The sequence below is a fragment of the Vigna radiata genome, chromosome 3, assembly GCF_000741045.1.
Source record: "Vigna radiata var. radiata cultivar VC1973A chromosome 3, Vradiata_ver6, whole genome shotgun sequence".
Classification (NCBI taxonomy): Eukaryota; Viridiplantae; Streptophyta; class Magnoliopsida; order Fabales; family Fabaceae; genus Vigna; species Vigna radiata.
In genome coordinates, this window is record NC_028353.1 from 3,955,253 (window position 1) to 4,027,341 (window position 72,089).

Consider the following 72,089-nt stretch of genomic DNA (forward strand, 5'->3'; position numbering starts at 1 on the left):
TTACCACTTCCTTGTTATTTATTTCCATGTTGTCATGTTTTTTGGTTATTCTGTTGTAGTTTCTCTTACTATGATCAAATATGTAACTATGTGATCACTGTATCAATGTTACAGAAAATAAAATAAATGAGTTGAGAAATAACTCTTGTTCAATGCTACATGATTGATCACTTCAAGTCTTATTTCTCACGTCATGGTCCTTGTTATAGAAGATGCATGTGGCTACACACTTCTGCTCATGCATTTAAACTCACCCAAAACAAAAACTACTCATAAAATGATTTTATAAGATGGAAACTAACGTCTTTTTCAACTTGATCCAGATCAACAATTATTTCAATTGTATTCAAGATGATTTAATAAGAAAAAAACTATTAACACCAGTACTGTTTTTTTTACTATCACTAATAATAATATAATTTGGCCAGATATATATAAGTTTTTATCTAAACAGTGGGTGGGTGTATAATCGAAAAAAATTAAAAAAATAAGTTATTAAAAAATAGTACATCGATCTTATATATATATATATATATATATATATATATATATATATATATATATATATATATATATATATATATATATATATATATATATANATATATATATATATATATATATATATATATATATATATATATATATATATATATATATATATATATATATATATATGTGGGACTTATATTTGATTAATTAATATTATGATTTTGATAAGAGAGTTGAAAAAATATAGTTTTAAAGAGCATCTTCAAAGTAAACAGATTGCAGAGTGAAATTCTAGATGATTGGAAACCACATCAAATATTCACTTTCTCTTATTTGGAACCGTTCCTTTTTTTCATTAAAAGTGCCCAACATCTATTTTAAACTAACACTTTCAACACTGTTAATATTAATTTCTTTACAGTGATATTTTTAAACATGGATTACGTGTCAATATGTTATTGATCAAAAATTACTCCACAATCAATAATAATAATCATAAACATTATTGTGGAGTAATTTTTGACCAATCAGAGATTGACACGTACATTTATATACTATCTAATATACATGCCATTAAGACTGATGATATAAAATATAAAGGAACTAGGGGTATTGTGGGTCATGAAAAACTTTAGTGAGTTTAAATTGATTGTACTTTAATGTCTTAATATTGTTTAACATAGTGAAAAAAAATGTACTCGCTTGTAAGTCTTGCAAAACAAAAAGTATATTTGTTTAATTGTAATAAATTATAATTAATTATATAAAATAGTATATTTGGTAACGCATTTTCTTTTCACATAACATTATTATATATATATAAAAAAAAACATTATATTATGGTGTGTTTTTTATTTTTGTGACATAAAAGGTGTTGGTTGAAGGTTTATAAAGGTGGGGAGGAACAGCAGGGAGATAGGTAGAAAAAAGATTATACATGCAGAGAATAAAAGAGAAAGAAAGGAGGTTGCCGGGTAGAAACTAGCAAGAAAGCACCTTCCTCTTACATCTATAAATTCTGTCTAGTTGAAATTCAATCCAGCAAGACTTGCCATCAAAAGAATGCTATTATTTTTGGAACCTTTTAAACTTTAAAACTATCTAATTTTCACACTATTTTTCTTCAAATCTCAAGGAATATACTCTTATATATCCTTCTTCTTTTCATGGATAATCGAGTTTACCATTTCTACTATAATTAATTACCAAATACCAATATTATTTTTCTTCTTTTTTTTTTTCTCCACTTTTGTGACTATTTCAGCCCAAGATTCCAATTCTCAAACCTTATTCTTGTCCTCCCATATTATGAACACTCTATAGGAAAGGAATCTTTCAAAGGGAAGCTTTTGAACCAAACATATCTTCCAAAAGAGATGATTTTGTTTCCACTTTTTTCTTTTTTTCGAGCTAAAAGACTTAAACATCTTATTTTATTTTCCTATATTCAGATTTTGCTCCAAAATCCCAGGCTGAATATCCATGTATTGGAGATTTGTTTTCCCATCCTTGAATTTGGAACCTCTATAAATAGCCTCCATCTTCATTTTTATAAAGGCTACTAAATCATTTGAGATTTTTTTTTTTTTTTTTATTTTCTGATTTGCATTTTCCACTTAACCTAAAAGGACTTTTTCTTCTATTTTCACTTCCTTTTCGCTTAAGAATATTGTTCGGTTTGAACTTTCAACTATGTATGATGGGAGAAATCAATTTTACACAATTAATCTATTTTAGATTGTTTTTCTTCTTTAAATTAGAAAAGTTATTATTTTATGTATTGAGTAGCTGCAAATGCTTGTTTATTCATTTGACATATAACTCTTGTTCAATTTTTATTACATCTTAATTAGTAAAACTTGATTAATTAATTTATCTTGCTCACTTTTTATTTAGTTTTTACATAATAAAAGTATTTCTATATTAAAAATATACGTGTCTCCTCTTGTTAATGTGGTTCTATTTTTAAGTTGTTGTATGAATTCTTCCAAGATTGCTTGGATGGATATTAGTGGGTTTAAAGTGTTTGATGAAATTGAAATAAAGGAAGGCCAGCAATTTTTTAGATTAGAAAAGGTGAAACTGATTAATAAATTATTAAATTGTTTTTGGGAAAGTTTAGATTGATTAGGAACTCCTGAAAATCGAATTTGTGGTCCAGAGAACCTCGAAGTTAAAGAAGAAAGATTTTTGTCTCAACTTTTTCCTAACTTTACACCTTTTTAAGCTTTCCAATATTTGTTGCCCTACCAATTAACCAACCCTCCAAAGTTAAAGAACAAATTCATTCTTATCAACCTCAATCTATTTTCAGTTACATTTACATTTACCAGAACTCAACATTGTCTAAAACTACACAAAATCTAATCCAAGATTTCTGTTATCCTAAATTGTCCCATCATCCAATCCAGATACTTTTCCCATCATTACACTTTATAAGATTAATAAATATACTCATTTACTTTTTTTTTTTAATTAAACAAACTCTAAGTTTTCAATCAAAAAGGTTAATATAAATTATGCATATGTCAAATATAACGCTTTAAACACATATAGGAAGTAATGTTACTTTTAAATAAAAAGAAGAGTGCATATCCGACTCTTAAAATTGTATAAACAGTGACGAGTGATAATAAAATTGTATAAATGTGGAGTTTTCATTATATATATATTTTTATTTTCTTTTTGCAGCATAATATATATTTTTTTCTACAATCAGATGCATTTTTTTTTTTTCACTGTCTTTTTCATAAAACTATGACATCCCATGAATAAAAAAGAAATTCATACCATAAATTGCACTATCATAGTAAACACAAAATAAAAAGAAATTTTGTTATTCTCTTTTAACTAGTGTATATTTACAAACTCTAAATAGGTAAGTAAAACTTATGAAATACACAAATATTATAATAAGGAGAATTAAATTATTTTGTATCATTTTTATATTGTAAAGTCTGCGGGTACTGTTATTTCAAATATTTTGATTATTTTTAAATTATTTTTTAAACAACTTCCAAAACTTTGAATATTTTTTAAAAATAGAAAATCAAATCAAATTTATATAGATAAAACATTTATTTGTTAAATTAAAATAACAGATAAAATATTTGAGACGATAATTTTTTAAACAACTTTTATATATAATTAATAATTAGATTTTCATATTTAGATTTATGATTATTTTTTAAATAGTATTAAGTGAGAGTAAACATTTTTTCAATATGAAAATATGCTGTCCTTTTTTTTTTTCAACGACATAACCCACCTCTTCAAAAGTTAAATTAGGACCATTCTAGGAAGACAAAACCAGCCAAAAACCTGTGACCGAAAAGTTCAGGTTTCCGAGGAGGTTCGTAATCTCGTGCTTCCAGCATATACTCTTATTGCTAATACAGAAATAAATTAAATTAAATTGTAGAAGTAAAAAAAGAATAAAGAAAAACATATTTAATGGATTTCATACTATACTAAGATACTTGTGTACGATATTTGTATATTTCTATAACTTTTTTACGCAAATACAGAATGGAATAATTGACTTAATATAAATAAAATACATCAGAAAAATTGTTATTATAAACACAATTATAATATACCATGCACTTTATAATAGATATTGATATTATAATATATATATATATATATATATATATATATATATATATATATATATATGACATCAGAAATGAGGAAATAAGGTGACATACATATTGGGCAAAATATACAAAAAATATTTTTTATTTTTTGCCTATTTTGTTCTGCTGAAAAAGAAATTCAGTTCTCCAAATATTCAAAACTGTATAAGAATAAATTCACACTTTGCAGTTTGATCAAGATAGTAAAAACTTATATGTAGAACCTAAATAGTCAAAGTTCGTACCTAAAATAGAAAAACATTTTTTTTAAAAGTAACCTTTTTTAAATGAAGAGCAGGCCTATAAAAAAATAGTTTTCTAAAAACCATTTTGGATTCCGTATTTATAAAGTTTTAAATGCAAAATTATGTAAATAAAAGGAAAATTTTAAATATAAAATAATCCTATATATTGCATAACTTTCACTTGCGATTAATGTAGTCATAACTTGAAAGAAATAGAACAAATAATTCAACTTGTAAAAGATATACATACCAAGTTTTTTATTAGGTTTGTAGTTTTCATATATCGGCAGGTTTTGTTATGGATTGGATAAGTTTTGTGTTGTCAACTCTTCAGTTTGTAACGATAATGTTAAAATTAATAAAAAACCATTTGGTCAGTAATTAATACATTGTTATATCTTATACTTTTATATATGGTAATTGTTTCGAAATTTTACTATTTTGTTAGTCTATTCATAATCTAATAATATCTTAACCTGTATTAAGATGTTGAATTGTTATTATATTATTAATTTAATCATAGTATGATCAGTCGATCGTGTTCATGTATTGTAACTGTTTGACTATGTTGTTTAATTTAATTATATTGTAATTAGTCAATCCAGAATGGATTATCAAAGAAGTTCTATTCAAGAGTAATCGATCTTGAAATTCAATCTAAAAAAGCTTAGTCTTAAAACTCAGTCTAGAAAAACATAGTATTAGAACTCAATATATATAGAAAAATTTGATTTAGAAAAACTTAATATTAAAGTTTAGTTAAAAAAACTTAATTTAAAGAGTTGGATATGATTGAACTCAACTCAATAAATATAGATATACAATGCAAAAATGAGAGAAGTTTAACTAATAAAAAAAAGTGATGTCCACTAAATAAAAGTAAGAATCTAAGACTGGTTTAATAGAACACAGATTTAACATAAAATATAATATTTTAGAGTAAAAATGAACTAAATATTACTGATTTGATTTGTTTTTGAATTATTGTACTATATGGATAGAGTTGATTCGATGGCCTAGGAAGAAAAATAAAGTTTAGAAAAAATGTTATGCTTAGTTGTTACTCGTACTAATGACAAGAAAAGGAATTGAAAGGAGTGACTACCCACCTTCTCATTCTCAATGAAAAAAAAATAAAATTGAAATTATTTTGTCTTGCTGTCTTGTTCAAAATGGGAAAGATGCTTCAAAAGTTTAATAAAGATAAGAATCGAGCCATTTTAGGAAAAAGATTAGAGTACAAGAGATTTTGTTGATGCTTAAAACCACATGTTTTTTCTTTCTTTTTTTTCAAACCACATGGAATGAGTACATATAAATACCTCTTTTCACTCCTTCTGGCTTTTTTGTTGTGAAATAATTTTTGATCAATCACAGATTGACACATAATCAGTTTAAATGTTGTCAAAAAAAATGTTGTCTATATATCATTATCCTTTAGATAAATAACACTTTTCCATTATAATGATCATATAAACACTTCATCATTAATGTATTAAGGGAGAAAGAACTAAACATATGCCTATCACATCATATTTATGTTTATTGCTCTTTTCAATATCACCACTATAGCCACTATGTGTGGATATGTATCATTTTTTTCATAAATTTATGCTATCGATCAAATCAACCTTTACGTGAAGTTATCTTTGCACAATATATATTGCATTTCTTGCGTTATAGAAAATGTTAAAGGAAAAGATTGGTGAACAACCATTTCATGATATGAAATTAAGAACACTTATGGTTGAGGATAAAACTGAAGTAACAAAAAATCATTGGACTCATTTCAATATAAAATGAGGCCCAATTCCAAGAGTGAACCTTTCACATGCAACCCAAAAAAAAAAAAAAACAACGACAAGTTCACTTCTAATGTTAGCTTCTAATATATTCCAAAGTTTAAATTTTACGATTATCTGCATGTTTAGCAGTTTGTTAAAATCTAGCATATTAAAAAAAAAACACCTTACCATTAATTATTATAGAATACCTAATTAAATATTTTTTGGTGGGGGATATAAAACATGGTTTTATATTTTCAAATTGCGTTTAAATTAGATACATATAATCAAGGAAATGGATGCTAGCCTAGTAAAGCAGGTTGCTGGTGTTTGTGTAAATGCTTGAAAATTTGATTTTGACTCAAAGGACTAAGTCAACGTAAACTTGCAACTATAACATCTTTTCGTTCAAACTTTCTGTATATATTGTAAGGTACTAGAGTATTATTTTTTAATGGCGTATCTTCTTCTGTATATATTTTAATGTAGTGAACTGAAAGATTCTGTAAATGCCTCCAAGGCTGCTGCTGTACGTAGAAGGAATTGCAGCATTCTTTTGTACTAGTATTAGTTGGAGTATAGTTCAATACACAAGTTTGAGGTTTTGGACTAACATCAATCAATATCTGTTAAAATTCTGGCCTTCTTTCACTGCAAGTTGCACTAATTTATGTTCTGGAAAAGTCGTATACATATCTCAAACTTCAACCAAAAGATTGGCATGTACATGCACTATGCAGATAATTCAGAATGTTCTCAGTTTCGACGCCTTAAAAACCGAAAATATTCGTGGAATTTCTCATTATAGTCTTTTCCAAATCTGCGGTGTAAATTTCAAGTGATCACAATCAGTAAGTCTTGTTAATTACCAATATCAATGATGATATAATGTTAAGGAAGAACAGTTATTTAGAAAGTATTGATGAAAATGAGGTTTAATTAAGTTTGTTGACTATGTTTCCTATAATATGTCTGTTAGGTCCAAACTGTCCTTCAGAGATCATCCAAAAGAAACGAAAATTCTTTTGACAACTTTTAATTTGAATTAAAATATTGTTGACGACTTTCGATTTATAATAAACTAAAATCATTATGATTTATAATGACTTGAGTAATTAAATATATCGTAAGTCATGATGATTTTAGTTCATGTAAGTTTAAAGTGAAAACCAATACTTTAATTCGAATAAAAAATTGTCATGAATTCTGTTGACGTTAAACGAATTTATAAAGAGAAATATCATCATGAGTTATAATGATTTATTTTTTTCAAAATTTTGTAAAGAAATCTTCATAACTCACAACGACTTTCCAATTAAAAATATAATATCTCATAATAACTTATTTTAAATCTGAAAAAAAAAAATTAAGTATCCTATTTGTGTAAATTATGGGGTAAGCTACGCACGCATGCATTCAGCTTGTATGTAAGTTTTTTCATGATAAGGATCCTTTTAAATGGTTTAAATCATCTTTGGCTTTTTTTTTTTTTTTCTCAAAGCTTCTTTACGAGATTCGTGATAACATTGGTTGGGTTTTTGGGATGGTTCTTTCGTTAACTTTTGGAGGGATTCTTAGTGTTTGGATTCATCTCCTAGTTTCTACCTGTTGTGATAAACTGTTTGCCTATTTTGCAAAATGATAAGTTGAATATTTTTAGTCTTGTCTTCAAAAATTGCTTGTTTTACAGAAGAAATTTGCGTTGTTGCAACTTGTGTGGTACTCTTCAAATTTAAGTGTTACTTTTTTTATTATTCTAAATTCATTGATCTTTTATTCTAGTATTTATTATCGGACTACTGAACTTAACATGTGAAATATGATATGTAATAAATGATGCATGGTATGAATAATTGAAAGCGGGGGAGAATGGAAGTTGAAAAGAAAGCAAAGATAGAAAGAAGAATAAAGTAGAGCCATCACATGCGCAGTTGCACAAAGAAGCCGCGCATCTGCTTCGTGATAGGCTAGTTTTCTTTCTTTCTTTTCTTTCTTACATTTTCTTTATGAGCAACCGACTTAAAGTATAATTATTTGCTTATTTTATTCTATACAACTCTGCAGTTTTTTTATGCACGACAAAAGTAGAAATTCTTCAGTCCTTTTTTATAGAATCTTGTTTATGCAGTGAATTCTCATTGATGACGACAACTAAAAGCGTGGTAGAAATAAGGGTTTGGAAGGACAGATCACAGGAAAACAATGGTATATATGCATGGAAGAATTGGATGAAGAAAAATGTTGGTATTTTATTTTGGACAATGATATTTTCACAATTCTTTTTCACAATTTTTTGACAACAGGATACATCTCATCATTTTATTGGTTTGTTTGAATTTATATTCGAAATCTTAGAAAGACCGGATTTATTATCTCATGTTTGCTTTTCGTGAAAAAATATCAAAGGAAGTAGAATGTTTCTTCAAACAACAAGGGACTCAGTCAATTATTCAATCAAATGATATTGAGTATGTTTCGCATCTCTTCTTGATAAACAAGCGGACTATTTCTTTGCAAAATTGTGCTTAATTTCATGTGACAATTCCGTCAAGATCTCTTCGTTAGTTGGGGAAGAGTCTGCACAAATCGGATTTTTTGAGAAACATGTCACAAGAAAATTGGATTTAGTTAGACTATCACGTATGCGTTGTCAAAAAATTATAAAAAAAACTTGTTAAAGAGACATTTTCCTTTTATTTTTAAACAGGCAGGGTTATAATTCTCTTCTCTTACTCTTTTATTTATTTATTTATCCTGTTTTCCTTATAGACAGACCACGTACAAAGGTAAATGAAGATGATACAAGGTCAACAAAAACATGTTGGGAAATCAATGGCAAAGATTCTTTTTCCATTATTTTTATGATTGTTAGTAATTATAAGCCATCCTTTTTTTTTGTCCCACAACGATAACCTTAATTGATATGGTCTTTCTGTCGGTGAGCCCATCCCCTCATGCCCCCACACTCCTTTCAGCCTCATGTTGTTTCAAAAAAAAGTTTAGACCCAAAATAATCATAGACAAAAATAAAATAATTATTTTCTATTATATCGTGAAAACATCTGTTATGCATATGTGTTTCTTTTTCATAATAATATAATTTTTATAATTTTATTATAAACAGTTTTAATTAAATGATCGCTTATAAATAAAATTAATTAACAAATAATTATTTTAATTTTAAATACTTTTATTTAAAAGATAACTACTAATTATTTTATATAAACCATGTATAAGTTATACTCAATCATATAAGTATTGGAATGAAATGACTCATTAACACTACTACTATTGTTCTCATACATTATTCGAATAAAGTAAATTAATACAATTTTTTCTTAAAAATTTGAGCAAATAAAGAGCAAAAGTAATTATTTTATATAAACATGTACAAGTTATGCTCAATCATATATAAGTATAAGAATGAAATGACTCATTAACATGATAAAGTCTTCATAAGATTGACTATTGACGTACGGTTATATTACTTCTACAGTGATAATATAAATATTAAATACATAATTCTTTCTCTATAGGGATAATTGTTGTTAATTTAATTTTGTACTTTCAAATTTTTTATTTAAATTTATGAAATTAACGCTATTAAAAAAATTATATTTTGCAATTCTATTTATTTATACAAATATTTTACTATCAAATTTTCATTTGGGTTTATATTTTAAAAGTTATTTTTACATAAACTTTTTTAAAACAAAAAATTCATTCACATTATTTATGAATGTGTTTCCAAAGGTAATGGGATAATTTTTTTAGACAAGGTAAAAAGTGTATTTGTAGTCAAGATAAATAAGTTTTCTTTTTCTTTTGTAATAATGACTTTTTGAATTTTATATTTACATTCATTCTTGATTATGAGTGTTTTAATATATATTAGATAAATGTATCCATACATTAAATAAATAAATACAATAAAAATTAAACATATCATTTTATACATTAATTAAACGATTCCAAAAATATATATTAAATGACTTTGTTAGTAATAAAAGAGTCTAACAACATTTTTTATTTAACATTATAGCGTGTAACATTTCTATTTTTAGATCTTTTATTTTTTATATTTTTTTATCGTTTAAATTTTATATTTTTAGATAACTTATTTCTTACATTTCTTCATATGGTCTAACATTTCTATTATTAAAAATATTTATTGTTTATTTTTTTAACCTTTAAATCTCTTCTAATATAATATTTATTTATTACCTAAAATACACAAACAAATATTGAATCGTGCATACGCATGAGTTTTAAACTAGACATAAATAATATTTCTACGTTTAGGCTTTTATTCTATTAGATTGTCTAAGTTTTGTATTTTTAGCTCTTCTATTCCTTACATTGCCAAACATTTTTATTATTAAAAATATTTATAATTTTCCCCTCAACCTCTAAACCCCTTTTAATATAATATGTTTACTACCTAGAAAAACATACAATAAAACATGGGCTCTCAAACTATAAAAAACAATGTTAAGAAGACATTACAAAAGTTAAACTATTCTTGAAGTTGTTTTGTGATTTGTAAATAAGTATTTTTTGTTTTGTAACAATACTTTTAATGTATTTATTGTATCAAAAAAAATTTAGGTCTTATAATGATTACTTGTGTTGTAACTTTTGTTTTATTCATTTTTTACATAAAGTTATTTACGAGAGTTATATTACATAACAAAGTATAACTTGATGTTTTAAATAAATATGTCAAGATAGTTATATTAACTAAAATTAAGTCTAAATTGAGTTTCAGAAATATACATTTAATTTAATTTACATCATAATAATAAAAATTACTATTATTAATAACAATGATAAATTTAGAGAATAATAATACGTAACATCTTAACTATACACCAATTTTATTATTATTTTATACATTTTAATATTAAAATATCTGCATATAAAAGTATTATAATATATGTTATGAAATAATTATATAACTATTTAATTAATTCTTCAAATCATTAAATTTTTTATTTTGGTATTACATCCATTTATTAGATATAACTACAACAATAATTAAATATACATACTTAAAAAACATTTACTTAAATATAATATTTATTTTATTATTTCCGTAACAGTTTCAACTTATTATCATTACTATTTGTACATTATCTCAACCCTTGTGATCCTTAATTAGGACTTGCAAATAATTTCAAATGAACACTGAAAAATTTCCGTGACGTTAGCAAACAAAGAACACTAAAAAAACAAATGTAAAATTATTAAAAATAAAGAACAGTAATTATATTTTTTATTATATCCATTTGAATAAAAGGAATATTTAGGAATAACGTGGTTCAAAAGAGCATAATCTATGACAATATATTCCATGTTGGGATTAAGAAGTGGGAAGAAACAAGTGAAATGGAAAATGGGGAACCCCAAAATGTTGGTCAATTGGCCAACATCCCATGCTTACACCTCTTACTATAATATATACAGTAATGCTATTATGATTGAGATTCATTTCACACGTTATAAGAATAAAATAATTATAAAAAATATTAAATTTTTATATTTATAAAATAAAAAAAGAAAAATTAATAAAAAATAATGTATAAAAATTTGTGTATGTAAAATTATTGTTATTCATGTATTAATCATAACACTCTCATATGCACCACTCCTGGTGATCCGATGCCAATTTTTTTCTAAAATCTAAAATTTTTATGAATTTGTATCACAATTGCTCATTTTGTTTCCTTAATTGGAAGTAGTGAGAAAGCTGAAAGAAAAATATAAAAAATATTAGCTGTTTTAGTTAAATGAAGAAAAAAAATGATACAAAGTTATATAATTGTAAATACAGCAAAAAAAGAAAAACAAGTTAAATATATTTTAAGTTTAATCAAAGTTAATAATAAATTTTAATAATTTTAATTATTTTTTGGGTTAAATATGTTTTTAATCCCTATACTTTGAGACGATTTTGGTTTTAGTCTATCTTTCAAACTAATGTACAATTTAATCCTTCATCTTTAGAAAACTCTGGTTTTAGTCCTTTTTACCAAATTTTTTTAACTTTATTTGCTTATGTGTCAAAGAGTGTAAACAATCCATATGCTATAATGAAACGTGTTTGAAACAGCAAATAAAGTTAAAAAAATTTGGTAAAAAGGACTAAAACCAGAGTTTTCTAAAGTTGAAGGACTAAATTGTACCTTAATTTTAAAGAATAAGGACTAAAACCAAAATCGCTCCAAAGTATAGGGACTAAAAACATATTTAACCCTTAATTTTTTTATTGAATACTTAACACTTTTATATTTTCCAATTAAATTTTCATGTGGCTATTATTTTATATTATCATTTTGTTTACTTGTTTTCATATTTTAAGATTTCATATTAATACAATGATATTATAATTAATATAAAATAAAAAGTAATTTTTATTGTTTTCATGTCATATAACAAAAGTAGTCTGACATTAGTTGGTGTAAGTGATAAATAAGAAAGAACCAATCAATAATGATGATCTCTTAATGGTTATTGGAGAATATGATAATCTCATTATCTAACACATTTTTATAACAACAATAAAAATAGCTTATTATTTTACATTAATAACGATCTTATATTAACCATAAAACTTCACATCTTTTTAACACATGTATATATTTTTTAACATGTGAATACAAGTAAAATGACGAATAAGATAAGAATCACCTAGCTTGTTAATAAAAAATTTTAATAACTGTTCCGGTGTGAGGTTGAGTTACATAAATCCTTCACAATTTCCCTCGATGACTGTCCACTCCTCTGTTGTTTTCTGATTGTCCGTCCGACTGGTCTGATGTACTCTTAGGAGAGTATCTGCTAAAGACACTCCACTCTGATGCTTAAGTCAGTTCAAGGATTCGATTGGTTTTTCAGATCTCATAATTAAATGCGCAATAAATGAACCTACTTATCTTGTGCCTTTGACCTCTATTGATAGTGTTGGCTATGGGCTTAGTATTAGAATGATTCTAATCAGGGTCCAATCGTAGCCCAATAACCTTAAACAGTGATTAGCTTAATTAAACTTATTTAACCTTGATTTTCTGGATCGCCCGCTACTGGTCGCTCGGTTGTCCTTGTTTCTGTGACTGACTGTTTAATCTATTTGACGGTCTTTAAATATGTCAATCATTTTCTTTGGTGACCGATGGTCTTCAGTACATCACTGTCCGGTGATCCCCAATACAATAACAAAAACTAATTAAAAACATAAAAATTTGGAATACTCAATACATAAAATTTTTTAGCAATACTTCTATTAAAAATACCAAAATTTATTAATAACAAATTAATTGATATTCTAAATTCTATATATTTTTCAACTTGGTAATGAATATATTAATAAATAAATATATCTGAAATTAATTAATTTGATAACACTTCCAACTCAAGTTCTACGTAATAATACTGCTTTTATCGAAGTAAAATGATGTTACATTCTATTACTTGAGTGAGTTCTTTAAATAAGTAATACTGTTTTCACTCACAAAATCTAATATAACTGAAGTTAAATATTCACTAACAATTTAATTTTGGAGAATTTTTCTTTGGAACTTAATAATATGAAAAAAAAAAATACAGATTCCACATTGCATGTTATGAGAAATGGAAAAGGATAAAATAGTTGAAAAAAGTGATTTCGTATATTTTTGTGGTAATTAGAAAATAATTTTTATTTAGGACCCTTTGCTCCATTTCTTTTCTTATCCATAGAACAAAATCATTCAGTTTTAAATCCTCCAGAACCACAACCATAAATCATAGATATTTTTATTCCATGACGTGTTAATATAGTACTGAGAAGAAGATACCCTTTTTTTTTTTGGTATCCAAAAATAATGGCTGAATTGGCTTGGCATATTCTTCATCCAATAGGTGAAATCACAGCCTGTGTTTGAAGTAAAAGGTTATGGATAATTAATAAGACTCATCATCACAAGAAAGAAAATGACACAAAAAGTATATCAAATCAATTAACCATCAAACCTTTTTACTCTCTGCTATCATTGAAGTTCACACAAAAATATCACACCCACAAAATAAAAATGGAAAGGATGAGTTTTTGTAACTGTTTACAATAAAAATAGTAATATATTTTTAATATTAATTCTTTAATAGATATTATACCGTGGGGTGGCCATGAAAAACCATTGGCCTCGTATTATTAAACTCTAAATTCACAAATAAATGTGATTACTTCTTTATTTTTATAGTTTTTGATATAAGTTTAAAATTAATGAAATTTTAATCACAATTCAATCTAAATCTATTATATTAATTAATACTTATTCTTAATTTTGATTTTTAATGTTTCTTAAGTATTTTGTTGTTAAGACCACCTGTTCTACTTTTATTAGTGTTCGAATGACTTTACTCTTTGTTTTGTTTTGAACTTAGAGACTTAATTGTGTAAGACTCCTTCATGATACGACCGTCGGACCCATATAGTATAAATACATTAATTTAGTTTTAATTTAATTATATTAATTTTTAATGATTTATACTAATTTGTAATATTATCAAAATTATCGTTTAAATAACTAACAAGAGACTAAGGTAACGTGTGTATTAAATGTTTAAAGATACAAATGATAAAATAATTTTGGATATAACAATTTCATATACATATATAACTTTAAGGAACTTGTTTATAGCATATTTTATTTATTATTAAAATTTAGTAAATTAGCATTAAAACGTCCTTAACATTAAATATAAATACAAGTGCGTCTAATTATGCACTGTATCAACAAACTAATTTCAAGATTAAAAAAATCAAATTAAAAAAATAAAATTCGTATATCATAATTGTTATATTTATGAAAAAAAACAAAAAAAAAAAAAACAACATCAATAGGTTGTTTTCTCCAATTTAGATTTGAAAGAACAGTCATCCTAATATTTTTAGATTGATTCGTACACCCTTTACATTATATGTGCTGCATTCTTAAAATGTTAAAGAGAATATATAATTTTGGTTGTATATTATGGATGTACAGAAATTTAATTATTAGTAAACTAAAATTTGTTTTTAATGTAACTTTTAATATAATATAAAATAAATAAACATATTAAATATAAAATTCTATAGTTAACAATAATATAAAATAATAAATTCTCATCATACCATATCACATTACACTAACAAATCGAATGTAATTATTATTATAAGTCTGAAATTAAGTAGTGAAGATCCTTCAAATTTTTTCTAATAAAGACTAATTAATTCTCAAATTGAAATATTTTGAAACTTTGTTATAGTCTCTCATACTAAGAGAGAGTGTATTTCCAACTTCACATCTTTAAGTCATAATGTTATACATCCGTGTTTCTTCAATATTGAGAGAGGTGTATTTGTATAAAACATTATGATGCTAAGTTAACAAAGTGTGATAACAATAAATGTTATAAGTATATAATTAATTACTTTGTGAATAATGTTATTATAATTTATCTAGTTGAACTTGGACCTATAAATAATTACCTCAATTAACCTCTATTAGCGACCTATGTAATCATCCTTAACCCTAGTCATTTTTTTTAGTTAACCAAAATTATTCGAGCCATCTTAGGTTGAGAACATCTAGACCATCATAGGCTAAAATGTTTTAGGTTATCATAGGTCGAGATGTATCTTACCATCATAGGCTAGGATGTTCCAAGCCATCATAGGCTGAAATGTTTCGGACCATCATAGGTTGAGATGTATCTGAGCATCATAACATGAAATGTATCATGCCAATATAGACTAAAATATACTAGACCAACATAGATTCATGAGATATGACCAACATAGGTTGAGATATATCAGACCAACATAAGATGAGATGTATCAGGCCATCATAGGCTGAGATGTACCAGACTTATAGGTTGAGATGTATTAAACCAACATAAGCTAAGATGTATCAAGTCAACATAAATAGAGATGTATCAGGACATCATATGCTAAGATGTATAAGGCCAACATAGGCTGAGATGTATTTGACAAACATGAGTCGAGATGTATTAGGTGAACCTAGGTTGAGATGTATTAGGCCAACATAGATCGAGATATACCAGACCACTAGGATGTATCAAGTCAACATAAGCTAGGATGTATCGAACCACCATAGGTTGAGATAACTCAAGTCAATATAAGCTAAAACGTATTAGACCAATATAAGATTATATGTACCAAACATCATAGATTGAGATGTATCATGAGATATATCACACCAACATATATTGAAATGTATCATGCTAACATAGAGTAAAATATATAAAGTATCTCTAAATCATGATGTATCAAATTAACATAGAATGAATATATCAAGTCAATATAAACAAAAATGTATAGGCTGATATAGTTTCAAATAAATAAATATAGTACAATAATAATATAAAGTAGATAATATTATTAAATTAAAAGATACATTAAATATATAAACAAAACATAAAAGCTTAGAAACTCGTAAAAGTAAGTAAAAATTGAGTTAACTTAAATTTCAACAAATCTAAATTTCAACCTAATAAAAAAATATAGATTAACATTTAACTTTTTCAAGTTATGGTTTCGATCTAAACTATAATTATAAACATATAAAATGTTATTTATTTGGAAATGAAAATCAATTCTTGTACATCTTATTTACATTTTATATATAGGTTTTAATCGTGTTTTTTTATTATCAGTATTTAGTTCATATACTACGTTTTGATGGTAGACTAAATAATGCAAGAGCGTATAGAAACTAATGTGGATATATTTTGGAAAGTTAGATTAGACATAAATAATATAACCACTCATTACTTGATCTGATAAAAAAGACTAATTTATTATTTTTCGAATATTTATTTAAAAAATAACAATAATTTCAAGTAATATAAATAATTAATTTATTTATAAATAGATATTAAATTATTTATTATTTGTAGATATTTGTTATTTGTTAATATTAATTACTCGTTTCAAATTTTATCTGTAAGTCATATAGATATTTTTATCATCTCTAAATTTATTACAATATATTGAATCAAAGTATGGTTTGTTTATATGTGTTTATTAGTTATTTGTAAAATCTCGTCAATTTGACACGATTTTTCAAATTAGAATTTTTTTTTAAAACTTGCATAATTCTTGTAATTAATTTCATAATAAAATGAGAACGGAATAAAAGAAAGGCAGCAATTGCAAGTTGGATTTGGGTTGCTTTCTTTCCAGCATAGTCATCAATGGAAAGAGATTATTATCATTATTATGAATAATGTTTAATGAGGACAAATTATCATGAATAAGCAGAGAAAGCAGTACACTAAACTGGCCAAGAGTCGTTCTCTCAGTGTCCCTTCCAATTAATATAAAATTTATGACTTACTTAAAAATACAGACATTTACTGCACTCACCTTCATCAATAATTAGCACACATTACAAAAAAATTAAAAATCAAGAAGCGAAAAGAAATTGGTGAGAATATATAAAAATAGTTGTTTGTCTGTGATGATAAAAAGAAAAGGCAGAAGTGAATAACAGTGAAAAATCCCTTTCGTCCTTTAGCTTCGCATCTTATCTCTGGTGTGGGAATGTATTTGTGAAGTGTTGCTAAAGCCACAGAGAGAAGAGCACCACACCATGTTCTTCTGCAACCAACCCTAAATAACTAAAATATCAGAACCATTCACCATGTTCACCTCCAACTAAGCTACAACTGTAAGTTCTTTCTCCTCTTTCACCTTCACCGACTTCCCTTCATTCTTTATATTTTCATTTCTCTTCTCATCCTCACCACTTTTCACTTTCAATATGACCAATCACAATCACTCTGTTCCAGATTTCGATATTCAAATGGACGACAACAACCAATACCCCATTCTCACACCTTCAGGATTACCTCGCCAAAACAAACCCTTTATGTAACTAACTTATCTCTTCGCTCTTCACAATTTTTTTTTTCCATTTTTTCTTTAATTAATTGATTCACCCAGAGTCATGAAAATTCAAACAGTGCAGAGGACGACGTCATGGAGCTGCTATGGCATAACGGCCAGGTTGTGATGCAGAGTCAGAACCATCGTTCTCTCAGAAAACCGATGCCGCCGCCCAGAAACTCCCACGATGCCTCCGCCGCCGGTCCTTCCGAGGCCAGAGAGATTCGACCGCAGCTCGACAATTTCAATCAACATCTCTTCATGCAAGAAGGCGAAATGGCTTCCTGGCTACACTATCCAATCGACGACGACGACGACGTACCTCCGTTGGATCAGGCTTTTTGCGCCGATTTCCTCTACTCCCCTCCCACCGTTAACAACAGCACCGCCATGCAAACTCTCGCCACGTCTCAGCTTACAGACCACCGCCCCATGTCCGCACCGCCTCGACCTCCAATTCCGCTGCCGGGACGGCTGGAACCGAAGACGCCGAACTTCGCGTACTTCTCGAGGCACAACACGAGAGCCGCCGAGGAGAGCGTGAAGGCAGCAGCGAAGGAATCCACAGTGGTGGATTCTTGCGAGACGCCGGCGGCAACGGCAGCGGCAGTTTCGAGAGTTTCGGAAACTGTGAGGAACGCGTCGGAACCGAGGGAAGGAGGCGCCGGCGGTCCGGTGCCTTCGACGAGTGCCGGTAACGGAAGGAGCACGATGATGTGCGACGTGACTATGGCGTCGTCGCCGGGCACTTCGAGTAGTAGCGGGGAGCCAGTTCAGGTGGCGCCGGCGGAAGAGCGGAAGCGGAAGGGTCGGGAGGCGGAGGAATGGGATTCTCAGAGCGAGGTGAGTGAATTGAATTGACTCAGTTGTTTCTTTGGCTCTCACATCAGTTTACAAATTTCGTATACGTTGGCATTTGCTATCGTGCGCCGGGTGGGTGACGTGGGTTTACGTGAGCACTCCCCTTACTGCTGCATTCATTTCGGTGCTGTGATCGTGCGCTCTTCCGATACCGTCACTTTCACCGTCGCGGCTGCGCATGTCCACGACACGTGTCTGGATGGATGAATGTCTAACTTTCGGGTTCATGGAAATGATTGAAGATATTTTAAAATTGGATTTAACTTAAATAGATTCGCAATACTAATCTTTTTAACATTAATATCTAATCATAAAATTATTTTATTTTAATAGTTATTTTAAAATATATATTTAAAGAAATATATTTATTAATGTAATTGTCTATACTAATAATGCATACAAATAAATCTCTTTATAATAATTATTACTACATCATATTCTTTTCAAATGATTAATTACATTTGAAAATATATGTCACACTATTATAATCCAATAACTCGTATTAAAAATTGAATACATAACAAATTTTTTACATTTATTTTATACTATTATTTTTCATTTTGTATGTTTAAAGATATTAAAATTTACTATTTATAATTATTTATAATAAGTTAAATAAATATGAATATGTGTCACCCTACTTATTAAATTCAAGTTATAAGCTTCAATTCAACATAAACAGCGATTAGCTTGTGAAACAGCAGTCTTTTATTTTCCTTTTATGCTTTCGTTTTGGGGGGGGTCTTACGCATGCAAATGGAGGAGTAAAGGTAACATTAAATCACATTTCGAGATTATTATGACGATTGAAGTGACTCGTCAAATGCATTTGGTTGAATTTAAGTATGGTTGATGAGTACTTAAGTTAGGGAGTACCCTTTTTGGTGTAAAGTTAGGGAGTGATTTTCAAGTGTGTGCTAAAAGTAGGAACTAAGTTCCAGTGTTTAAGTTGTCATTGTCAAAGGTAAATAATCAATTAATAACGAGGCTTGATTTCATACAGTTTATTCATGGCTTGTGCTGGAGAGACATTTTCTAACACTTTCTCTTTGATTTCGTATATGTCAGTAAATCAACCAAGCAGAAATTACCAGACCTATGAATGGATGATCTTGTGATCGTAAAATCTAAGTTTGATTTGAGTAATCCAAGTATAACAGATGCAGCTATAACTATTAGCTAAGCTTATATGCATATGCTATTATCAATTTTAAGTTTCCTGACCTGGTGGTGTGAGATGATTTCGTTTATTACCCATGACATGTGTAAAGACTCTGTGGAAAACTATGAAATTGTTAACCTTTCCCTCTTCAATTTTATTGTTTTCTTAAACAAAAACTAAGTTCTGATATCCCTAAAAAGATAGTCTATTTCAACCAATTGGGTATGACACAGGTCAATAGCTCACTAACGGTTTTTTCTCTCCAACTGCTACTCTACGATATATTTAAATTTCACTATTTGCTTCTTCTATATTCTTATTTCATTTTGTCCTGTTTGGAAAAAAAAGGATGTTGATTTTGAATCGGAAGCAAAGAAACAAGTTCGAGGATCAACATCTACAAAGAGATCACGTGCAGCGGAGGTCCATAATCTCTCTGAGAGGGTATGTACTTTCATTTCTTTTTTGAGTTCACATCTTTTATACGCTTTTCTTTCTCAGAAGATAAAAGCTTTCACTTGGCATTTGCACACAGAGGCGTCGTGATCGGATTAATGAAAAGATGAGAGCTCTGCAAGAACTTATACCTCGATGTAATAAGGTAAACGGACTTCTAAAATTTCTAACTTCTCAAGAATGGGCAGAATTTAGATTATATTTCCTTCATAATTTCTTTCTAATTCTGGTCCCTATTTTGAATTCATAGTCGGACAAAGCTTCAATGTTGGATGAAGCAATTTCGTACTTGAAATCATTGCAGTTACAAGTGCAGGTAGACTCTTCGTTTTTTGTAGACGGAGTTTGTTTTAATTCATTTTCATGGATACTGTATTCTGTGTGACAATAATTTTCTTAGACTGTTTAGTCTATGCTCAGTTCATGTATTGCTTTTATGCAACATGTTTTGCTTCCAATGCATCATCTTCCAGTGCTAGGTCACATATGATTTAGATGAAGGGCTTTAATATTTTTCATTGAAGTGAACACTATAGTATTAGAATGTTCATATTCTATACATAGTGTATCAAGTTATTCCTTCCATGTTATGTACTTTCATCTCTTACACAGATGATGTCCATGGGATGTGGCATGGTACCTATGATGTTTCCTGGAATCCAGCAGTACATGCCAGCAATGGGAATGGGGGTTGGAATGGGTATGGGAATGGAAATGGGAATGAACAGACCTGTGATGCCGTTTCCCAATATGTTACCTGGTTCTGCTTTGCCTGCAGCAACAGCAGCGGCTCATTTGGGACCAAGGTTTCCAATGCCTCCTTTCCACATGCCGCGTGTTCCTTCTCCCGATTCATCCAGAATGCAAGCAGAAAATCAGTCAGATAAAAATATGGTTGCAGCTGGTCCACCTGATCCAAACCAGTCACGTCTCCCAAACTTCACGGATCCTTATCAACAATATCCTGGTCCCCACCAGATGCAGTTTCAAGTAATTCAGGTATTTTGTCCTCTAATACTATTTCTGCTTGGATTTTTTTCTTAAACTATGTGTGAAGTAATTTGTTGCACGTGAGGTCTATTAGATTTCCTGCCACCATGACAAACTATTTTACTTTGGTGCATCTTGTAGTACCCATCTTAGATATCACTGCGAATGAATGTTCTGGTTGTGTGTTAAAAAGCATGTCTTATGTTCCTGATAACTCATACATCAGATATTGAATTCTGAGTTTACTTATAGCTCCCTCTTAATTGGGAAGAAAAAGTCTGCCACAGAACTAAAGAAAACTCAAGTTTAGCAAAGTTGCTTATATTTTTTATTCTTTAATCGAGCAGAGTATGAACGTTTATGAATTGAGCTGTATTTGCGTGTGCAGAATCAGGCAATGAACCAATCAAATGTTGGCAAGCCCAGTACCAGTAGGGATAATCCAGAAAACCGTTAGTCAGGTGAGAATTCCTTTACATTTGTATTCTACAAGTCTTATTAACACACTTTGAAGAAGTATAGTTTGCCATGCAATTTGGTTCTTAAATTTTAATATTTGCTTACTGGGTTCTTGCGTCACAAGCTTCCCGAGCATGATAATTTCTGGCAGCTTCTAAATATTTCAATGTTTGTATGGCATTCATCAGGGGAAAAATTATTGTTATAGTTACAATGAAGTGTCTAACTATTCAAATGGTGCGGCATATAGTTGTATAGCTTTTTCCACTAGCAGTCACAATGATAGTGTGAATTGAAAGTCCTGAATATGCACAAAACAGGGACAACCATAATTAACAATGGACGGTGTGCAATGCAGGTTAGATTTTCCGACACCTAAATTACAGGTGCAAAAGTTTTGTAGTTTCAAGAGAACGAACTTTTTAGCTGTTCTCATTAGCAAGCTAATCTATTTTATACACAGCTAACATGTAAATTATTGCAACGAAGTTTTCCCTGTCTTCAATTTTCATTTTTGGAGAGTGTTTGATATGAGACGAGGAACTCCATAGATGGCAGAACAGATGAAAGTGCATTTTAGCCCACATGATACCTTCGTACTTTTAGTCTTATTTCTGTTTCAGATTCATTATGCAGTACCATTTTCTCTTGTTAGGCGTTTCAGGAGCATGTGAGCTTCGTCACTATTATTTATGAAAGTGAAATTGAATCACTTACTTATCTACATAACCCAGATAAGGATTCTGTCACCATACACAGTTATACGATTTGAAAGCATCCTAGAATTTGAGTTGAACTCTCAAATTAACACTTAAAAGTTATGACATTAACACTTACGTCAACGGATATTCACAATTGTTATTTCTCATAATTATAATTATTTTTAATCAATACTTGAAAGAATTGTTAAAAATTGGTTTGATTTTTTTTTTATAATGTCATTTACGAAATTTTTTAATCAATATTGATTTATATTGTTTTTTAGTCAAAGTTAGTCAAATAGTTTATTTTGAGAAGGATGATAAACTAAACGAATCAATAATATCTAAAGAAATTAACTATAAGTCATATCGATATAAATAAACATTAAAAAAATATTTTTTTTGGAACATCGTGGGTCTCCTTCTAGCTATTTAGAGTTACCTTTTTTTTTCATTTTTGTAACAAACAAATTTTAACAAACATTAAAAACAATACACCAAATAAATAAACTTAAAAAGAAAAAAAAAAAAGAACACACCAAATAACTAAAATTAAAAAATAAAAATAAAAAAAAGGACACATTGAATGTTTTACTTAACCTTTTTACTGTAGTCAAAGTCAAAGGTTAGTAATGACTTAACACAACTCATCCTTGAATTATTTGTCTCAACTCAACACAAATTTCAAATGATCAAAATGAATTTCCCAATCACTCATTTCATTTTCTAGTCCCTAATTCGATAAAAGAAATATGTTACTACCAATAATATCTTTCATTCTAGTTTTTTAGTCTTAATTTTGTTCATACATCATTTTTCCATTTCAAGAAGTAAAAGAAAAAGACCGGACTATGCATTATGTTACTAAATAATATGAAAAAAATCTATTCAAGCGAAGCTACATTAATAAATAAGAGTAGAAATTTGTTAATTCTTTTCATTTAATTTTATATTGACAAAATTACAAACCCCTCTACTATAATTTTTTATTGAATAAAATTTCAAACTCTTTTCATATAATTTTTTGTGAATAAAATTACAAATCTTTCCTACAACTTTTTTCTGTAAAAATTACAAAAATGCTAATAACACATAACTCTCCAAGTTACACCTACATTACATTGATACATTGATATTGAATTATGATAATCTCTCTCAAACCAATTCTTGATTTTTATAATAATATTTTTTTCTTAAAAATAGTAATTTAACACACTTATTTAATATATTTTTTGTAATAGAAAACTAAAAAAATAATGTACGAAATGAGTATAAAAATGTCTCAAGTAAATTTTGTCCCTTATTCATTTTACAATTTGTAAGAAAATTCAAACACATAGCACCACAAAATAAAATAATTACCATGCCGGCTGGAATTAAAATAATCACCGTGGCCGTTGGAAATATACATTATTAATTAAAATAGTTGTTGAATCATTCAATCACTCTAGCATTGTATAGGCTCTTCATACAATGCTCAAAGCGTAATTTTCTTGTCTTTTTTCTTTCATTGGAAAAATTTTACGTGGATGATCTTAAATTTTCCTACATCTATGGAACACCTAGTAAGAAAAAATACTTTTAATTTTGTAGTTGATTAAATTATTTTCTATTTTAAAATAAAAATATTATATTATTGGAGTTGGATGGATGAAGAAGACTAAAAGATGAGGTGTTTTTCCATCATCGTCCCATTCATCAATATTTGTTGGATATACAAACCTTTGAGATACCAAGAACATTGACTTCCAACAACAGTCTTCAATGGATATTTTGGAAGACAAAAGAGTAGAGGATGATGATGCAATGAGAAAACTCTATGATGCATCAATGAAAGGATGTGTGAGTACCTTAAACCAACTGGTCCAGAAAGACCCTCTTATTCTGAGCAGAGTTTCACTATGCCCCTTCACTGAAACCCCATTACACATAACCTCTTTGCTTGGATATTTGGAGTTCTGTCAGGTTCTGCTTCGGAATAGTCCCAGTTTAGCCACTGAATTGGACTCAGAAGGACGTTGCCCTCTTCATTTGGCTTCAGCCAAAGGGCACACTGAGGTTGTGAAAGAGCTGTTGAATACAAACCCAGAAATGTGTTTGGTTCGTGACAAAGATGACATGCTTCCTCTCCACTTTGCTGCAATGAGAGGGCGCCTGGAAGTAATCAAAGAGTTGATCAAAGCCAAGCCAGATTCCATTGAGATGGTGGAGAGTGGTGATCAAGATGGCTCTGTTCTGCAATTGTGCGTTCGCTATAACCATTTTGAGGCCTTGAAATTGCTAGTGGAATCACTGAGAGGTGACCGTCGGTTCCTATCAGTCAAAGACAAAGAAGATAACAGTCTTCTGTGCTTAGCAGTCAAACACAGACAAATCAAGGTACCTTTTATTCACACACAAAAAAAGACAATGGTTATTGTTTGGATCAGTCCCCATTAGTTTCGGTTTCGGACCCTCTTTATGTAGCCAACTGAGATTACAATCTGAGTGTGCCTTTATTACTCAAATATAAACCTGAACATTGTTTTAAGAAAGGGTGATTTTCGCAGTTTTCTAGTGTTTCTGGAAGGAACATCGAGCAAATAGAATTAGTGTGATTACAATTTTAGTTGCACTGGGGTGACGAACATTCGGTAAATGTTAACATTGCAGTCAAAAACAAGACTTTTAGACCGTTTTATTTGGTTTTATTGTATGTCTGGGTTCAACTACAGCAATAAGATTTCAATGTGATATTCTTAGAAATATCAATGTCATATTACTGAAGTACTTAAAATAGAAAAGTTGCACAACATTGTATTTGAGCAATAAGAACAAATACGCAGGTAAAAAGGAACACCAAAACACTCTGAAACTAAGGAATTCAATATAAACAAAATTCTAAGAGAATGTAAATGTAACTCGAGAGATAGATTGAGAAAAGATATTTAATATTTGTGAATGTGTGACTTATGCAGATAATTAAATACCTGCTTTCGGTATCCGAAATGAGTCCAGAAATAAGAAATTTGGACAGGGAGAGTTTAATAGCTATGGAGACATCGGAGCAGTATCCAAGAGATTTAATGACGCAACAAGACGTCTTAAGTGAAGGAATTGAAGAGCCTGCACATGAAGTTTCCTCAGAAGACCAAAGGACTCTGTCAATATCTAGACAGGAAGAAGCATCCTCACAAAGCATAGGTGTTGTGATTGTGCAAGAAGATCCTCTCCAAGCATCATCATCCTCACTAACCAACAATGATACTCCACAAACACCAGCAGCACCTTCACTAGCCAGCAACGATCCTCCAGAAGCATCACCAAACATGAACATGAGTAGCGAACAAGGAGAGGACAGGTGGAGCAGATTGGAGAGGTTCTGCAGAACATACCTGCTAGAGGAAGGGAATTGGATGGAGAAAAAGACGAGGGAGCAATTGATGGTGGCAGCAACTGTGATTGCAACGATGACGTTTCAGTCAGTGATAAGCCCACCCGGTGGTGTATGGCAAGGGGATACAACAGAAGATGGGTTTACATGTCCTGACTACGGTTTCTGTCAAGCAGGCACGGCGGTTGTGGGTTATGCTTGGTCACCAGATTTTATGAAGTTCATTTTCTTCAACTCTTCTTCTTTCTTTTCGTCACTCTGTGTGATGCTGCTTCTCATGAGCGGCTTTCCGCTTGAAAACAGGGTGGTCATGTGGATCTTGGCCATTTTGATGATCGCTGCAGCTTCCTGCATGCTCCTCACCTATATGTGGGCATTGGGCTTGGTTAGTCCCAATCATATTTACTATAGAATTCGCAAACTGGGCTATCTCTTAGTTGGTACCTGGTCTCTATTACTCGCTCTCGTCGCTTTCGTACAATTGGGCCGAATAGCGTTCTGGGTTAAGTCGCGCCGCAAGAAATCAACAAATGCTCCATTCTAACAAGGCAAATTTGTTGCATTGTGTGTTTGGGTAGTTTCTACACACAGAACTTCACTTGTGGTAAGATATTTTCTATTTTGGGTCAAATTTGTTTTTAGGTTTAATACTTATTTTGGTCCTTCTTTTGGAATGGTTTGTTCAAAGTGGTCTTCTCTTTTTTAAAAAGTTCACTTAAGTCCTAGTTTTTGTAAAAACTGTGCAAATAAGTCCTTTTTGGTAACGGCAGAAATGCCACGTAGCTAATATCTGATGATTAGGCATTGTTATGGATTTTAAAAAAATAAAAAATTGTGACTGTGTAAATTAAAATAATTAGGATTAAATTAAAAAATAAATTTGGGATTGTTGGGCGGGTTCATCACGCACATTGAATCTGTTGATGATCTTCCACCCTCTTCATCCAGCTTCGTTCATCGTCAAGGAGGTTATCAAGGAGGTTGTTTCGTTCATCATCATTGTTTCGTTCATCAATACACAGTTTTTTATCCAAGGGCAAACAAATTAAAACGGCAATTTTAAAATCCAAAGACAATAATTAAATCCCAATCAGAAAGCANAAGCCAGTGATGATGGTAAAAGCAAAAAGTCAAGAAGAAAGGGACACTTCAAGAACAGAAGTGGAAGAAGAAGAAGAAAGGGACACTTCATGGTCGTGGATCGGTGGTGCTGGCGGAGTACAGCGGCACCACCACCGACGCCAGCGCAATCGCGCGACAGATTCTAGAGAAGATTCCGAAGTACTGCCGGAAGTGCATTTTCCGATCTGTTCACTACTCCTTCTGTAAAACCTAAATCCATCACTTACTCACTTTTAATGTTTTGAGAAGATGGGAAAAGAGAAGGAAAGGGTGAGGAAAGGGAGTTACTTAATCCATCCCAAATTATCCCAATTTTTTTTTTAATTTAATCCTAATTATTTTAATTTACACCGTCACAATTTTATATTTTTTTAAAACCCATAACAATGCCACAATCAGATATAAGCTAACAAAGTTAACGCAGTTACCAAAAAGGACTTATTTGTACAGTTTTTACAAAAGCTAGGACTTAAGTGAACTTTTTAAAAAAGAGGGACCACTTTGAACAAACCCTCCCCAAAGAGGGACCAAAATAGGTATTAAACCTTGTTTTTAACACTACTTCAAAAGACCTTTTATTATTAGAGGTATCATATCTATATATATATAAACCTTTGATTGACTCTTATTTTACTCAATGTGAAAACTTATGTATATGTATGAATGTGAATCCCTTACTTTTATTTATCTCTAAATCCACTCAAATAAACAAAAAAAAATTATTTAAATCGACTCAATTATTCTTGTGTAGATTCTTTCAAGTAAACAACACTTGGTAAAAATATATTTTCGATGTTTGTCGAAAAGAAGGGAGAAACTACGTGCTAGTCTTCTCAGATGTAGACTTACTTCCTTGACTTTCACTTCCCGACTATACTGCCCGTGCATTTTCTAATATGTCTGTTCACATTTATTTAGTTATGTTAACAAAATTTGGCTATATAGAAATAGACTAATTTTACTTTGGTGTTTCTGCATCTCTCTTTTTTTCTTCTTTTACTTTCAAAATTACAAATATAATCTTCAATTCTTTGTTAAATAATTTTTTTTACTTTTATTTTTCATTTTGCATTTTTTTATTCCTTAACCAATTTTCAAAAACCTATTCAAAGTTTAACAATTTTTTAAAATCAGTTAACATAAAAAAAAAACTAACTTTCCAAAATCAGCAATTTCTTAATTAACTTTTAAAAGTCAGTTAAGCAAGAAACATAATAAACCTATCACGGTTTAAAAAAATGTATTTAAAAATAAACTTATTCGTATTTCTAAACTGAAAAAATATAATAAATTTAAAATAACAAAAAAATTAAAATAATAAATAATAAATTTTAAAAAATAAAAATAAAACAAACAAAAAAAATAACAATTAACAAAATTTCAAATAAAAAATAACAACCAAATACAATTGAAATATGTAAAAATTCAAGTAAAATTAAATTAAACAAATAAAAAAAATCAATATAATTTCAAACAATAAAAAAATTATTTTAATGACAATTATTACATATTGAAGATTTATTAAAACGAACAAAACATAAAATTAATAATTAAAATTAAATAACAAAAAGGATATAATTTAAAATAACAATAACAAAAATATTTTAATTTGTTTAAAAAGAACAATATAAAATATTAAAAATAACAATTTTGTTATTTTTATTTTAAATTATATCTTTTTTGTTATTTAATTTTATATTGTTTATTTTAATAAATTTGCAATATTTAATAATTGTTTTTAATTTGTTTTCTGGTTTGAAATTGTATTGATTTTTGTTATTTGTTTGTAATTGTTTAATTTAATTTTAGTTGATATTTTTAGATATTAAAATTGTATTTTGTTATTATTTTTTATTTGAAATTTTGTTAATTGTTTTTTTTTTCTGTTTTGTTTGTTTTATTTTGATTTGTATTTTGAAGCACGTTTCAAAAGCTCGTCGACTCTCCGTTAAGAAAAAAAAATAACTAATCAATTTCTGAAAAATTGAACTTTTAACCAACAATAAAGGAGTTCACATTTAATGGAAAGTCTAGTATGATCTTGAATAGACAGTGCAAGTATTGATGATCATATTTATCCACTCTGATTAGTAGTTACAAAACGAAAACTGAAATTAAATAAAATGAAATTAAATTGGAATGAAGAAAAATAAAGAAATCATGATTAGATTTATAAGAATGAATAAGAATAGATAAGGTCGTAGATTCAACATTCGGAAGTTGGTTTAAAGAGTATGAAAAGAAAAATAAGAAAGGTTGAGTTCATGACCCCGCTAAAAAAATACTAAAATTTGCCAATAAAAAAGATACAGTAAATTCTTTAATTTAAAAAAAAAAAAAGTATTTCGTTTTTTCTTTATCTCCTAGCGAGAGGATGGCTGCTTTAGTAGATTCAAAAACCTCATCATGCATTAAGTATCATCGACATTGACACGTGTCCAGTGTCAAAATGGTATCAAAAAAAGGTGTTAAAATATCATTTTCCATTAAGTAATCCGTGATGGGGATTGGAAGGCAATGTTAAAGTTAAGTGAGTAATATGATGATTGGATTTGTTCATCATCTTGTTACTCGCCTGGATTATGCAACTCTTACTTAAGCTAGCAGCATATAATTGACAGAAAAACATACATTAACGAGGAAGAAATGGCAGGAAATTTTCCCATTTGTTTTAAATAAAAGAAAACTATACGTGAGACTATAGTTCGGTGAGATTAAATCCCATGATAACTCAAACAAAAAAAACAATCGTTCACAGCAGAAAAGGACCATAATAGAGAAGGCCGGGGTATATGATAAAGATGATTCACATATAGAGTCCTTCTGGCACCCCTTCTTTCTTCTTAAACATAACTTTATCCTTAGCCTTCTTGAAGTCGGCATGCGTCACCTGAAGATAAAAAATTGGTCATGTGGGTAAACAAAAACAAAACAGGAAATTTAATATAAATAAGCAGAAGACCTCAACCTGTAAAATAGGAAACATTTGCAAAATACAATACAATTAGGTCCAGACCCTCCACAGAGGCTTGAGATGAGAATAAGCAATCGCTCTAAATTACAAGAAATATATTTAAGGAAGATTGTTTTCCAGTTCCATTTTCTCAATATCCCCACCTCAACTCCCTCCAACTTTTCTTGCAAATTTCTTCAATGGTATGTCTAAACTTACAATATGCAACCAACCAATGCAATATATTTTCTTATGTTAATATATGAATTTGAGCCATCAAATGAGCTTATCCATACTAATAACTTTGTAATTCCTAACAGCAACAGAGTTTCATAATATAAAGATAATTCTAACCTTCATTCGTCGTTCCCGTAATGCAAGTAAGCCAGCTTCAGTACATATAGCTTTTATATCAGCTCCAGAGAACTCATCCTTAGTCATAACAAATTCTTCTAAGTTGACATCATCAGCTAATGTCATCCTTGATGTGTGAATCTAAATTTCACAGGTATAAGAACTGTTAGTCATTAAAGTAAAATATGCATATTATGATAAAACAGTGAAACCTGAAAGTACGGTTTCATAATACTAGTCACACCTACCTGGAAAATGCGTCTTCTTGTTTTGATATCAGGGAGAGGAAACTCAATCTTCCTGTCTATTCGACCAGGCCGCAGCAGGGCTGGATCAAGGCTTTCAATTCTGTTGGTTGCAAGAATCACTTTCACATCTCCTCTTGAATCAAAACCATCTAACTGGTTCAGCAACTCCAACATAGTCCTCTGAATCTCACGTTCTCCACCTGAGTGGGCATCATACCTACAAAGCATACAAGAGACATACTAAGAATTGTCCAAGATATCACTCTTCTACCTGTCCCACACCCTATGCCCCCTCCCCAAAGAAAAAATAAAAGAAAAACTCAAGAGAATAGAGGATAGATAATGTATCAGTAGTGATTCCTGAAGCTAATGTTCAATAACTTACCTCTTCGTACCAACAGCATCAATTTCATCAATGAAAACAATAGATGGGGAAAGATCATCAGCAACCCGGAAAAGTTCCCTTACAAGTTTTGGACCATCTCCCAAGTATTTTTGTATTAATTCACTACCAACAACACGTAAGAAGGTTGCTGATGTTGAGTTTGCCACGGCCTGAAAGTAAAAAGGCTTTGTTAGACCAAACTGAATAACAACATCAAAGTTGACACTGATACAAGGATCAACAAATGTATCATAATTGCATACTGATAAAACTATAATTACAGTAAACATTATGCAAAACATCAAATATTTAACAGATCAAATTTACTCCAAGTTTTGTTAGTTGCTTTTTCCATATGCGAACAGCAAGCTGCTACTTATTAACCAACTTTTGATTTAATTAAATGATGTTTGACGCAACAAAGAATAAACAATTTGACATAGGACTGTTAAATTCTAACACAATATCAATTTAACTTTAGCCTAATAAAAAAAACGTTTAAAAAGTGACTATTTTTTTTAATGAAGAAAACTTTGAAAAAAGGTACTATATATCTTTTAGGATTAGTTTCCATATTTCCTTGTTTACCTAGGATTATGATCTAGACAAAAACATGGCAGTGGTTCATATCTTATATAACATAATACAACAAAATGCTTGGAAAATATTATTCAGTTTCTATTCTCTCAATTTCCTCCCTTAATTCCTACAACTTAAATTGTATCAAGTTCATCAATCACGGATTAATAATTAAACATTAAAAAAAGACAATTCTTGTGCAAAATGATTATGAAAAAGCTGAAGGGTCTAAAACAAGACATATTTACACGATATCCTCCATTATCTGTAAAACCGCTGACTAATAAAGAACAAATAACAGAACTTAAGAAAACAAAAAAATAATGGATAAATAAATTTTGCGGACAGACATTAAAAAACACTCTATAATCCACAAACCATATAAACCAGATAATCAATACAACCTCATTTTCAGAAAGTAGATATGAACAGAATTCAAACCCGGTAATTAAACAGATAAAATGAGAAGTTGAAAAGATGTTTAGATATCACCCTATAAGACAAAAAAAAAATGAACACCTTTGCAAGTAATGTCTTCCCGGTTCCAGGTTCTCCATATAAAATGACTCCCTTAGGAGGCTTGATACCAATGTCTTCATACAGTTCAGGATGCGTCAGTGGAAGCTCAACTGCTTCTTTAATTTCCTGTATCTGGGCATCTAAACCACCAATGTCAGCATATGATTCCAAAGGTGCCTTCTCAACCTTCATGACAGATACCATAGGATCAACTTCATCTTGAAGAAGCCCAACGACAGAGAGAACCTGGTAAAGAACCATACATGATAAGATCAGAAGAAGCATTACAATTCTTGAATCCAATCAAATATCAAATGTGTACGAAAAGATAACTGATTGAAACATAAAAAAAAGTCATGACAACCTCCCATGTCCATTTCTTCCTAAAAGACAGACAATCCAACCAAAATACCTTTTCACAACTTTTCTCACCTCTTTCTAGTTTCCGGTGTCATGGATTGCAACTTGCCATGACTAGATTATACCAGGCATCAGCAACACATAATAACTCTTCAAAATGTTGTCCACAAGAACAGAAAAACCTTCAACAGCTCTTAATAGGATAGCATGCCCATTAACTACTTCAACAAGCACTATCTATGAAACTTTCACTCCTTCCGAATACTATTCGTGTTCCAAGTAGTCAAAACATGATTAATTTATATGTATTAACTGACCTAGTGTATTCCTTGATTAACTAAATATATTTTTAAAACAGCTTATAAACCAGAATAGAAACCCCATTGAAAGGGGGTTTTCGCCAAAAACATAATCAAATTCAAACATACACCTAAACAAGTTTTCAGCCAGTGATAAAATGTCACAATTCTCTCCCAATTAAAGACGCAATTATATGTTCAGAATTCCGAACATCCCCAAGCTTGTGTACGGAATAAGGACAGAGATTCTTTGAAAGAAGACTGCTCTGCCATGAAGAGCAGTTCAAAGATCTTAACCTTTATTTAACACCAGATTCTTCTATTCACCTACAACACACCATTTCCACGCAACAAACCCCCACTTCGCCTACCAGAAACACACAATCTAACCACTAAACCCTATCCCCCAAATCCATCACATACGAAAGAACATTCAATCAAAAGGCCATAAAAATTTAACCAATCAGGAGCAAACAAACAAAACCCTATCACACCCTAACCCTACCTTGTTATGCATCAGAATTGCACATCCAGGCTCGAGCTGATCCTTATCGACGAAAGACAAGATACCAACGTAGTACTCAGGACCCACCGAGGACGAAACAATGGCGTGATTCTCGTCGATGAGTTCCTCGAGGTTGCCAACACTCATAGGGGAACCCCTGAGATCATCGACCTTGGATCTGTCTTCCTCGGCCTTCTCCTCCTGCGGCTTCAGCCTCTCCTGGTTAGCCACGAACTCCTCCTCCATCAAAAGGTAGTCCTTTATGCGCTCCAGCTTTAGCAGCCGCAGCTTGCACTTGGAAAGCGGCGTCACCGTCGGCAACCGCGCCGCCGCCTCCGGCCCCTTCTGTTTTCGCTGCTTCCGCCCTACTCGAGCCGGCGGCGCCGCTGGCTCAAACTTCTTCTCCTTCTTGTCACCGCCGTCCGGCTTCCGGTCCCCCGGAAGACCTTGCCTGTTCAAACCTCCTGGTGTTCCCTGACCCATGTCTTTACAATTTCTCAATACGAGAAAGCAAGAGAAAAAGTTAGAATGAAATATATACATATACTCGCTCCTTGCCTTTGTGAACAAGTTAAACCAGTAATTCGACCAAAAGGCCCATTACTTCGTGAAACAGATTATCCCGAATATTTTCCTGCACCCCCATTGTTTCTTCCCCTACCCCCTAAAAAACTGTATATTCCAATTGTACTCATAAATTTATATAAAATATGATAAGGTAATTTTGTCTCCTTCTTGTCGTCCCCAAAACTATCTTTCTTTACCCTTTTGTGGTGGGATGTATGGTTTGAGAGCTTTAAGTAGGTTATGAATGGTATAATTCGAAATACATTATTGGATTTGAAAATATATTACGAATTAAGTATTATGGAACATCTTTAAGCCATTCATTTTGGATTGAGTAATATGGAAAAGAGATGAGAAAAATTTCCAACCAGTTCGAATCCATAAAACAAAAAAAAAAAAAACAAATTCGAATAGTTTTTTTTTTTTAATTTTAGATTAGATGGATCAACTTATATGGATAAACACAATTATAAACGATTACGTATGGATAAGGATGACAAAGGTCGAGATAGTGTGATACTTAAACCCGACTAGCATGTAAAAAATTGTACTTGTATCCGTCCCGTTACCAGTCGGATATCCGTATAAAAAAAAAACTGTGCATTTTTTCCAACCTGCGAATACATGTTGGATACCCATTTCAACTTGTAAGTATTTTTTAAAAAATAATATTTTATGATTTTTTAAAAATGTTTAAATTAAATTGAAAAAAAAAACATAATTTTCTAAAAAAAAATTGGATAAAAACAGGCCAAAAGTCTAAATCACTTTATTTTATTATTAATTTTTTTCTTGAAAATGGATCGAGCCCAAACCCTTTTTTAGGGTTTTTTCCTCAAGTTCAAAATAGTGGTCTTTTTCCTTCTAAACTGGTGCAGTACGAAAGTAGGGGAAGTCCCTAAGACGAGAAATTCCTGACTTTTTTCCACTCCATCCTTCATGTGGTGTTTTTCCACTCACACTTCTTGTTAGAGAGCAGTTGGTAAGATAAATCGTACATGCAACGACTTCAACCGAAAACTCCTTTGGAAGTCTCTTACTTTTAAGCATGCTCCTTGCCATCTCTAGGGTCGTTCTATTCTTCCTTTTCGCCACTCCTTTTTGTTATGAGATCTTGGTATTGCCAACTGTCATCTAATTCCATTGTCCTCACAATACTTCTGAAACTCTTTTAATGTGAACTCTCATCCACAGTCTAATCTTTTAAATCTTTGATCACAGTGCCACTTTCTTTATCAACACGGGCTTTGAACTTCTTGAAGTTCTCGAATACCTCAACTTTTTCTTTTAAGAAATATACTCATGTTTTTCTTAAAAAATCATCAATGAAGAGAAGGAAATAACTACCTTTATGAAGTGATCTTAGCTTGACAGTGCTACATACATGTATGTATATGATTTCTAATGGCTTTTGAGCTCTTAAATTTGACTCATTTGGAAAACTCAATCGGAATTGTTTTCCAAGTAGACATCCTTCACAAACTTAATTAAGATGGATAATACAAGGCAATCCTTTTATCATTGCCTTTTTGGAGAGTAACTATAATCCTTATAAATGAAGATTCCCAAACCAAAGATGAAAAAGCCATGATTAATCTTTATAATACATCTTGAGGGATTGTGGGTCATCACTTTGAATGTTGAGCACAAATATTCTATTTCTTGTCATTGGCACCTCTGAAATGGATTTATTTGCATTATCTCTTATAAAAATATTATTATTCTTAAGTTGAATATGATAAACTTTCTTTAAGAATTGTTTAAGCTCAAGATGTTGTTCTTCATGCTTGGCACATAATGTACATTAGAAGTAAATTGATTTTCTTCATTCTTTAGTCGGATGAGGACATTACCTTTACCTTTCACTGCCACCTTTGATTCATCTCCAAAAGTCATGTTTCCCTTCATTGATTCACCAAGCTCCACGAACATGATTTTTTTTCCACACATATGATTACTTGTTCCACTGTCAAGGTACCATTGATTATCCTCGCCTCTATCTTGGCCATTATAAGCTAGTAGTAAGGTACCATCTTCTTGACACCTTTCTTCAGCATAGTTGGCTTTCTCTTAGACTTTATTTATTATAGGGTTTCTACCTTCAGAAGCATAATATCCAAATTTATCACAATTGTACCACTTGATGGGTGACTTGTCATATCTTAGATTCATATCTCCTCTCCCACGACCTCTTATAGAGCTTTCTCCTTTTTGGTTATTTTTGTTAGGCCCTCGTCCTTGTCCACTTCCATATCCACGCCCCCGTCCTTGTTCTTGACTATAAGTTCGTCTTGATTGATTGCTTGCATTTTCTTCTTTTCTTGAACTTGTGCCTTGAGGACTTGATCCATAATCTCTTCCTTCTTCTTATCCTTTTCCTCATAAGTTTGCAACGAACCAAGAAGTTGCTTTATTCACATGACTTCCAAGTCTTTGGTTTCTTTGGTAATGATGACAATATGTTCAAACTTTAGATTTGATGATCTAATAATTTTCTCCATAATTATTACATCATTTAACTTCTCACCATTTCTTTTAGTTGATTAGTAACCGTTAAAACTCTTGAAAAGTAATCAGAGATAAGTTCACCATCCTTCATATGCAAAGCTTCAAACTCTCCTCTTAAAGTTTGAAGACGTACTTTTTTTACTTGATCAACTCCCTTGTAAGAGATCTTAAGCTTCTCCCATTGTCCTTAGCTGACTTGACTTCATAAATCTTCTCAAAAGTATCTTCGTCTAATCCTTGATAGATTAGACAAAGAGATTTCTTTTCTCTCTTCCTCAAGTCTCTCAAACTCTGCTTTTGAGCTTAAGAAAGACTATCTACATTCTCTGGCTTGGTGTGGCCCATCTCGATCACCTCCCACACATCATGTGCACTAAGATATCATCCTTAAAGCTTCAATCATTATAGTTGCTCTTGGTAAGCACCAAGACTTGTAAGGGAACTTTGATATTTGTCATTTCTAAGATGATTTTATGGTTCTTGATACCACTTTGTTGGGAGGAAACTTTAAAGGCTTGAAGGAAGTGTTTAAAAATTGGGAGAGGTTAGAAGATTTTGAGAAAGGGAAAGACTTATTGTAATATTGAGTGCTTCTAATTTTTTTATTGATTACAAATGATCCAATCAGTGCTATTTGTATGGCTGACACCTCCTGAACCAATAACGAGGATCTTGCTACCACAACATTAATCTAAGGACTATAATTCATTCTTTAGAGGTTTCTAAAATATTCTAATGATTCTAGATATTATATAAACTTATTTAGAGGCTTTTTATATATAAACACTCTTTAAATATTTTTATACTTCATTATAGAATCCTTCTAAACAAGGTTTGTCCAAAATTCTATTTGGACATTTTCTAATCTTAAACTCCCGTCTTATAATTCAAAATATATAAATCAAATTATCATTCGAACATCCTATTAAATAAAATTTGAAAGAATAATTTATCCTTGTCCATTAATAGAAACAACGTGAGTTCTCAATAGAGTAATTTGGAATATACTTCCAATTCAAAGTTACATCTCGAATGTATATTTCAAAACATATATTTACGTTATCGAATATCTAATCCATACTTATCACGTAAGTGTATTCCAATTTTTTTAATTTTTGCGTACAAAAGGAGTTTCAAAATGCTTAATTTAGAATATGTTTCTTAATCTAATAATACATCTTGCATTAGTAATATGTCACCTACTTAAAACCCCTAACTTTTCGTATTTTATTATAAATTTACAAGTGTAAAACTAGGATATATGATTATAAGGCATGAAGAAGAAAAGGAGGCACAGGAAGAAAGGCCCCAAATAATCCCATATTAGCCCAATAGGTGAAGAAAAAGGCATGGGCCTAAATGGAATCAAGCATTTTCTTTTCTTTTCAGAACTTAAGGTGAGTGCCAAAAAGGCGTGGCATTATACGCAACTCTTCATTTTTTTATTGTTTGAAGGATGAAATCTTAATATACAAACCGAGCAACTTCTAAAATCAATCTATAAGTAATTTCACAGTTTAACTTTTAATCGATTTTTTATCAAAAAAATTTCAATTTACTTTTTTAATTTAATAAACTAATTAACGCCAGTTAACTTTCTTAAATGTATTACATTTTCGTTTTTTATAATTCTATTTTTATATTATTAATTAATTGTATGAAATATCTGTAAAATATATGAAGACGCAGGCAGAACAAAGTGCATTAACATGCATATATTCAATACAAATTGTCCCATATAATTTATAAATATCATTGTGCAAAATATAAATTAAGCAATTGAAGGTATGTTTACTTATATTTAATTTATAAGGAACAAATGTGATCCATTTTCTCATCAACATTAACAACTTAATAATAAAGTACACAAAAAAAAGCAAAAGTTAAAATAGACATGTTATCTATTTACACATATCTTATTTTGTAGATAAATGTAGGACTTAATTACTCCTTTGTCACCATTTTAGTTGAAAAGTTACAAGTAGATTCTATTTTTATTTTTATTTCAAAGATTATATATGTTTCTTTGTCTTTTAATTTAGTAAAAATTGAAATTAGTTTCTCTTTGAAACTTTGGACTAATTTAGTTTCTTATTTTTAAAACTACATCTTTAACCAAATTTTGTTAAGTTTATTTGAAGTTTTAAATACATTTCTCAATTCATATTGAAAAAAATATGTGTTAAACAGTGTAAACCATTCAAATACTATCATGAAATATGTTTGGAATATTAAATAAACTTAACAAAATTTGGTCAAAAGGACTAATTAAATCCACATATTTCTAAAGTTGAGAGATTAAATTAGACCAAAATTTTAAAGAGGGACTAATTCCAATTTTCACTAAAAATTAAGAGACCAAAAACATATTTAATTCTTATTTCAATCAAGTCTTTTTTTTTTTTTTAAATTGACTCAAATAGATTCTTTTTGTTAGTTCTTATCAACAACGTTGAAGACATGTTAAGTATTAGTTAGAAGTTTTAGGTCTTATGTGACACTGTGAAAGAGTATTATGCTTAATTGTCTTTTATTTAATTCAGTCTTTCTATATGTCTATATTTATTTTATTTAATTTAATTTTGTTTTTTAATTTAGAAAGGTTGTTATTATCCAAATTGAAACTAAATTTTTTATTTGTATAAAATATTATAAATATTTTTATTAATATAAAATAAATATTTGTATTAACATTATTTTAATTATTTTAATTTATTATATTAAAATTCAATTTTAATATAAATATCAGATTTATATAAATAATAAATTTAATCAAAGTTATATCATTTCTAAAAGAAAAATTAAAAGTGAATTGTGTGACGGTGGGAATATCACAAATACAATGTTAACAAAGGGGCTACTATTCAAGTGGAGGGTAGTGGCTACAGTACAAAAAAAGGAATAACACAAATAAAACGATGACAAAAGAGAGCAAACTTAATGCTCAATAATCAACTATGCTTAGAAAGCAACAAAAGAAATATATGAGAAAATAAAAACAACTACTGAAAGTTCGAAATAAATGTGTTTTGAACTAATTACACGAAATAAAATGTCTTTTGAACTAATTTTAGTAAACTACTATCATTAATGTTTTTAACCACACTTTTCTTTTTAGGTACATAACTACTGTTTAATAATAATACTATTCACAGACTTTTATATTTATTTGATATAGAATATATAAATACAATAATCATAAAAATATAATATATTTTATATTTTTTTAGAAAAGAAGAAAATAAAAAATAAAAAAATATAATATCAAAATGAATGTAAAGAATGTATATATGTCAAACAATATTTTTCTATCATTCAACTTAGAAATTTTTCTTCCATTAAAATCTCACCATGAACACATTTGTCTCTTTCTATTTTCTTCATCTCACTTGTTATTACAATATTATACACATGTCTCCCATGTTTTCATCCTATATTGAGTATGTACATGCATGAGAGAACAACCACAGTGTAATGCAGACATGGTTTTGTTAGAGATAGCAAATTGTAATAGAGAAGGTAGGTGATGGATATTTACTAGGGTTGACGAGGCAACAGGTTTTGAATTCGATCATTCAATTGACATGCAACTATTACCAGCTGCAAGCTACCATTTCTGGAACTGGTTTGAACATGTAACATGCAGCTGCTGCCATCTGCACACCTTTTAACTGGGCCTGCCCAACTTCTTCTATTTCATTCAAAACTTCACCAACCTCTGACATTACTATTTAATATTTAAAGCAGTGGTACGTATGTAGTAATAACAGTATAACCTCTTAACATCTTTCTCTCCTAAAAACATGAATGATTTTGAATAAATAAGAAATGTTTATTGAGAAAAGTGTCTCTTGAAGGAATCTCAGTTCAAATTTTCTCTTTAATATTTGACCCATCCTTGTAGTATTCACTGTTAATTATAGGAGGGATAAGCGTGAGGAGGATCATCAAAATCTGGAATAATGGAGATTGCAGTGAACCAGCAGTCTTAACTTTCTTCAGTTCTTTGCTACATAATTGATTAGATATTAACTGTAATTGATTATGACAAGTGAATGAAGTAAATTTACTTAACAAAAGGAATTCAGATAATGATGGACTTTTTTTATTACAAAATTATATCAATATCTGATGTGTATATATGGTCAAGGAAATGTATCAACTAATGCAAGATATTCAATAAGAAAGAACATATGTTTAATAATACAGAAAAGCGTATACATTATTGTTCTTTAATTTTACAAATATAGATTAATATTTCCTATTTTTTTAAATTTATCTTTGAAGTTGTTTCATCGAACACATTTCTCATATCTAAGTTTGTTAATTATATTCTGTCTTCTACTATTATGTTATTATTATAATGAGTTGTCTTTTATTTAGTTATCATATATTATTATATACTTTCACTTATTATATGAAACTTTCTCTTTCTATAGTAAATATATAACCAAGCTTTTTTCATGATGTAATTAGCTTCAATAAGAACTTTGTCAATATAAATTATTTATTAGAAACAACTTCAAAGTAAGAGAAATCGTGTAACCCTTATCAGAAATTGTTTAGAATTGTCTCGAGCATGTGGAATCAGCATAACAATAATGAATTTAATAATAATTTACAACCATTATTAATTTGAAATTAAAATCACAGACAGAAAATAGAAAACGTGATTGCAATCCCATTATTTAGTGGGTTCTTAAAGTCCATTAGACAAAAATCTAATAATAAATATTATGTTATCAAACTTTTCTTTTACTTTATGTAGGTACTATTATGCTACAATTTTTCTAAAAAAATTGTAATTTTTGTAAATCCACAATTTAATAAACTTATATTTATATTTTAAAATAAATTTATATCAGGGTGTTATTAAAATTTAAAGTAATAAATTTAATATCTTAGATAAAGCATTTTATAAACTCTTGTTGTCCAAAAATCGTCTGAATACGATTTCTTTTAGATAACTTCTTAATAAGAAAAAGGTAAAAAATAATTAAAATTTTCATAAAATTAATAAAATGATTTGAATTTATATACTATGGGTAGGTACTGGAAAATCTCCGAATTAATGTTCTTACACACTGATCTATATGTCTTTGTTTACTCTCTTTGTGGCTTAAATTAAGAACTCGGACAACACCAACCTATTCAAAAGAGATATCATCAGTTGTTGGCAATGGATTGAATCACGTTGGACCACCCTATTATATATATTGCTAGAATCTCCATGGAGGAAGAAAGACGAGTGCAGAACATTCCCTCATTCAAATCCACAAATAGTGATAATTAATCAGTATTTTTAACCACGCTTGCTACAATAGTAAGCAAGTAATGTGTAACTCGTTTTGTCTATATATTTTAGGAACCTTCAAATGTTTTACCTATAAGTACTTTGGTCCAAACTATTGCTGCTATGGCCTTTACCATAGATTCATAAATAATGGTAAATCCCAAATGACCCCCTATTAATTCTTGCAGAAAAAACTGCAGTACTGTATTCAATAGTCAACACCATTATCTGTTATCTTTTAAGAACTCAAGGACACCCACAAAAACCAGATTTTTTACTCTGATATGTCTCTATGTAATACGTGTATATGTACAAGAAAAACATGCATGGCCCCCAATTAACTGAGACCTTTCCGTACGAAAGGAAAGGGAAGTGTCATAAGTGTGTATATATATATATATATATATATATATATATATATATATATATATATATATATATATATATATATATATATATATTTATATCTGTCTTATCTAATTTTATCTAATTTTCACAAACATAATGACATAAGAAGGAATTAGTAATTGGTCTGAAGGTTTTTTAAGAGATAATGATTCAATATTTGCAGATGATGAAATTAGAGAGGTTAGTGAAGATGATGAAATTGAAGAGATCTTGAATGAACCTTTGTCTGAAGGCGAATATGCTGACTCAATTCTTTACAAAGGTGATTTGTTTAAGGACAAGTATTTCTAATTTTTGTTCTGTTGGATCTACTATAGGATGATAGAGAAAATGTTGGAGTGAGAGAGATGAAAGAGAAATGGATGGTTGAGAGGAATGAGAGAGGTGACTAAGGGTTTCGGGTTTTTTTTTTTTTTTTTTAGTTTTGATAATAAAAATTATTTAAATATCTTTAACTTTAAAACTTAGAATTCATAATATATAAGAGTATTTTTTGTTTATATAATCTGGTACACATTGCTAAAATGTACCAACTGAAAAATAAACGTACATGCGTTAACAAACTATATATATATATATGTGTGTGTGGTGTGTGTAGACTTTCTCTTAAATCAAGTGGCTAAGAATTTAAATTTTGATGTATCACTTGGACAATGAATACATGTCAAAGTCGCTAACAATATTATCCACTACTTCCTATAATAGTTAATGCACCCAGAAAAAAATAGCAAGTACATTATAAAAAATATATATTTTTTAAAAGATGTACATATTAAAATGAAGTTCATTGCTGAGATAATATGTTAGCTTTAAAAGAAAATTAAATTAAACACACTGGACATAAAAATTCGGTTAAATTGTGTTTGTTGTGTGTAATGAATTTTATGAACTTCACCCACTTGATGCTAATTTCAGTCATGTGATAAGTAATTAGAAATAATCATTGTAATGTTAGTACATATTAATTTCTATTTTTTCAGTTGTTCTATATATGTGTACACACCGTTTCGATATCAATAATTTGAAAGTAAAAATAATTCGTAATATTGAATTATTAGAAGAAAAAACATCTCATTTTTAAATGAGAACAATATATGAACTTTACAAGACATTCAACTTACTTTCCAATGGTAATAAAGCTAGCATGCTTGGACGATTAATTAAGAACACGAACATAACAAAGCCTGAGGAAAACCAAAGACTAGGGTAATCGAAAGAAACAGGAAGAAGCCATATGCATGTATGCATGCATGAATATGGATGAGTGTTCAACTCAAGGATGAGCACCACCGCTGCCACCACCGACGCTGCAACCGACGCCACCGTCCCTATTCCCGAGTGACCGCCAATGCCACCATACGTGGTGAAGTTCTTCTGATCCTTGAGAGCAGCATCGCTGGGTACATTTCTGGCACTTGTGGACATAACCAGAGCAAGAACCAACACCAAGACACAACACTTAGCCACGTCTCTCTCTTTTGTCTCATTCCCACACACTAGGAATGTAGTCTAGGTAATTGAATTCTCCTTCGGTTACTCTCGTGACTGTGTCGGGTGTGGAAATTTGGAGAATGTGTTTTTTATGGGGGACAATGAACTAACCAGCGAGGGGCAGTTGAGAATGGTAAATGAAAATTTAATGTCATATAGACTCTTCCTGTGCTGTGGATTGGATCAAGATCTTCTACAGCTCATTTTTTGGAATCTCAACCATTATATATAAAGAGAGAGATAAAGAAATAAGAATCTATGGTGGAAGATTCAACTCCACACTACTCGGAACTTTATGTTCGTTTGACTGATTAATATTTTAAGAAAAAAAATTGTAATAAAATCATAATTTATAATGTTTTTGCTTCAAGTGAAAAATTATGGTTAAAATAGAATTATGATATAATTAGCGTTGGACGAGTGTTTTCTAATATATATATATACACACACACACACTCGTAATTTAGAAATATAACAACTATATAGTCCACTAACTTGCATTTTTCGTAATGATTTTGTGGGTTGGGATAATAATTTTAGTGGAGTAGATGTGAAACAAAAAGTTTTTTTATTTAATTACTTTTTTACATCTTAATTTTACATTGTTCTTACTGATATCGTGGGTATACACATTCAAACAGTAATGATATTTGACACTCTTTTATTTTATATATAACTACATATATTTTCATTACTTTATTTTAAAATTTTATTTATATTTATTATTGTTTAAATAAGATATTTTATTATTAAAAGGATTTTTCAAGTGTCTGCGGTAAAAAAGAGTAGTCGCAATCATTTTTCGGAAAAATTAAAATGTGATCGGTAAGGAATGATATATAGTTCAAACTAACAGGAAAAAGAAATACATAACTTTAAGTATTAGATATTTCTATGTTCGTAAGGCATTTGCACATATTTGGAATATAATAGTCACGTCACTCCAATAATATTTCTTTATATAATCTAATAATTAACATTGATAATTATTAAGAAAATAAAGAGTGGAGATAAGGAGTTTAGTCGTATTTTAAAATATTATTTAGCACATACGATCTTAAACATAGAGAGAGCGTAGAAAAAGCAAATAGAAAGAAGTTGAACTCATATTACTTTGGAAGCTAAAATGAAATGTTGCAACTATGAAAGAACCACGTATATATATGAGTGCTATGGTTGACAGAAAACCTAAACAAATGAAAGATGGAATGACACGTTACAAGATACACTACTCTTTTTCACTTTCCCGACACCTGAAACACTAAACTGCTGGCTGATGAACACGCACATAAACAACATTATTTCCTGAACGAAAACAACGACTAGAGTAATCCAGAAGAACCCTTGCATGCATGCATGCATGCATGCATTTTCAACGATCTCAAGGGAAAGGAACAACACCCCCACCAACGCCGCTTCCAATGCCGCTTCCAACGCCACCACCAACACCGCCACCAATTCCACCACCGGTACCGCCGAGTCCTCCGATTCCACCGATGCCAGTAGTGCCGCCGAGGCCACCACCGAGGCCACCTCCGGCGCCAAAACCACCTCCTATTCCAGCACCAGCTCCTCCAAAAGGTAGTCCATTGCTCCCAATTCCGGAATAGCCACCGACTCCACCATAGGTGATGAAGTTCTTCTGGTCCTTGAGACCAGCATCAGTGGGTGCGTTTCTGGCACTTGTGGCCACAGCCAAAGCAAGAACCAAGACCAAGATACACAACTTAGCCATGTCTCTCTCTCTCTCTCACTCTGTTTCACTCCCACACACTAGGAACACACAATGAGTAGTTGCAGTCTCCTTTGGTTACTCTGAGTCTGTGTGGCAAAGAATCTGGAAAGATTGTTTTTTTATAGGGGAGAAAGTTAACTAACGGGTGAGGGGCAGTTGAGCATTGTAAATGAAACTTTAATGTCTTCACAGAGCCTTGCTGTCATCAGACACGTTGTCCCAAATAACATTTAAGACCATTTTCCTACCTTGCCACATTCCTGCATCGATCAATTTTTCCTATGGGACACGCTATCCTCACTCTGTGAAATCATTTTTATACCATTTTTAAATTTAAATTTCGATTTAATTCAGTTCTATAAAATTTATGTGGAAGAAAAAATTTGATTTTTTCATCCTGAGAAAGTAAAAGGGGCTGACGATGAATGAGAAGCACCAGCAATGGTGCCCGCAATGCTGCGGTGAACTGAGAGCAAAGATAGCAGGGACATATTGCAACATCGATGTTTTGAACAACTAATTGATATCCATATATATGATAAATGGAACTAATTTAACAGAGTTTTAATTTTAATATGAATCATGGATTTGTGTTAGACTTAATTCAACTTGGAGCAATGCATCTGTATTTGCCTTTTCTTCTGTCGGAAGTGGCAAATATATTTATGGAATTTTACTTGTAAGCTTTTCAAATTTTATAAACCTTTGTAGTATCTAATAAAAAGTGAATTTTTTATTTTTTATTTCAAATTATTTTATATTTTAAAATAAAAACGTTATTTTGTCTGTATTGAGTAAGTATAAAGAAGAAAATGGAATGTTTATTAGCCAGAAACTTGAAAAATTGAGCTGGCTGAAGTCTTTTATGGATTCATGCTGCATTAAGTGACGTGTATATGCGTCAAAAAAATTTCATTTTACTTTCTTTTATTCTGTCACCTCATTTCTCATTTCTCATTTCTTATTTATTATTTCCTCTTTCCTCTTTTGTTTTTTCTTTTCATCCTTAACTTCTTTTAACTCGCTTGCTGAACCAAAACTAAGATGTATGTTTATCTTCCCCACATCGAATAAGAAAAAATGTAAGAAAAATATTAAATTTACACCCAAAATAGCAAAAACTATATATAAACATTATAAATATAAATGATATATTAGGAATGAAAAAAAAAGTCGAGTTCCCTTTTCGTAGAAATAAGTTATAACATTCATGTTAATATTTTTTGTTACTCGTAAAGAGTATTTTAAAAGAGATATTAATAATAATTATATAAATTGATAGGTAAGATTGTTGTAGAATTTTAATTTATTGTTGTAGAAATTAAGCTTACAAAATCAATTCCATTCCCCAGAAATACGACAAAATAAATGGAAATTTCATTGGTTTATATTATCTTACTTTATTGGGAATATCACATTTGCAAGAGTACTGAAGTGTTTCATTTTTTTAAACCAGCTTATGGACTTTTATGCAATGTATTTTTAACAAGAGAATTATATTTATACTTTAATCTTTAATCTTTATTTTACATTTTAGTATAATCATATATCTTAAATATAACATATATTGCATAGTAGAGCTGTCAAAACGGGTAACTCGGCTCGATCCGATCCGGCCCACCACGGGTTGGTCACTTAGTGAGTCAACCCAACCCAGTTCATTTATTAGCGAGCCAGAAAAATTTGAACCCGGCCCGACCCACCACAGGTTGGTGGGTAAACAGATTGGTTTATTAGTCCATTTAATTATATTTTTTTAAAATAAAAAAATACAAACTTTCTGTAATTTTAATTTAAACAAATTTCACTCCCAAAAAATGATGTTGAAGACAATTCAAAATAATAATAAAAGTTATAATATAATTCAAATGTCATCCAAAAACAAACACAAAAATCATACAAATAAGTTTTTTATATTCATCATTTTTTGTTCCTTATCCATTTACGATATTAGAATCTTGAATATATAAGTCCACAATATTTTGCTCTCTTGAATCATCTTCTTCATCAATCGTTGTAACCCTTGTTCTTGTTGTCTCCAAATTCACTAATAAAGATTTTTCTAATATCAGAACAATTCCGACAATCAATAATAAAGAGAACCAGTACTCAATAACATCAACAAAAAATTAATAGTTTAACCTGTAACATAATTTTGCAAATTCAAAGATATCAAAAAGAGCTTGTTCAAATAATGTATACTGAAATTGTTTAAATAAAATGAACAAAATATGATACAAGCATGTCATAACATGAAAAAAATCATTCTATGTCTTTAAATCCCCCAGAACAAAAAACAAATTCGCAAACCCCTATTTTTGTCATTATAGGGTTTCTAAAAAAACGAAAGAGAAGTGAGAAAACAAAAATGTGGAGAAAAGAGAAAACAAAAGGAAGGGTGTTTTACCTGCTCAAAAAATTTCAGTGAAGTGAGGGTGATAGTATCGTCAAATGAGAGCGAGTACCGTGAGAGTGATTTGTGAGAACAGAGGTTACTTTTTTGGTATACATAGTGAATGAAGAGAGTATTTTATTTTTTAGGGTTTAATAAATAAAATAATAAATTAAAAAAATAATATTAGGTTGGTGGGTTGGTGGGTCAACCCGACTCACCACGGATTCAACACGCATGAACCGGGTTGAAATCTGACCCGTATATAAATGAGTTATATTTTTCAAACCTAATCCGGTCCAAACTCGTGACGGCCCGAATTGACCCACGGATTGTGATTCATTTTGACAGCATAGTAAAATGACAAATACTGTGAGCTAATTATAATAAACAATGAAAAGGTCGATAAACAGACAATGAAAACGTATTTATATTGTACGGATCCTTTTTGTCAAAATACATAATTTTTTTCCTTTGACAAATTAAATAATAAAATACCAAAATGGTGGCCCAGGGTTACAAAAGCCGAAGTTGCTTTTTGTGCCTTCATATTTCCATTTTGCATCTCAATAAATATGAAATGAGACACCATCGTAACTGTGAAGAGTGCACGAAGAAATAACCACCAAAAGTCCCAAGGCTTCGATTTTAGCCCAAAAACTATATTCGTCCACTTTCAACAACAAATTGCTGGGTGTTTCTTCCAGCACCATCAAATTTCTTCATCACCCCACAACCGGATTTTGCTTTCCGGAACAAACTGGACCAATTCTGGAAATATCGTTCCAGAAGTCATTCATTCCACTCCTATTTCGGATCAAATTTTCTGAAAACATATGGAGTGCAGGAAGAAATTTGATGTGGTGCAAAAACGACTAAGAAATGTCAATTTATTATTATTAACTTTTTTTCGGATTTCAATAATTAAATTTCTGAAGGAATAAATTAAAAATAGCTATTGATTTCAAAACAAATTTAAGTTTCAAAGGATATGATGTCAATATTAATCTTGAAATTGGAAGAGGAGTTTTAACTTTTCCAAGAAATTGGAATAAAATATATTTTGAATTATTTGTAACCAATTTTTTCTTTTCATTTTTTAACTATTTTTTTAAATGGAGTAATTAGAATTTTTACATTTTAATTTTTTTTATTTGTATAAAATAATTGAATATCTTTTTTGCGATCAAATTTTCATTTTAAAAATATGTATTTTAAAATTAAAATCAATGAAAAATATTAGTTAAATTTAAATATTAAAAATATACAAAAAATTATTTTTCTTTAATATGTATGTGTGTATAAAGTGTATATTGAGTAGATTTGTTAATTTGGTCCATTCCATAAGATATGAGTTTGGTTCACATGGATCGAAACTTAGAATATCCACAAGACCAAAAAGTCTACAATAAAAAAACTCGCAAGGCCGAAAGAGTGATTGGGTATAAGGCTGAATTGAGTCGGTTCAGACTAAATAGTGAGTTGAGATTGCCTTAAGCAAAAAGTTAAGTCGAGTTGGTCAAGTTAAAGAATCAAGTTGAGTCCAATTTAACAAAAAGTTGAGTCAAGCCAAGTCAGGACGAAGGTCGAGCCAAGTTGGTTAAGAGAATTGAGATGAATCAAAGGTCCAGTCGAGTTGGTTGGGCTGAAGGTCAAACCAAGCAGGATTAGGCCGAAGGTCAAACCAAGCAGGATTAGGCTGAAGGTTACATTGAGTAAATTCAAACCGTAAAGTTGAGTCTGTCGAGCTAAAAGGTCGAGTTAAGTTTACTTCGATTGAAGGTTGAGTAGAGTTGGTCTAACCAAAAGTGAATTCGAGTATGTCTGGCCAAAGGACGACGATCAATCCAAGTCGATCGGGGCGAAGAATCGAGTTGAGTTGGCCTATGATAAAGGTCAAGCCAAACCATTTAGGGTCAAAGGTTGAAAAATATTGGCTAGAACAAAGGTTGTATGAGTTAGGTTGGGTCAAAGGTCAAGAAGAATTATCCTTAATCAAAGATCAAGTCAAGATGGCTTGTGCCGAAGGTCGAGCCATGTCAATCGGCACGAACAATCAAATCGACTCAAACCGAGTCAAAGGTCAAGCCGACTAACCTAGGCTGAAGGTCAAGCTAAACAAACCTCGCCAGTGTGAGCACTGAATGTTAGTCTGAGCGCCAGTGTGGATTTTTGTGATTAATTTATCCTTTGTTGTTTGAAGTGGTTTTTTATGGATTCTATGTATGTTTATTGTGGATTTGTGATGCCTCATGGATTATAATATGGCTGATAGTATGAATGGTGTATGTTAGGAATGGAATTTTAAGGAAAAGTTTCTTATAGTGATTTTAATAGTGTATGCATTGATGTATAGATTCCTAATTAGGAGAAGTTCTAATAACCATCCAATCTCAAATAGAGAAGAGTGAGGTATATAGTGAGAGGAGCACGAGGTCAGACACTTTACCTTAAACTAAGGCATTGGATTAATCTTGTGTGTGGTAGGATGAAACTCATTGACAATGACTCTACAAATCAATAAAGGTCATCACAAGTATATAACCTACTAAATCTTGACATCAATACATGTATCTGAATGGTCAAGTCTTTGAATGAATGATTATATGTCTTAGAATTGGTTGATATAACTTTGTATATGTGTTAACATCTATATTTCTGTTGTATGAATGTTCTTTTAATAAATTAATTTATCCTTCTATCTTTGTATGTTTGTTTCTTTGTTTGCAATTATCATTTTAATGGTTTGAATACATGATGGTGTAAGATGAGGATAGCGCTTAAGTGTAAAGTAAGATGCTAATTTTTTTTTATATCAGTTTTTGAAAAACTTTGTTACTCCTTTTTATTTAGTGTAATAACATTATTAATATTATAAGATCCTTGAATATATAATTTGGTGTTATAGTTATATCTAGATAAGTTAAATAATATTTTATATGTTTTTTGAATTGACTATTCTGTATATTGATATGTGACTATTCCTATGATAATTAAATACTATTAAAAATAAATGAAATTAAAGACTATTAAAAATGAAATGAAATGTTATTAAAAATTAAATGTTATATACAGTGACATAAATTAACTAAATTATGTATTTAGTCTTTTCCAATAATATTAATCTAAAATATTTATTATTTTCTTTTTCTTTATCATTTTCAACATTAAACCAATTGTAGCTAATAAAAACCTAAAAATCAGTTGTTAAAACATTTAGAGACACTGAAACCTTTTTATTTTCTGAGAAGGATGGGGGAAAACACTGTTACATTGATTTTGTTTCATTTTCAGAGAAAAAAAAAACAAGAAACAAAGAAATTAGAAAACTTTTAGGCCTACCCTAATACATTTAACCCATCTTTCAAGTTTGAGTCCATTGTGCGAGGTAGTTTTTTCAAATTGCTCTTTCACTTAGTCGTTCAACGTTGTTTTACTCAAGATGAACATAAATGACAAGATATGTATCTACTTGAAGACTGTTAAGGTTTTTTTCTATTAAAAATTTATTGTTAATTTAATCCTAAAATAGTGTATCCAGTATAAATAATGCATTTTATACTAGATTAATTAAAAATAATAAAGCATTAAGCACACCATGGGCATATAAAATACGAATTTGCTATATCTTTTAAAAAAATAAATAAATGTACAAAAAATGAAAAACTTCCATAAAATACTTTTCAACCATCGATATTTCAGCTGCACACTAACTTGTGAGATTCTACAAATAATAATAAAAAAAACGAATTATCAGCGTAATAGTTATCACCTAATTAAACATTGCTTTAAACGTAATTAATAGGTAATTACTATAAAAACCAAATGATTTTCAAAGATCTGATTTCCATTATGTTGTTACTGATTTGATTTCACCTGAGTTATGAAAGTAGTTCAATGACTTGACATTCTGTTCTTTTGAATTTCAAATGTTGATTAAACCTTACAAAATAAAAAGATAACTTAAATCAACTATATCAGCTTTGTAAGCGACTTAATGAACAATTTAGAATAATCATAACTAATAAACTACATAGAAAACTTTCAAATTCTTAGCCAAAAGATATAGTGCAAAACATGATTAAATAAACATAAAAAAGTTCTGAGAACTTCACATAACACAAATGTTGACTAAAGATAACAGAATAATCTAGAATAATCTATGTATCTAGATAATTGAGTATCCTCAATCTAACCATCTAAAAACATAAACATAACAACATAATGCTTCAAGCAAGGTATGTCCAGACGGGTAAAATAATGAGTATCCGATGCAAGAAGAATTATAATGCAGTTAAATCCAACAAAAAAGCATCAAAATAGGTTCTGAGAAGAAAACAATTTGAGTGATGAAAAGCAGATATGATTTAGTCGACTTCCTCAATCTTGGGGCCAGCCCCACTTCCACCAGAAGGAGTATATTCATCATCTGCTGGAGGAGCACCGCCCATGTCTGGACCGGCACCACCCTGGTACATTTTGGCAATGATAGGATTGCAGACGCTTTCCAATTCCTTCATTTTATCCTCAAACTCATCTGCCTCTGCAAGCTGGTTGCTGTCCAACCATTGGATAGCTTGCTCAATTGCATCCTCAATCTTTTTCTTGTCAGCAGGATCCAGTTTGCCACCAATTTTGTCATCCTTCACAGTGTTCCTCATATTGTAAGCGTAATTTTCCAAGGCGTTCTTGGCCTCGACCTTCTTCTTATGCTCTTCATCCTCGGATTTGTATTTCTCAGCCTCTTGAACCATCTTCTCAATATCTTCCTTCGACAACCTACCCTTGTCATTGGTGATAGTGATCTTGTTTTTCTGGCCAGTGGTTTTATCTTCAGCAGAGACGTTCAAGATACCATTGGCATCTATGTCAAAGCACACTGTAATTTGTGGAACACCCCTGGGAGCAGGAGGAATGCCAGAAAGTTCAAATTTGCCCAACAAATTGTTATCTCTGGTCCTTGCTCTCTCACCTTCAAAGACCTGGATCAACACACCAGGCTGGTTATCAGAGTAAGTTGAGAACACCTGTTCTTTCTTTGTCGGAATTGTAGTGTTCCTAGGGATCAGGACAGTCATCACACCACCGGCGGTCTCCAACCCAAGAGATAGAGGAGTAACATCGAGAAGGAGAAGATCTTGAACCTTCTCATTGCCTTCACCACTTAAGATCGCAGCCTGGACAGCCGCACCATAAGCAACAGCCTCATCAGGGTTGATGCTCTTGCACAGCTCCTTTCCATTAAAGAAGTCCTGGAGTAGTTGCTGAACCTTGGGAATTCTGGTAGAACCACCAACAAGGACAACATCGTCCACGCTTCTTTTGTCCATCTTAGCATCCCTCAAACACTTCTCCACTGGTTCCATACATTTTCTGAAGAGGTCCATATTGAGCTCCTCAAATCTTGCACGAGTAATGGTGGAGTAGAAATCGATTCCCTCATATAGAGAATCAATTTCAATGGTAGTCTGAGCAGTAGATGACAAGGTTCTCTTTGCCCTCTCACAAGCAGTCCTCAACCTTCTAAGTGCTCTGGGGTTTCCACTTATGTCCTTCTTGTTCTTCCTCTTAAACTCTTGCACAAAGTGGTTCACCATCCTGTTATCAAAATCCTCTCCTCCAAGATGGGTGTCACCAGCTGTGGCTTTCACCTCAAAGATGCCCTCTTCGATAGTAAGTAAAGAAACATCGAATGTGCCACCACCAAGATCAAAGATCAAAACGTTCTTCTCACCCACACTTGATGCTTTCTTATCAAGACCATATGCAATGGCAGCTGCAGTAGGCTCATTGATAATACGCATGACATTGAGACCAGCAATAACGCCAGCATCCTTGGTAGCTTGACGCTGAGAATCATTGAAGTAAGCAGGGACGGTAACGACAGCATTCTTCACTGTAGAACCCAGGTAAGCCTCAGCAATTTCACGCATCTTCATGAGCACCATGGAAGAGATTTCCTCAGCAGCAAATTGTTTCTCCTCGCCCTTGTAGTTAACTACAATAGTTGGCTTATCTGCAGGACCAGCAATAACCTTAAAAGGCCACAATTTGATATCACTCTGAACAGGGGCATCGCTGAATCTACGACCAATCAACCTCTTTGCATCTGTGATACAACAAAAAAGCTTAAAAATTAGACATCAAGTACCTCACTAAATGCAAAAAATTCACATACTTCAGGCAAACAGAAGCCTGAACTTAAACGTGTCTAAATTAATTCATTAAAATTTCCAAGTTAAACTATCATTTAATCTGTATAATTGTCTCCGTTCTAATTTTTAGTTCCTATAGATGACCTCCTTTTATATTTAGATCTCCGTACTTATTATCTAGTTGTTCAGATTTTAAGTATTACTTTCTACACAAGAAAACTAATCCGATACAGAGCAATTTTATTCAACCAAGTGTTCTTCTTAGGTAAGAGCGACAAAAGACAATTTTTACGACACATGTACAGACAACAAACCTCGGATATCTCTCGTATGGAAACTAAAATTAGAAACAAATAGATAAAAAAAAAAGTGAATAAAGTAACCAAATTTCTACAGCGCCGTAGATCTAAAAAATAGGACTTCTCTTGTGCACATCATTATCAGATATAATAAATAAATAAATAAATAGATAAAAGAGAAGCACAAGTCTATTCATTTGCACAGTAAAAATGTAGAATAAAAAAGGTGTGCTTGAGAGATTTTACCGAAGACGGTGTTGATGGGGTTCATGGCGACTTGGTTCTTGGCGGCGTCACCGATTAGACGCTCGGTGTCGGTGAATCCAACGTAAGACGGCGTCGTTCTGTTGCCTTGGTCGTTGGCAATGATTTCAACGCGGTCATGTTGCCAGACCCCGACACAAGAGTACGTGGTTCCAAGATCGATTCCGATAGCAGGACCCTCACCTTTTCCGGCCATTGTTTTTCAACGTGTATCTGAGACAAACAAGAGATCTAAAAGGAAGGAAGAAAATGAAAAACCACAGCGACAACACCACTGTGATTCAAGGGAGACATAAGGAGAAGGTGATAATTAGCTTATATAGTTAGGGTTTGAAGTCCTTCCAGAATCTTCTTTCAGTCCCAGAAGTCGTTGCCAGTTGGCTACACATAATTTTCACGTTTCCAGATCTGATTTTTTCTAAACAGTGGGCCCTTAACGGGCTCGACTCTCTTTCAGCCGACCCAATAAGTCCACTAACAACTTTTGGACTTATTCTTGTACCGCACAATTTTCCATTTATTCTCGTTTTCTTCCATGTTTATTACATATTAAATAAACAAATATGTCGGATTTTGTAATTTGGTGTACAGATTGGGTCTAACCGGCTTGTATATTCTGGTGTTTGAATTAAAATTTGATTTTGTACCTCAATGGACATTAACATTGTGTTCACTTTCTCTAATTTAATGTGCAATGAGATTTGGTGAAACGGATTAGCAAATGCCTTTTACATTTTTACCAAAGATTTGAAAGCTAGTGAGAACACTAATATGTGAGATTATTGTTTTAGGTACGAGGTCGATTCACTTTATATATATGTACAATTTTTTCTAAAACGTCGTACGGTAACTACTCTTCTAGTCTTTATTTTCACTCTACTAATTGAAGGTGTACGTGTCAAAGTTTTTTTAATACGAGAATTAAATGTTATGGCAATAGATGCATAGTGAATACAATCACCTACCTCTTATCTTTAACTTATATTTATAGTTTTCGACATGGGTTTGAGATTAGTGAAACTTAAATGGCGGCCCAATCTCAGTCTAAATGGCAAAACTTGTTTTTTGACTAAGGTCGAATGTCTCTACTCTTGGTCGTCCATCTCTTTTGTTGGTTCTGTCATGTTCAATCACTGTCAAGCTGCTTTCTGTTTTTTAGACCATACGATATGAGGTAACAGAATGGTCGTTTAGACCATACGATACAATTGCCATAAAAGGTAATCTTTCTTCGTAGAATGGAATTTGCGAGTGATTCATGAATTTTTACAAAAAATATATATTGTTTAACATTACTACTTTTACATGCACATACACAATTTTTTCAATATTTTGGAATGATTGTTCATGCTTCATGTTGGATTAAGATGTACTTCGAAGCTCATCACGTGAGAGAAGAGTTGTGCACCTCAATGGTGGCAAAAGGCATCATGCTGATAACGGAACTCGAGATAGGTGAGAAAAGATGTCAACGTCATGCTCCTTTATGTAATGGTGAAAATTGAAGCATTGCGTACCAAAATGAAGAGAAGAAATGATGGCTGTGGAACGAAGAAAAGAGGTGATGCTTGCACAAAGAAGGAAAGAGGAGTAAGAAGGTGGAAGGAGTAGGCGGTGCACTTCGGCGCAAATTTAGGCATTTTAAAAAATTGGTGGTGCAAAAGAAAACAATGAGGTGTAAAAAGAAACAAGCTGCCAAATTTTTTCTTTTTTGTTTACATGACTGGCCGATTTCCTGTTATAATACCAAAATGTGATTGCACCACATCGCCTCGTTTTGGTTTATATTTTTACTAATATAATACGATATCTTACCACATTTTTTTCCTTGTGTTATTCAATCATTAATATAAATATTTTTATAGTAACTTGGTCGCTTTCTATCAGGTTCAAGAAATTCTATTGAAGTCTCAAAGCAAATGTTTAATTGAAAAATGTATGATAAAATAATCATGTGAAAACATTCTATCAAGTTCACAAGGATTTACTCAATAAAATATCACAATTTCAACCAATAAAATAAATATGATTTTTTTTTTTCTCAACTGACATTAGTTTTTTATTTCCTAAAATAGTATGGTGTACACAAAAATTACACATATAGCATGGGTCAAAATTTCGTCTTCAGAAACCATATGCTGACTTTAGTTTTTTCTTTCCTGCCCCAAAATACAAGCAAGAATTCGACCCGCCTGCGGGATCAAATTCTAAGCTAGTTTTTTTTTTAATTTTTTTTGGAAATAAGTAGATTAAAAAAATTAAAATAAAATTGAGATGAAAAAAATTACTATAATAATATTTTAAAAGTGTTGTAATTTTTTGAAAAAATAAAAAGGGGAAGTATATCTCTATTTGGTTAAAATAATTTATCAAATAATAATTTTGGTATAGAAAGTTGGAAAATTAAAAATAAATAACATTATTGTAGTTTAAATGAGGTAAAAAATTTTAAAGTTATGGGTGATTTAAATTAAAGTTAATAATTATGAGAAAAAAGAATATTTAGTTATAAGTTGTTTGTAGTTGTTATAATTTATAAGTTACGTTATGCTTTGTAGTAATTGATCAAAGGTGTAGTTGTGTTGGATTGAAATTATTTTTGGGTTGTGATATTTATAAAAAGATCGAAATTGATTGGACTTTCCATAGTATTTATCCTTTGGATAAATTATTTAAAGTATATTATTATTTCTATAAAAGAATTGGAGTTTAGATGTGTGAAAGATGTTCCACTAGGTTTAAAAGACTAAACATTTATTTGATTGTTTTTATAAATTTAGCTTACAATTCAATGATTATATTAATAAGAAATTGAGAATTGCAATTTATCATTTGTGCAACATCAAAATGTATTGATATTTGAACAACATCATGCTATATCGCATGTATTGTTAGGAAGTTTAAAAATTGTGCAAACTTTATTTTTGAAGAATATAAAGGTGCAGTTAGGAAGAATAAAGTAGCGAGATATAAATTATAATAATTCTCCATCTAAGCAATGCTTAGGTGTTTCATCTAAAAATTATTAGTTTGAGTGTTTGAGGGTTTAGAGAAAAAAGGTTTTGGCTAACTATCTTTCCAAATGAATTATGATAGTTTATGGTTGAAGTGTGGTCTATAATAGTATTTGTAAAGTTAAAGGGATGTTTTTTTGAGATTTTTCGCTAAGAGTGAAGTGTAAAAGTTATTATATATATGATGCTGGCATGTATTTTAGCATGACACATTTACCCAATTAAGTTGACAAGTTTTGTTTTGATGGCGGAGTGCATGTCCAATAGTTGACACATGACCCACTCTTCATTTTTCACCTAGAACAATGGGAAAGACTCTTAGAGGCTGCTTGGGGTGCTGGGAAGCCCTCCCTTCTCCTCCTTAAGCATCAATCTTCATCAATGGTGATTTTTCCCTTTTTAGATTGAGAATGAAGATGGATCACGAATCAGAGATGGAAAAGCGAAAAGAAAACATGATTAAAGCATGGAGTAGATGCAAAGAACATTGGGGAAGGGCATGTATCTCTCTTTGGTTTTAATTTCTTCTTCATCTCTTCAATTTGTAAACCATGGGTTATCTACCATGGAGTATTAGATGTAATAAACTAAATCTTGTGTATTTTGTGATGCTAATATATATGTTTTTTCTATTTCAAAGTTAACATTTGCAATAAGAGGGATCTAAGGGAGGTTATCTAGGAAATCTATTTTATTCATTTTGCATATTATATTTTTTGTTTGGTTGGTGTGCCTTTGATTATGTTATGATTTTTTTTCATTTTTGTTTGTTTTTGTTTTTCAATTTTCTTCTGTGTTTTTATGTTTATGATTTCAATTCTCCAATCTTTGTCTCTATCAAAATTAGGCTAACTTGTTTATTGGAGTACCTTTTGTGTTCTTATGAGTACAAAGTATTAATGAAAATGAAAAGAAGAGAAGGGAAGCAGAGGGCATTGGTTCAACATGTGACCCGCCAAGAAAGAGTTTGTGTTTCTTTCTTTTTCTAATTTTAGCTTATTATTTTCATTGATAGTAAAAGTGTGACTTGGCTTATGTGACATGTATGGTACAATTAGTTTGATGACTTTGTGTTTGCTAATGAGTTGATTTTGGATTACATTAAGAGTATGACATGGTTTTGTGAAAACTCATGTTCATGGTTGTATTTTTATTTGTATGCTAAGAATGTTGTTATTATTTGTTTTGCGGTTAATTATTGTGGCATGGTCTATTATAACCATAGGAAACCAAAAAACATAACTAGATGAGATTTTATGCCTCAAAGTTATATTTATTGAGTGCTATTACTTTTGACTTACAATTAACTTTGTGTGAGTTTCATAGCTGTTTATTTTTCATTTGTATGCTTACATATAAACAATGCATTTTTCTTTCCTTCCTTACATCACTTTTTTGAACAAAAAGCCAACCTTGTTTTTCAATACTTAAACATTTGTGCAACCTTTTAAGCTAAAAAGAAAACATCCTTCATCTTTGAATCCTTAAGCCTTATTGAAATCATTTGACAATCACATCTTAAGTAAAAAGAACAAATTTTTCATGATCGCGAGTGTGATTCAAGTGTGAGAAAAGTTAACATCAGAGAAAAAACATGAGGAAATATTAAAAATTGTTGATTAATTCGGTGTATTTTTGTAAATATGTCATGTATAAAAAAAAAGAAAAAAAATGAATAAAGGTGTTGTTATAGTTTTCAAATAGAAAAAAGTAAAATGTTTACATTGTGAAATTGTTTATATTGCTTTCTTTACTTGTTTATGCTATCTAGATGTACCCTTTCCCATTCTAGTCTTGCCCAATACCTAATAAAATATTTATTGATTACATACTTGCAAAAACTCAGAACTCTTAATATGAAAAACAAAGTTAAGTTGTATGTGATTAGTGATAGATGAGAGAATGATACATCCTTATATAATAGTGTGTTTAGTAAAAGTGTTATATAGTATCAACTTAATGCAAATAAAAAAAATGCTGAAATCTATCTAGTATTGTTTTTCCTCCACTTTTACTTGTATAATAATGCTATTAGTGTTGATAAAATTACTCGGTTGTTGAGTGGTCCTAGTGAAATTTTAAACATTCTTGACAATAGCTACTTAGCTTCTAGTATCTTTATTTCATATAATTTTTTAGAAATTTTATCTAGAATTATATGTTTCTAAAGATAGAATAATGATATTTCTTAACAACAGATGCACAACTATTTTTATTGAACAGTTTTTCTTACAATCAATAGTACTAAATTTTTTCATTATTAAGGATGTCTAAAATCAAACTGGTCCAAAATGAAGAAAACGTAATTAGGCCTAAAAGTTTAAAATTGATAGAAACAGTTTTTTCTTTGAATTTTTAATTAACGGTTACCTAACTACTATCACGCATATATAATGTGTCTTAAATATTATTAAAGGCTAATTAGATGTTAATTTAGAAATTAATAATGTAAGTAGCTAAAATTAATGTTAGAAAATAATTAAAACTTTCATTAGGCCTAAAAGTTTAAAATTGATACAAACAGTTTTTTCTTTGAATTTTTAATTAACGGTTACCTAACTACTATCACTCATGTATAATGTATCTTAAATATTATTAAAGGCTAATTAAATGTCGATTTATAAATTAATAATATAAGTAGCTAAAATTAATGTTAGAAAATAATTAAAACTTTCATTTAACAAATAATTTGTAAATTTTTATTAATAATAGAGACTATTTTACATACCAAATTCTTTTAAAAAATAATGTCTAAATAAACTAATACGATGAATAATTATTTTTGCTTTTAAATCAGTTGTTATTTAATGATTTCTTTTATAATATAATGAAAAATCAAACCATAATAAACTATGAACACTTTAGTTTTATGTTTTATAAATTCTTAAAATATTAATATTCATATATTTTAGTTATCTTAAAAGTTGTCAAAATCCAACTCAATATACATCCAGAAATAATTAAGTATACTCATCAAAGAGAATTATGATCATTTAAATTTATTTTATCTGTTTATAATTTTTAAAAAACAAGTAATCGTGTTTTCAATCTTCTTTTTGAATAAATATTAATTATATTAGTATTTAGAAATTAAATAAAATTTGCGTATAAATTTATAAACTACTTTGTCAAATATAAAATTGTTTTCGAAATTATATATATATATATATATATATATATATATATATATATATATATATATATATATATATATATATATATATTGATATTCACACAAACTTTGGCTGCGGAAAAGTTCCTCGAATTTGTTTTTACATAAATTCTCTTAGTAAGTTTCTTTCAATTTTTTTATTTATTTGAATTAGGAATTTTACAATTTATAACATTCAAATATATTAAATTTGATCGGTTTTCGTTTTAAATTGTTTGACAATTTATATCACATTCAAGTATATTAATTTGAATTGAAGTCATTTCAAATGCTTTCATTTTTTCAAATATTTTAGGTGGATAAGATAATTCAAATTAGTGAATTTTAATTTTCTTGTTTCTATAAAGTATTTTAATTACTATTAAATTCACAAAATCATTTAAATGTCAAATAATTGTTAAAAACTAAAATATATCAATATTAATAATTTTTTGTAGTTGATTTTCGTTGATTTTTGTTTTCAAAGTTCTTCAAGATTTTTTCGTACTATATTTGTAAAAAAAAAAAAATTCTATATTTAAGTTAAACGAAATTATTTTTAAGTTATAAAATTTTAGATTGGATTTGACCTAAGTAAAATATTAATGGATTGAGTTCAAGCAAGGTTAGGCCAAATCAACCTAAGTCAGAGTTAAGCCAAGTCAACTCAAACTTAGATCGAGATGAATCGTTTTAGGCTCAACTTTAAGAAAAAAAAAACTTGAGCCTTAGTCGAGCCAAGATGGTTCGTGTTCAAATAAAGCTAATTTTGTCTAGGTCCAAGTCAAAATAAGTTAGACCAAGTTTAGGTCAAGTCAAGTTGGTCTAAATCTAGATTGAGTCGACCGAAACTCAAGTTGTCCTGAGTTGGTCCTGGTCCAAGTTGGGTTGAGTTAGGGCAAGCTCATGTCCAATCGAATTGAGACGGGTCCACGTTCATTTGATTTAAAGTTGAATCACGTTAGTTGAGTGAGGCTAAGCCTAGGTAGGTCATAGTCTAATAAGGACCAAGTCAGACTAAGTCAGCCTAGACCCAGGTCAAGTTGAGTTAGCTTAGACCCAAGTTGAGTCATGTCGCCCTAAACTCGATAGAGTCAAGTTGATTTGTACTGGTTGAGTTAGGTTAATTTGGGCCCAAGTCAACCTGAGTTCAAGTCAAGTTGAGTTGGGACAAAATCACATTAAAGCGAGGGGTGTTACTCCTTCCACCACCCCAAGTGCTCCTCCACTTCCTCACTATTTTCTTTTATTCGAAAAATACTATACACCTCCCCACTATTTTCTTTTATTCCAAAAATACCCTACACCTCCCTACTATTTTCTTTTATTCCAAAAATACCCTACACCTCCCCAGTATCCTCTACGATCTTTCTCTTTCTCTCTGCATTAATGGAGCATTCACATGGCTCACATTTGAATTTGAATTTGTGATATGTTGCAAAATATAAAATTTAGAGGAAACTTCAATGATATTAGTGCTTCTATCACTTCCGTTTTATAAATTTAAAAGTTAGATGCAAATACAAAATAATAAACAAATTAATATTAATAGTAAATAATAATAATAATAATATATTATTATTATTATTATTATATACTAACTTTACACTGACGAAAGAACTAAATATATTCAAAATCTTTAACAATTTTATAGTATTTATCTAATAAATTAAATATTTTATTCAAATTATTTGAGCAGACAAGTTAAAACATAATATAATGTAAAAAATTATAAATATTAAATGTAAAAAAAATAACACACACAAATATATAATGTTAAAAATTATAATACAATATAAATATTTAAAAATTTGCTGTTAATGCTATCTCCTTATGTTTACGTTTGTCATATTAATGTCCCTTACTTTGTAGCGTATTTTGATGAATTCTCATATATATTTTTTCGCAAGTTGAGAGGATTGTCCCTATTTAAAATAATCATATGAGTTATCTTCAACTATTAGTCATGGTTAGCTAACATCTTATTTGAATAAACATTCAATGTTCACAGTAAATTAGTTGACTTGAAAATTGTAAAATAAGATTATTTGCAAATAAATGTTTCATTTACATGATATCAACATGAATACCGATATATGGCCTAAAATTAAGCAATGACGAAATAAAAATAAGTGGAGTTATCCTCCTTTTTATGATAGTTGAATAATTTTGTTTTTTTTTTTTTAATTTAAAAAATATATTTTAACTGAAGAAATGAAAGTTACGATATTGAATAATGCTCATATTTTCTATAATGATAATGTATATTGCTCACACTATATTTTTCATATTAAGTACAGCGTTATAAAAATCATTCTCAACTTTATTTTTATAAAAGAAATATTCAAAATATGTAGAATATACTCGTCCATGATACTCAGCACCAAGTTATTCATAAATATATTAGTATTGTTGTGAATCTGGTTTAAAAAGTTTAAAACATTATTTTATCCCTCACACGATATTAAAAACGTTATATTTTTAATCCAAAAATAGAAAATTTTCAATTTAGTTATGTAATTTTTTTGGATAATGACATGTAGACAACATTTTTTTGACAACATTTAAACATTGATTATGTGTCAATCTGTGATTGGTCAAAAATTACTCCACAATCATTAATAATAATCATAAACATTAGTGTGGAGTAATTTTTGACCAATAACAGATTGACACATAATCAATGTTCGAATGTTATCAAAAAAATGTTGTCTAAATATCATTATCCAATTTTTTTATACACACTATTTTCTTGTCTTTATTATTTTCTGATAAAATAAGGGAGTTTTCTAATTTCTATAAATAAAGGACGTAATTTTGGTTAAAACTAAGCCATTAATATTATTTCCTCCTCTATTCCTAAGATCCTAAGGAACAAGATCAGGATTATAGCAAAGGCCACATATTAAAAAATCCTATTAATATCGTATATTCACTTAATGCATTTTATATCTGTAGAAGAAGGAGTAGATCCCAAAAGTACCAAGTTGGAAAGACTTTTTTGAGGTGACCATCAATTAATTTTGCCATACATACACCATTAAAAGCAAAGTTATAATAAATGCATTTTAAACATTTCTACAAAGAGGAAGAAAAATATGAATAAAATTTTAAAAATCACCAAAACATTTAAATATATATTTAAAGTTAACAAAACTTATATATACTAATAATATTAATAAGTTCACGTAATAAACTTTAAACAAGAAATGAAGAAATAAATTTTTAAAGTTAAGATTGCGTTGATAGTTATTCATTTTAATTTTGTTATTTTTAATACTTATATTAATTTAATATTGAAAATGGTATCTTCATTATATCTAGAAGATCAAATTTACACAATTGGATAGTTCAAGAAAAAATTACACAGTACATATGATACATAGAATGTAATTATACTATGAAAACATATTTTATAAAATATATTATACGAACATCATTAATTATATTAAATCTTTAAGAGCTTAACTTTGCTTCAGGTCTTACTATCTTTGTTAGTTTATGTAAAATTAATAGATTTCGATCCCGGTTCTAAGCATCTTTAAATTTTTTATAAAATTTAAAATAATTTTCTAATTTCTATAAAATAGTGATTTTATTTTTATTTTTAAAATTTCGGTATTCCTTTAAAATTTTAAATAAATAATTGTAATTCATAATATTGATATTAAGATAGATGAATAATACTTTCTCACAGATAGTATAAGAGTTATTTTGAATCGATTATATTAGGCTTAAATTTCTTTTTGGTTTCTAAGTTATGAGCAGATGTTCAGTTTAGTTTTCGCTTTTAAAAATGTAAACGTTTGGTTCCTAAGTTATAAAAAATATATCAAATGAGTCTTTTTTTTATGTTCATGGTCAAAGTACAAAGAGCAATCTAAAGTGTTGTTATTAGTAAGAAACAAATCAAAACAATCTAAAGATGTAGCAGTTGTTAAAAAACAACCAAAAACATTATTTCAAGTAAACAAAGAACTCATTTGATACATTTTTTATAATTTAGAGACCAAAGATTTACATTTTTAAAAACGGGGACTAAACTGAACATCCGCAACAAAAAAAGGTTTAAACCATTATATTAATTACCATGCTAGTATGTATCTCGTGGAATGATTGTTTATTTTATTTTTTAAAGAAATATATAATTAGTTAATTTCTATCTTATAATACTAAGAATAACCTGAGTATGTTTTTTAGCTTATATAAAATTAATATATTTTTATTCTGGTTTCGTCTTCTTCTTCTTTTTTACATTTTCATAAAATATAAATGTTTTTTAATATTTTATACAGTATATGATTTTTAGTTTAGTTTTTTTTTTTAAGTTTTTATTCCTTTAAAACTTAAATATATTTTTTTAATTTTTAATGTTGATATTAAGATAGATGAATAATATATTCTCAGGGATATCATTTTTTTTAATTAATTATATTATTTACTATATTAGTATGTACCACTTGGAACGTATTGTTTTTTTTATTATTTTATTAAAAAAATAAGTTGATAATTACTAGCATATAATACTAAGAATAAAAAAAATAAAACAAAAAATACAATAAATTTACTTACGTTAAAATCAAAATTCACTCGTTTTGCACATACTTCAAATATATTTAACTCATTAATATTATAACGAAATTTTAGGTAGCTTACATTTAAAAAATAAAGTCAACTGCATTTAATGTTTTAATTAATAACTAAGATTACTTTACGTTTAAATCAAGTTGTATAATCTAATTATTTCAAGACAGGCAAATGTACTTGTTAAAATTTATTGTTTTGAAAATTAATGTTAACTTCCATATTTTACAGAAAAATGAATCAAAGCGTTTGCATCAATTATAATAAATATGAACTATAAATATAAACCTACTTTTAAGTGTACTTATTTTGATAATTCTCTTATATAGTGTATTTGGACATGGAATTTTATTACGATAGTTCAATTTTTTTTAGAAAATGTTGAATGTTTTATACTTCATCAAAAGAAATTGAAATTTTATAATTTTATTAAGGTGATTGTATTGTTTTAAATTATAAAATTTCAAATTTCATTTACAAAAGTAAAATTTGAAAACTCTTTATATTTTTAATTAACATTTTGCTTTTCGTATTTTTTTCTCAATTCAATTTTGATTTTCAATGTTATTAATTTGACCAATGATGACTTTCTGGTTGATGTGACCTCATGCCTTTTTATTGATGTTAATAGAAGTTATTTTTGTGATTTAAGTCGTTTGAATATTTTTTTAATCGTTTTTATTTCTTATATATCTGAATTTTTTTTTCAATGTTCGTGGTGATTTTTTTTATGCCTATAGTATTTTTTTAGGGCTAATTACGTTATTTTTTTTTAATTATAATGTGATTTTGATTTTTATCACTTTCAAATTTTGGTTTTGTTAAGTTTTTATACTTAAAAAAATCATCGATGCGTTTATTTTCATCCAACAATGTTAATTGAGTTTTTGGATGACAAAGGACAAATCATGGTAAATGTAGTTTATAACTTTCCATTCTCTCAACATTTTAAAAGGTTAATATAATTTGTCATTTTTCATAAAAAAAAAAAACAGTTAACATATAAGAGGAGAAAGACTATACACATGCATTTTTTTTAAGTATGAGGGCTTAATATAAACAAAGTTTGAGATAGAAACGAAAATAAAAAATCGCATAATATTTTATGAACTAAGAACATAGTTAACATTTTCATCAAATGTTATTTTTTTTTAATAGTTGAGTAACATATTTTTCTAATGCTAACTTGAAGACTTTTGCAATAATTAATTAGATTTTTTTTTGTCAATGTCAATTGGATAAATGTTTCAATAGACATGGATAATAATTCTTAAAGAAAATAGCTTTGACTAAAGTTAATCTAAATAATTATGTTTGGCACCAATTGAAAACAATATCTGTTAATGTCAATCCAGATTTTTATTTTAAATAGTAGTTAAAAAATATTGATGAACTTTATTTGAAAAATAACATCGACTAACACTATAAGAAAATATCATATTAACAAATCTTAGGATTTTAATTATTGATAAAAATGTCTATCAATATAATAGATTCGTTCATAAATTTGTCAAATAAAATGGACGTCAAAATTTATGTTTTAGTTTTAATCACGTCGTTATTCATTAATATATATATATATATATATATATATATATATATATATATATATATATATATATATATATATATATATATTAATAATGATTTATTTTTGAAATTGATACAATTCTTGGTAATTGATTCTTTTAAAATTGATTTGTAATTTTAATATAGAGAAAACAAAGGAGGAAAATGATAAATAGGAAGAGGAAAAGGAAGAAAAAAAGAATGAGAAAGAGAAGGAGAAAACGAAGGCAGAGATACAACAATGATGATGATAATGAACTCATTGACAATTGCGGAAGAGGAGAAATAATAAAAAAGAAGAAGAAGAAATAAAAAAGAAAAAGGAAAAAAAAGAAGAAGAAGGATGAGGAAAAAAAGAGAATAAATAATGATATTTACTTTGAAATTATATCATATCAAATGCAATGTATTTGAATGTCTTAAAAATTTTGAATTCTTCTTTTTCAAACACAATGCTAGTGTTTGAATAAATAATTTTAAAAGACTATTACTTTTATATTTAATTAAGTTTCAAGTCCCTCATAATCATAAATGTATGTATTTTTAATTAAGTTTTATTAAAAAAAATTATGTCTAATGAGAACTAAATCTTTTTATACTTATGATTTAAGTTTATGTGGTTTAACTTTTTTCTTAATGACAACATGATTATTATTCTTTCTCGTCATCTTACTTATTGTTTTTATATTTTAAGAATATGTGAGATTTTGTTATTAATATAGAAATATTAAAATAATAAAATTCATTTATCATCTTACATTGATAACGATATTTTTTTATTAACAGCAAAATCTCACATTTATTAATGTAGAGATAATAAAACAAAATAATGTGACAAAAGAACACTAACCTCACATAATTTAAAATAATATTAATTGACAAAGATTCAATTGAAAAAAAAAATAACCAAACTTATAGATATTGACACCTTAATTAAGTTAAAATCTCACGTTACATCAATTATTTGTCATCACATTAAAAGTTTATAAAAAAATATAAAAATAGAAACAAAGAATAATAACATGGAATAACCACACCAAACCCATAATAAAAGTAATACAAAAGAAAAAAAAATACTATTTATGACGCATAGCCAGATGATATATATATATAAAAAAAAATCACATTAATAATCATAGAGATATTGCGCTCTATTCTCCACACCCAAATTCGACAATTTATATCTACAATGATTTTTTTCAAAAAAAAAAAATATGAAACTTGAATTGAAAGATTTTGCAAATATTTGCAAAATATACGTTGTCTTCCCGTAAGAGAAAATACACTATCCTCCATAAAGAAAACTTCACAAACTAAAAACAATTCACATTTCATACCAAACCTCCTAGAGTTAAAACTAAAATCAGCTTTATTTTTATAAAAAAATTAAAATATTTGGTGAAAAAATGTTTGAGTAAATAATTTTAAAAAATTATAAATTTAGAAAAGTCATCTGATTATTTAAAATTGGATAATTCCAAGATTCATTTAAAATTAACAATTTAAATTTAATAGTATTTTTTAACTTTGTCTTATTTTTTATATTTTCTTTTCGGGTTAATTTTAAGTCTTGGTTCTATTTCAGATTGGTCAATTTTTTTTAATGGTGACTAGGTTAGTTACAAAGATTTAAGATTTTATTTTTGATCAATGTGTTATGAAAACGAAGGTGGTGAAAAAAAATCTTTTAAATGTTGAATAAGGTTAACATTTAGTATGCATGGATTTACTAAAAAGTCATGTTTTAGAATTATAGTGCTTTTAAATAATGAAAGTTATTTTAATATTAAAAATTTAACATGTATAATTTTTATTAATGAGTTTTATTATCTAAAAATATTTTTTTTTTTAATTTTCATTTTCTAAGAACTTTCTATCTTTTCTTTAAGTTTTTTAATCTTTTGTTCATCTGTCTGCATATCAAATCCTTGAGGCAAGATCTTCTGTTTTATTTGATTAGTTTCAACAAAGTTTAAGTTGATTTATTCTCTTTTCTTTAGTTTGTGTGTTTCTCCATGCATGTGAGCAACTCTCGCTTGCATTTGAGCAATTCAATGCTAGAATTCATCTTTTCAGATGAGAATTTCCATGCTACAAATCCCGATCAGGCGGACTCGATGCTCATCACAGTTGAGACAACTCGTTATAGTGTGAGTAAGGTGTTGATTGACCAAGGAAGCACCATTAACAACCTTTATTAATAAACCTTTCATAAGATGGACCTGTTGAAAGATCTGATCGTTCCTTATAACGAGCAGATTGTCATGTTTGTAGGGCAGCACATAGATACAACAAGGGGGTATGTAGACCTGAGGATGTGCCTAGGTACTGACCAAGATGTGAAGAAGCTGAGAGTAAGATACCTCTTGATAAAAGTAGACACTTCATACAACGTTTTGATGGGTAGGCCATGTTTGAAATGCATTTGGGGTGATTGTTTCGACACCTTACTTAACAATGAAATTTCCCTTTGACAAGGGGGCCATTTATACCATTCAGGTTGATCAAAAGACCACCCAGGAATGTTATGTAGGAAGGTTAAAAGTTGAACCCTTCATCCCTAATTGAAGAGTCAAACGTTCAAAGGTTTCCATGACCGACCTAGATCCTCGAACTAATATCGAAGACTAAATGGAGCCCTTAGGAGAAGTGAGACCGTTCAACCTGGGACAAAAGGAGGAATAGGTGATGTCTATTTGCAATAGCCTTATGGGAACCAAGAAAATTTCCATGAGCACAATACTCAAATCTAATGTTGATCTGCTTATGTGGACCGTTGCGGACATGCACCGCATACATCCCAACATAATGTCTCACAATCTGACTTTGTTTAAAGAAGCACGCCCGATAGCACAAAAGAAGAGAATATTAGGCGAAGAAAAGGGAAAAACGGTGGATATCGAGGTCAAGAAGCTCCTAGAAGTGGCTTCATTCGCGAAGTCATATATACTACTTGGTTGGCTAATGTAGCAATGGTTAAGAAGGTGAACGATCAGTGAAGGATGTGCACAAATTTCACTGACCTCAACAAGGCATGCCTTAAAGATGTCTACCCTCTCCCAAGTATCGATGGTTTAGTTGATGGAGTGCTTGACTACCAGGTGCTTAGTTTCTTAGATACTTATTCTAGATACAATTAGATTCTGATATTTCGTCCTGATAGTGAGAAAACATCCTTCATAACTGAATTGGTAAACTCCTACAATGATGTTAAAGTAGCATTGCCAGCCCCTGCCACCAGGTCCACTCGATCCTTAAACTTGTCCAAAGACAAATCGGTACTAAAGGGAGGAACGTACAACCCTACTTCATTAGGAGCCCAATTATAACCTGGCATGGGTGGAGGTAGAGCCATCGTACCATCCCATTCCCTAACCGTGTCTATTTCTATGATATCCTCCAACTCCTATTCGGCCTGATTTGCATCCTCTGCAATTGGAACAACTTTGTTATTTATATGCATGGACACTCCGTTGTCCACCAAATCCTCTTCCCACACGGTCGACCGTAGAATGAAAGACCCAACTAACGATGACGACTCTACTGCATCATCAACCTATCCCTAACCTCCCCTCCCTACTAACTCCTCAGACAACAAGAGTTCTTCGGACAAATTATTACCTTTGAAATAAAAGAAAGATTCCAACGCTCGGTTGTAGAAGAGAGAAAAAGTGTAGGCGTGAAATGACAATGACCCCACCTTTTGTTCATAACTAAAAAAGTAGTTTTCATAAGTCAATCTCGGTCGTTGATGTTATCCTAATCCAAAGATCCAAAACACGCGACCTTTTGTTTCACCGGCTGCATGAATCCCGAAAATCCACGTGTCCCACTCACATTGGTTCCACTTCTTTGTAATTGTGATGGTAACTACCATCATCCACAACTCCCACGAATGCTCGGCCCAAAGACAATCTTCCCCACCACAACACGAACGAACTTTCCATATTCGTGATAACCCCTGCACACCTCTCTAAGTGAAGAGGTTGCTTAGGCTTGGGGGGCCTGTGTATTTTATGACCGCCCGACTAGTCAGCGGACAGGACAATCAACCAACAACCTAGTAACCAATTGATAGAGACAGTAATTAAGGTAATTAATGGGTAATTAATAAAGCAGTAAAAACCATTGATTAGTGATTAATAAGAATAATAAAGGCCATTAATGGACAATTGATGGTTTGATTTAATTAGAAGTCCATTAGAGGTTTATAAATATAGGTTGAGATTGAGGTAAAAAATACATTTTCATAATTCAATCTCATTATAGAATTATTGAAAAGAACTACTTACTTGAATGTCAAAGTGCTTTCTACAACCCAGACTAGGGATGACAACGGGTTGGGTCGGACACTGACCTGTAACCTGATTCACCGAATAAAAATGTACCTGCCACCCGACCTGTTACCCATCAGATACCCGATTAGAAAATACCCGCAAGTATTTTAAAACTCGCGGATACCCGTAAAAAGATTATTTTATAGATTTTTAAAATAAAATTTAAATAAAATTACAAAATATATATATATATATATATATATATATATATATATATATATATAATATAAATTAAAATTTAATTTTAATTAAATTTAACCTAATAAAATATAATTTTATTTTATTTTTAATCAAATTTAATTAAAAAATATAGAAATTAATTTCTTTTATTATTTTTTGCAGGTAACGGGTACTTGCGGATCGAGTAATATACTACCAATACTTAACCCGTTTAGAACCGGATATTAAAATACTTGTTACTCGTTATTCACAGGTACAAATACCCATGTCCGCGAATTTTTTTTGTCATCTCTACCGTAAAAAGACTACCGAGCGGCTTAAGAACATTTATAAACCATTTTGGCAACCAGTGCTTATAAGTACGAAACAATTTAGCAACCTCGACAAATCCTCGACCCATATTAAACCGAAACAATTATATTTTTTTATTTCTTTAAATCAAAGAAGAGATAAAATCTCAAAATTTTTTAAATATTCTTTATTCACAAATCCTTAAATAAAAGAAACATATAATTTCCATTTAATTTATAGAAACAGTAAGTAAATACCTGACAGGAACATGCCTTAATGCAATGTTTGATGATGAATAAGGCTAACATTTAAAGCAATATGAAACTATATTTAGGGATGCATGTCCTCACAAATCACCATTCCCAGTCACCGGTCAACAAAACTTGAGAGTGTGTGGTGTTGGTTAGCCATGTCAGAAACATCTTCTTCTTCAATCA

General features: G+C 29.8%; 7 protein-coding genes across 12 annotated transcripts in view; 4 read left to right on the forward strand and 3 right to left on the reverse strand.

The window, feature by feature from the left end:
* The window catches only part of LOC106756903 (two-component response regulator ARR22-like), a 556-nt gene extending 551 nt beyond the window's left edge, over nucleotides 1–5 (forward strand). The window contains exon 2 of the mRNA XM_014639502.2: nucleotides 1–5. This exon is cut by the window's left edge and continues 232 nt beyond it. The gene's annotated coding sequence lies outside the window, so the exon portion shown is untranslated.
* Nucleotides 6–17,500: 17,495 nt separating this feature from the next.
* On the forward strand, nucleotides 17,501–22,665 carry LOC106758015 (transcription factor PIF1). Of its 6 annotated transcripts, none has more exons than XM_022779167.1 (8): nucleotides 17,501–17,870; nucleotides 17,992–18,073; nucleotides 18,146–18,931; nucleotides 20,460–20,555; nucleotides 20,647–20,712; nucleotides 20,818–20,883; nucleotides 21,180–21,566; nucleotides 21,946–22,665. In XM_022779167.1, exons 3-8 carry the CDS (start codon nucleotides 18,182–18,184, stop codon nucleotides 22,012–22,014), a joined length of 1,434 nt encoding a protein of 477 aa, XP_022634888.1. In that variant the 5' UTR covers nucleotides 17,501–17,870; nucleotides 17,992–18,073; nucleotides 18,146–18,181; the 3' UTR covers nucleotides 22,015–22,665. The 6 variants fall into 6 exon arrangements, 5 of the variants coding, with proteins under 5 accessions (XP_022634888.1, XP_014496384.1, XP_022634886.1 ...); XM_014640898.2 differs by having other exon boundaries at nucleotides 17,502–17,870; nucleotides 18,166–18,931; XR_002667348.1 differs by lacking the exon at nucleotides 17,501–17,870 and having other exon boundaries at nucleotides 17,942–18,073; nucleotides 18,166–18,931; nucleotides 21,946–22,374; nucleotides 22,480–22,665.
* A 1,380-nt stretch (nucleotides 22,666–24,045) lies between these two features.
* Nucleotides 24,046–27,190, forward strand: LOC106756904 (ankyrin repeat-containing protein ITN1-like). Its single transcript, XM_014639503.2, has 2 exons — nucleotides 24,046–25,096; nucleotides 25,675–27,190. Exons 1-2 carry the CDS (start codon nucleotides 24,482–24,484, stop codon nucleotides 26,632–26,634), a joined length of 1,575 nt encoding a protein of 524 aa, XP_014494989.2. The 5' UTR covers nucleotides 24,046–24,481; the 3' UTR covers nucleotides 26,635–27,190.
* A 2,633-nt stretch (nucleotides 27,191–29,823) lies between these two features.
* LOC106757879 (26S proteasome regulatory subunit 4 homolog A) lies at nucleotides 29,824–33,942 on the reverse strand. Its single transcript, XM_014640717.2, has 6 exons — nucleotides 33,415–33,942; nucleotides 32,251–32,496; nucleotides 31,153–31,322; nucleotides 30,768–30,984; nucleotides 30,520–30,660; nucleotides 29,824–30,102 (listed from the first exon to the last, which is right to left on the reverse strand). The coding sequence occupies exons 1-6, from the start codon at nucleotides 33,895–33,897 to the stop codon at nucleotides 30,019–30,021; spliced, it is 1,341 nt and encodes a 446-aa protein (XP_014496203.1). The 5' UTR covers nucleotides 33,898–33,942; the 3' UTR covers nucleotides 29,824–30,018.
* A 10,827-nt stretch (nucleotides 33,943–44,769) lies between these two features.
* LOC106757278 (glycine-rich protein 23-like) lies at nucleotides 44,770–45,522 on the reverse strand. The gene has a single exon (XM_014639915.2). The coding sequence runs from the start codon at nucleotides 45,414–45,416 to the stop codon at nucleotides 45,063–45,065; it is 354 nt and encodes a 117-aa protein (XP_014495401.1). The 5' UTR covers nucleotides 45,417–45,522; the 3' UTR covers nucleotides 44,770–45,062.
* Nucleotides 45,523–51,895: 6,373 nt separating this feature from the next.
* On the reverse strand, nucleotides 51,896–54,801 carry LOC106757615 (heat shock cognate 70 kDa protein 2). Its single transcript, NM_001317325.1, is given in 4 exon segments — nucleotides 51,896–53,634; nucleotides 53,636–53,647; nucleotides 53,650–53,917; nucleotides 54,509–54,801. Coding segments are annotated over 4 exon segments (1,953 nt in total). The 5' UTR covers nucleotides 54,723–54,801; the 3' UTR covers nucleotides 51,896–52,175.
* Nucleotides 54,802–72,061: 17,260 nt separating this feature from the next.
* The window catches only part of LOC106756905, a 5,879-nt gene continuing 5,851 nt past the window's right edge, over nucleotides 72,062–72,089 (forward strand). The window contains exon 1 of the mRNA XM_014639504.1: nucleotides 72,062–72,089. This exon is cut by the window's right edge and continues 533 nt beyond it. Coding sequence (XP_014494990.1) covers nucleotides 72,062–72,089 — 28 coding nt within the window.

Excerpts from the sequence above, each read along its gene's own strand:
- LOC106758015 (XM_022779164.1), top strand. The coding sequence starts at position 17,964 with ATGACCAATCACAATCACTCTGTTCCAGATTTCGATATTCAAATGGAC. Across the intron at positions 20,556-20,646 it reads TCCATAATCTCTCTGAGAGG|AGGCGTCGTGATCGGATTAA; the intron begins GTATGTACTTTC and ends ATTTGCACACAG. Across the intron at positions 20,713-20,817 it reads TTATACCTCGATGTAATAAG|TCGGACAAAGCTTCAATGTT; the intron begins GTAAACGGACTT and ends TTGAATTCATAG.
- LOC106756904 (XM_014639503.2), top strand. The coding sequence starts at position 24,482 with ATGGATATTTTGGAAGACAAAAGAGTAGAGGATGATGATGCAATGAGA. Across the intron at positions 25,097-25,674 it reads TCAAACACAGACAAATCAAG|ATAATTAAATACCTGCTTTC; the intron begins GTACCTTTTATT and ends TGACTTATGCAG.
- LOC106757879 (XM_014640717.2), bottom strand. The coding sequence starts at position 33,897 with ATGGGTCAGGGAACACCAGGAGGTTTGAACAGGCAAGGTCTTCCGGGG. Across the intron at positions 32,497-33,414 it reads CAATTCTGATGCATAACAAG|GTTCTCTCTGTCGTTGGGCT; the intron begins GTAGGGTTAGGG and ends GTTCTTTACCAG. Across the intron at positions 31,323-32,250 it reads GGAAGACATTACTTGCAAAG|GCCGTGGCAAACTCAACATC; the intron begins GTGTTCATTTTT and ends TTTTACTTTCAG.
- LOC106757278 (XM_014639915.2), bottom strand. The coding sequence starts at position 45,416 with ATGGCTAAGTTGTGTATCTTGGTCTTGGTTCTTGCTTTGGCTGTGGCC.